The following is a 72,089-nucleotide window of genomic DNA, read 5'->3' as shown; positions in this document are numbered from 1 at the left end:
TGGTCTGTAATTTGTGCTTTTTAAAAAAAATATATATTTTATTGATTTTTTACAGAGAGGAAGAGAGAGGGATAGGATAGAGAGTTAGAAACATCAATGAGAGAGAAACATTGACCAGCTGTCTCCTGCACACCCCCTACCGGGGATGTGCCGGCAACCAAGATACATGTCCTTGACCGGAATAGAACCTGGGACCTTTCAGTCTGCAGACCGACACTCTATCCGCTGAGCCAAACCGGTTTCGGCTAATTTGATTTTTTTGTAGTGCCTTTATCTGGTTTTGGGATGAAGATAATGCTGGCCTCAAAAAAAAGAGCTAGCTTAGATACCATAAAATGGTCTCTCTCTTTCTCTCTCTCTCTCTTTTTTTTCTTGTTGAGTCTGGCTATGGGTTCATAAATTTTATTCATCTTTTTAAAAAAATGAACTCTTGTTTAAATTGATTTTTTTGGTATTGTTTTTGCTCTCTATGTCATTTATTTCTGCTCTAATCATTATTATTTACTTCATATTATTTACTCTGGCCTTTTCTTATTGATTTCTTTCTAATTATGTAAGTTATAGGGTTAAATAGTTTATATATTTCCAGATACCACAATTTTCCCTCTTTTTATAAATCTGTGGTGTTGTCTAAAATTATTCTAACTTATGTGTGTGCATAGGGACTTTGCTGCCCTACAATGAATCCATGAAGTGCAGTTTTCACTGCTGCTTTTGTCACACCTGAGATGAAATGCTAATTCCCTGCTATTACATACCCATTAGCTGTCAGTCTTGCACTAAAGTCAATTACCCATCAGTGATAATAATACCAATGGAATCTGTAGAAATATGGGAGAGGTTATAGGAGAGACAAAGATTATTGTCATTGAAGTGGTAATGAAAAGTACTAGATTTTGCATCGATCAGTATTTTTCCCTTATAAATAATAGAAAACAAACTGAAAATAACATAAACTGTGAAAATAGTAAGAGATGAGATAATATTCCCAGCTAGTCAATAATTATACCAATATTCTATCTAATAAAGAGGAAATATGCTAATTGACCCTCACACCCTCACAAAGATTGTGGTGCCCACAGCCAATAACAAAGGAATATACTAATTGACTGCCAAGCCCTCAAGAATGGCAGCACCCAAAGCCACAGGATGGCAGTGCCCAGTCCCCTCAGCCTTACTGGGGTGGCAGCGCACAGCACAGCTGGGCCTGCCCCTAGACAGTTCTGGCCACACCACATGCCTGCCTTCAGAGTCCCCCAGTCCCCTCAGCTCCCCAGCCCCCCAGGGCTGTCCTGAGGCACAGGCAAGCCTTGGATGTCAGCTTCCCAGCCACCCTCGGCCTTCTTGGAGGGTAGGCAAGCCTAGAATGGCAGCTGTCCAGAGCTGGGCAAGGCTTGCACTGCTATAAGTGGCAGCAGCAGAGGTGTGATGAGGGCATTGCCTTCCCCTGATCACGGAGTCATTCCCCACCCTTGAGGGCTCTGGAACTGTGAGAGAGGGCAGGCTGGACTGAGGGACCCCCGTCCAGTGCATGAATTCTCATGCACCATGCCTCTAGTAATGTAAACAAAAATAATAAAATTATATTTGTTTGTTTGAATCCTGACCATTGTGGTGATCAAGTGTAGGAGATGGTGATTTGTAGGAGAATCAAAATTATGGATAACTCTCACTATAACCACATGATCAGAAGAAATATTTTTCAGGATGAGAATTATTATACTGGTTAGGACATAGTGCCAGTAGGAATTACAAAGACAAACAATTACATTAATATTAAAACAACATTACATACACAAAGAGTGAAAACAAAAACTAACAGTGAGTTGAGCTCTGAAGAATACATCAAACTCAGAATTGTTTAGGAATATGTGTGGTCTAATTGGTGCAACAGTTAAGTTGCACTTGAGTAGTAATTCATATTAACTTATAATCATAAAATTTACAAAGAATTATAGATTACCGAATGCACATGTTTCTTCAGAGTGTGTTCCTACATTTGTGCTTAAAAACAAACAAAAACCCACCCTAAAACAATATTGATCATGGATATTGAGTTTCTCAGAAAAAATTGGGACATTTTTAATGACCTGATTTGTTGTGAACCCAACTAATCAAGTGTTCTTTGATCAATTCAATTAAACCATGTTTATAGGAAATGATTATATTGTCAACACTATATTTTAAAATAGAATATTATCCTTTCGGTAGTAAGACTAATTGTTGAACCAATATCTCAGAATATATGCAGTTCAGGGGTTCATTACAGGTGGGTGCTGAGCAAGTCCTGCTTTCTCTTTGGAGAAAGGCCCAGCTAGCAGGCTGAGTGTGCTAGTTGGGCAGTAACCCAATGCATCACAGAGTGGACAAAGGAGAGCACTTGCCATTTTGGATTTCAAAGATGGCACAGTAAGTTGTTTGAAGTACCAAAACAGGAAGCAAGGGGCTATCATTAGGAAAGGTTTTCTGAGAGAAAACTCTGATTACCTGTCCATGTGAAGAAAAGCAAATTGTAGCAGTCTGATTACTTTAAAAGAATGGCTAAAGGTTCATCTTGAAAATAAAACCAGGCCTCTACCTAATTTAAATTAGTAAGAAGGGACTCTGTGATTAAAGCTCACAATATTTCCCATTGTGAAAAACAAGACTAGAAACTAAAATTAGTGTTTACTACTGGTATTGGTCAAACACACCTTTAAAGAGAAATTGGATAATATTAAAATATCGGACAAGGCCTGAATAGTAAGAACTATTTCAAAATATTTGTTTTGCAAAATGAAATTTTAACTGCTTGGACCAAAGTTGGTAATGCTATTGTTTATTAAATTTTGTTTTAAAGATTTTTATATAATTAATAGGAAACAGTTTAAGGTGAAACAGTAAGTCATCTCACTTAAAGTGCATTTAAAAGACAATGAGTCTTAACTCACAATGAACTTTTTAGATTGGATTGTCTTGAAACATTTCTGGACATCTTTAATCTAAAAATTATCAAAAGGACTTTTTTCAGGTTATCTGTTTACAAAAAAAATTTAGAGATTGTCATTTGTATTTAAAATAAGTCATTAGGATTCAGGTTTTTCAATTAGTTCTGATACTTTAATTTGGTACTATATATAAATCATCTAGTTTTTAAAAATTCAAGTGTCCATAACTTTGGATTTTTCTTTTAAGTTCAGACCCCACCAAATAAACTATCTTGTGGTTTTCTGGCAGTTTATTTGTAGACCAGTGTCTGAAATTAACACACACGTAGGGTCGCTAGGCCTGGCGGGCAATCTGGACAAATCGGCATCTTCCAACTGTCCTCCAGGGACTTCCTTCATTCCACACCACCCCGTAGTGGTCAGTGAACGTCATAGTGAGTGATTGAACTCCTGCTATCATGGTTGAACTCCCGGGGGGACACTTTGCATATTAGCCTTTTATATGTAGAGATTGTATATTAACATTGCTTATTAACATGGAAGTTTGATAGAAACTTGAGAACATGTAAAGGTTATAACTGATAATGCTGCATATCTTTAGTTCACTCTGCAATTTCTGAGGTAATCAAAAATTTTTACTCTAACTGTTCTCAATTGAAATATCAAAATTAATTATCTTAATATGTGTTAAATTAATTAAAGTTCGTACTTAAGAAGCTAGTAATATATCATCTTGCTTACATTGTCATCTGTTCTTATTACATATCCAAGGTTACTGGATAGTCTCCAAAAATAAAAATATTGTTAGCTGAATTCTTGGAATTCTCTGAAATTGTCTTCAGTGAAAATTTTTACATTCACTTATATTGTATTTAGCAAAGTTAGAAAATGGGGGAGATTAGTAACCAGTATTTTCTCAACTCTGTATTTTTAGTTTCAAAGTTTAAGTTTCATAGTATTATAAAATTCATACATTTGAGGGCTCTTGATAGTGAAAATATTCTGAGATAAGATTATGAAGATAATATATCTTAAATAAATAGTGTTCATCTCTATTAATTTCCCTGTGTTTTTTATCATCATTGTTATTTCCTGAATACCTGTTTATTTCATTGCATTGATGGAGGACATTACATTCATTTCCTTCCATCTTCATTTTAAGTTTTCCATTTTTTTGTGAGATTATATTTCCACACTAATATGTAATGGCATTTATTATGTTGAAGGTCAATCTCTATTTGTAAACAATCGACAGAAAGTAAAAATCCTGTTCAACTTCACTCTACCATCATATTCATGTGTATTAATCAGGATTCACTGAGGAGATAAAACCCATACAGTAATTTTGGAGAGTTTTATATAAGGAATTATTAATTATAACCAAAGATGAGAGTAAATAGGAATTGGTTAGTAAAAGAAGACTCTAAAAGGCATAAGAACTGCATATATAAATGTAGTTACTTCAATTAAAACAGAGAAATAACACCACAGAAGATGACTCCCCAGGCCAGACTGAGTCCTTATTGAAGCACAGCTTTGTCTATTGAATGGCAGAAAAGTCATTGGAGTGCTACCCTTAGAAATTGCTGGAAAAGTCTTCTCTAGAACTTGTCATAAGTCTACTTACTAGGGTACCAGTGACAACTCTTCCCAGGAGATGTATCATCAAAGGTACTCCATTAGGAAATCAACAAAAGGGAAATTGCATTTAGTTTTTATTAGCAAGAAGGCTGTGAGATAGACACAATATTTGGGTTATTGAACATTTTTGAAACTACGATGTTGGAAAAAACCAAAGGGGCAGCTGATGTGATAAATGGATATATCATGCACTACCTGAAGATACAATGAGCAGCACCATAATCTGATTAGCTATATATCCTCAATATCTATAATCAGTTTTTCTAGTAAATCAACAAACCAGCCTTTTAAATACTGCATACTAATATTTTTAATTATTCATCAAACTTATTAAATTAATATAGCCAATAAAAAGAACACCAGATGTCTTTTTAAAGTTGATAATTATGTAACAAGATAAAAGATTTCGGAAGACATCATTCTTCCTAAAGTTTAAAAATCTCCAAGTAGAAAAAAAAGGGATAGCTTTGCTTGACTTTCTTCAACTTACACTTAAAAAAAAATTCTTGGTTCTAGTTTAGAGTATATTGTTTCATAACTTCAACATATTTGACCCTAGCTTCGATGTGGGAGTTGGTGAGATGAGAAACTTCAAAACTATGATTTTGAAACCCCAGTTTGAATGCTCTAGGGTGACACTGTGAAGAGAGTATTCCTTAAAATAAATTATTTGATCCACAATCAAGAAAAGTGTTAACTTGCTGGAAACTTTTCCGTTTGCTGTTCTTAAGAACCCAATTTAGCAATTTTATCAACTTTAATTTTTCCACCCTATTGGAGAGAAGTAAGGGCATGAATAATTAAAAGCACAGTTAATTTTAGAAGAATTTATATCAAGTGACTTTTTGTAATAGATTTATCTTCCTAGTCATGTTGTACCTAAGCTGAAAACAGGATTAACCCCCTTTCCCCCCACTCAGGGCATACTAATTGGTATCTCAGTAAAATAATGAGTGACAAAGGAAAGACATTTTTGTTACTTGACATGAAAAAGTCCTTAAGCAGTCTACAGCCATATGTGGAACATGAGTTGAAAATTCTTTATAATGATGAAAGTTTACTGTATGTGAAAAACAAGAGAATCATATAGCAGTTCCTATGATGTGATGCAGATTGAACTTCATACATAAGCACATTATTATTGAAGTGACTATAATTTACTACCTCACCATTCTGTGAGTTTATGGATTTCAAAGCATTCTGTAAATTATCAAGCATTACATAAACATATTCTTTTTTTTAATATATTTTATTGATTTTTTTTTTTTTAACAGAGAGGAAGGGAGAGAGATAGAGAGCCAGAAAGGTCAATGAGAGAGAAACATCGACCAGCCGCCTCCCCCACACCCCGCACAGGGGGATGCGCCCGCAACCAACGTACATGCCCCTGACCGGAATCGAACCCGGGACCTTTCAGTCCGCAGACCAATGCTCTACCACTGAGCCAAACCGGTTTCGGCTACATAGACATATTCTTAATTGGAAGTTATTGTAATGTGGTGCATAGGCTCATCATAATTCCCTATTTGTATACATATAGAAAGTATCTTTTTCTAATGTTAACCCCCCTCCCCAAGTTATCTTTTTTCTCTGTTTTCCATTTAACCAGGTGACAGTTTATGTGGTTCATTATCTCAGAGAAGGACCCTACTAGATACTTGTTCCCAAAAATCTATTTCTACTAAAGAACAAAGTGGAAACGAAGTAGATTCCTGTAAATTGAGAAGAAACATTCCATGGCTACAGATAGAAGAGGGTAGTCTGGGAGACTGTAGGGAAAGTGAGACAACTGAAGAGGCCATTGAGGAGATTCTGGGTCAGGTCAAATCAACAGTCAACTCAGTCCCCTGAAAGAAAAAAAAAGCTTGGGATGGCAATAGTAGGGAAATGTGGGTAATAGTAAACAAAACAAACAAACAAATAAACAAAACAGCCACAAATGTAACCAAAAATAAATGCAACCAACATGAGAAATCTGTAGAGAGGCTGAAGTACCTCAGGGGTAGTAAGTTTAGGTGGGAGACTAATAGCTGCAGAACCTGAGTGAGAAGCAGAGAAAATACTTTTGAAGAAACATTTTAAATTACACTGTGTGTTTTGTTTTCTTTTACTCTTTATCTTAGCAACAGATGTAACATCAAGTCAGGATCAATGCCTTATGCAATAAAAAGGGGGAAAAGTTTAAAAAATATAAAGTATTAAAGAATGAATAAAACTAATAAGGATTACTTTTTAGTCTATAGGTATTATACTAAAATATACTGATAATTTTAACCAACTAGAAAAGAAAATCAACAACCAAAACAGGAAAATAAGCCAAGGAGATGAACAGTTAAGGTATAGAAAAATAAACTCTGAAGATATTTTGTTAATTCCTGGTAGTCAGATAAATGTAAATAAAAATAATTAGTTATCACAGTTAGCCTTTTAATTTTAACAATGGTAAGCATTGCTAGAATATAGAGTTATTCTGGTGTATTCACAACCAATGACCCATAAATTATTTATAAGATGCATATACAATCAAAATCAAAATCTTACTGAAATTAGGTTTCAAAAAGTCCCTATTTTCTATATCTGGAAGTAATCAAACCCACTATTAATACTTAGGAAAACTGAATCACTAAAGATCCAATGAAAAGTATATGAGTACATGGAATTAAAAAATAAGCTTTTGTAGAAAAAGATTGATGCAGAAAATAAAGAGTGCCATCGATTTTGCTGAATAACAATTCATAATAAAAGGCATAACCCACCATCAGCATATGAAACAAAATATATTTTTATATTTTAAAAATAATAGAGACTGAAAAATATTTTTATAATTCACCATTAAACCAAAACAAAAGGAAAAACAATGTGCCTATTCTCAGATGGCTGCCAACAGGACAGCAGTGAGCAAGATAGTGTGAACGAGTAAGAGAGTGAAAGTAGAATGTGTGGACATGTGGGGAGTGTGTGTATGTGTGAGTGAGGGACTTTATATTCCACAGGATTGTCAGAGACTGGTGTACAAAACTCCCCTGACTGGGCAGCCTCTACTACTGCCGAAATCTCTCTTTTCTCTTTCTTCACAAACCAAATTACTTCTTTCTTTCTTCCTTCCTTTCTTTCTTTCTTTCTTTCTTTCTTTCTTTCTTTCTTTCTTTCTTTTTCTTTCTTTCTGTTCATTGAAATGAACAGAAATTAAAATTAAATATATTCTATGTATATATATATATATATATATATATATATATATATATATATATACATAGAATATATTTAATTTTAATTTTATGCTTTTGTTTTTTCTCTTGTCATATATTCTTTTCTGCTACAAATAGCTTAATTAGTTTCATTCACCAACACAGGCAAATCTCCTCTCTATTCTCCTTATCCAAAAATAGATGAATACATAGATAGATATAGATTAAAGAAAGTGAAAAAACTTAAAAAATAGGAGGAAAGCCTAAGAGAGCTTTGGGACAATAAAAAACAAAACAACATTTGCATAATAGGGGTGCCTGAAGGAGAGGAACCTGAACAAGGAATAGAAAACCTGTTTGAAGAAATGACAGAAAACCTCCCTGATATTGGGAAGAAAAAATTCACACAAGCCCAAGAAGCTCACAGAGTCTCAAACAAGATGAATCCAAAAAGACTGACATGAAAACACATAATTAAATTGGCAAACACCAATGACAAAGTAAGAATTTTAAGGGCTGCCAGAGAGAGACAGAAAGTTATCTACAAGGGATCTCCATCAGGCTATCAACTGATTTACCAACAGAAACACATCAGGCCAGAAGGTAATGGGATAAAATATACTAAGTCATGCAAAGCAAGGGATTGAATCAAATAATATTATACCCAGCAAGGCTATAATTCAAAATTGAAGGTGAAATCAGGAGCTTCCCAGACAAAAAAGGACTGAGGGAGTTTATTACCACCAAACCAGAAATACAAGAAATGCTAAAGGGACTGCTATAGAAAGAAGAAATAGGAAGAGAAGAAGGAACACAGATATAAAGAATAAAAATGGTGACAAATACTTATCCTATATAATAAAGTGGTAATATGCAAATGGTGGTTATGCTATGACACATAATGACAGATTAGCAGGAAGGCTGGGCAGCAAGCTATGAGTGGGGGAGAACTACAGGAGGGTGGAACAGTGAGCTACATGTGGCAGAGAGCTACAAGCAAAAGTTGACTGGGTGGCCAGCTGAGGTTCAAGAGCTACTTGAACATGAATTTATGTGCAGGGCCACTAGTAAATAATAACTTTAAATGTAAATGGATTAAATGCTCCAATAAAAAGACATAGGGTAGCTGAATGGATAAGAAAATATGACCCATATATCTGTTGTCTACAGGAGATCCACCTCAGAACAAAGGACTCACACAGTCTGATAGTGGAGGAATGGAAAAAAATGTGGGGGGTGAATAAATGAAAAATGCTAGAGTAGCAATACTTATATCTGACAAATTAGACCTCAAAGTGAAGTCCGTAACAAGAGATAAGGGAGGTCACTTCAAAATACCAAATGGAATATTTCCACAAGAACATATAACTCTGGTCAACATATATGCACCAAATACATTAGCACTCAAATACATCAAAAACTTCTGGAATATATCAAAGGAGAGATAGACAGTGATATAGTCATAGTAAGGAACTTTAATACCCCACAAACACCACTGGATAAATCCTCTAAAAAAATCAGTAAAGAAACATAAATCAAATGACTCACTAGATTGGATGAAATTAATTGACATGTTTAGAATATTTCACCCCAAAGCCACAGAATATACATTCCTTTCAAGCGCACTTGGGTCATTTTCAAAGACAGACCACATATTGGGACACAGTCCTGTCAATTCTTCTCTGGGGAAAAAAAAAGAAAAAAGAAAAAAAAAAAAGAACTATATATACATGCCCAATTGCAAAAATAAATAAATAAATAAATAATCACATAATCATATCAATCAATGTAGAAAAAGCATTTGACAAAATCCAACACGCTTTCTTGATAGTGACTCTCAGAAAAATGGGAATAGAGTAATCATAATTCAACATAACGAAAGCCTTATATGACAAACCTAAAGCCAGCATACCCAATGGGTAAAAATTAAATCTATTTCTCTTAAGAAAAGAAACAAGACAGGGATACCCACTTCCCCACTCCTGTTTGATATAGTACTGAAAGTGATAGCCATAGTGATCAGAAAAGATGAAGAAATAAAACATATCCATATTGGAAAAGAAGAAGTAAAACTTCCCTTATTCACAGAAGACATGATATTGTACATAGAACACCGCAAAGACTCCATCAAAAAAACAAACAAAAAACTATTAGAATCAATAAACAAATTTGGCAATGTAACAGGATACAAAATTAGCACCAGAAATCTATGGCCTTTTTAACACCAATAATGAACTCACAGAAAGATAAAACTAAAAACAACTATCCCATTTACCATTGCAACAAAAAAATTAAGATACCTAGGAATAAACTTAACCAAAGAGGTAAAACTTTTACTCAGAAACCTACAGGACATTGAAAAAAAAAAGTTAGAGGAAGATATAAACAAATGTAAGAACATACCATGCTCATGGATTGGTAGAATCAACATCATTAAAATCTCCACTGTATCCAAACTATCTACAGATTCAATGCAATCCCCATTAATTAAAATACCAACAGCATATTTCAAAGATCTAGAACAAACTCTCCAAAAATTCAACTGGAATTAAAGAAAAAAAAAACCAAAACATAAAAAACAAACAACAACAAACAAAACAAAAAAACAAAAACAAAAAAACACAAAAACCCTGAATAGCCACAGCAATCTTGAGAAAGAAGAACAAAGTTGGATGGAATCACAATACCAGATATCAATCGATATTTCCAAGTCATGTTTCTCAAAACTGCTTGGCACTGGCATAAGAACAGACAGGCCAATGGAACAGAACGGAGAACCCAGAAATGACCCAACCATTATGCTCAATTAATATTAGACAAAGGAGGCAAAAGCATACAATGGCATCAAGACAGTCTCTTCAATAAATGGTTCTGGGAAATTTGGTCAGATACTTGCAAAAAAAAAAAAAAAAAAGAGAGACTAGATCACCAACTTATACCATACACAAAAACAAATGAAAAATGGCTGAAGGACTTAAATTTAAGAGGGGAAACCATATAAATCTTAGAAGACTCCATAGGCAGCAATATATCACACATATGTCATAGCAACATCTTTACTTGTATAGCTCCTAGGGCAATGGAGACTAAAAAGAAAACAAACAAATGGAAATATGTAAAAATATAAAGCTTTTGCACACCAAAGGAAACCATAAAGCAAACAAGAAGAAAGCCACTGCATGGGTCAACATATCTGCCAATCCTATTGTGATAAGGGTTTAATCTCTAAAATTTACAGGGAACTCATACAGCTTAACAAAAGGAAGATAACCCAATCAAAAAATGGGCAAAGTACCTAAATAGACACTTTTCTAAAGTAGACATGTAGAAGGCCAAGAGACATCTGAAAACATGCTCAAAGTTACTAATTATCTGAGAGATGCAAATCAAAACTACAATGAGATACCATCTCACACCTGTCAGAATGGCTATCATCAACAAATCAACAAAGGACAAGTGATGAAGAGGATGTGGAGGAAAATGATCCCTTCTGCACTGCTGGTGGGAATGCAGACTGGTGCAGCCACTGTGGAGAACAGTATGGAGTTTCCTCAAAAAATTAAAGTGGAAATCCCATTTAACCCAGTAATCTCACTTCTAAGAATATATCCCAAGAAACCAGATACACCAATCAGAAAGTATATATGCACCCCTGTGTTCATAGTAGCACAATTTACAATATCTAAGATTTGGAAACAATTTACAATACCTAAGTGTCCATCAGCAGATGAGTATATTAAACAACAGTGGTACATCTACACAATGGAATACTACACTGCTATAAAAAAGAAGGAATTCTTACCATTTGCAACAACATGGATGGAAAAGCATTATGCTAAGCAAAGTAAGCAAGTTGGAGAAAGATAAATATCACATGATCTCACTCATATGTGGGATATAATGATGAACATAAACTGATGAACAAAAACAGATCCAGAGACAAAAGGCAGGAGCTGGGGGGAGGAATTTGTTAGAGAGTAACCAAGGACATATATATATATATATATATATATATATATATATATATATATATATATATATATTAGCATAACCAATGGACACAGACACTAAGGTGGTGGGAGCTTGACCTCAGGGTTGGAAGTGGTTGGGTGGGATCAATCGGTAAAAATGAGATATATGTAAAATCTTAAACAATAGAATAAACAAATAAACAAATAAATAAAATCAATAAATTAAAATTAAAGAAAAATGTGATGATTTTTTAGAAAGGATACCATTATCAAAATAAAAACTAAGAGAAAAAAATTCAAAGCAAAATAATTCTCACAAATCGAATAGCAATTAATATTAGCAATTTCCAAATAGATCTTCAATTTTAATATTCCATATTACAATCATCCATATTATATGAAAACATGTGTTTCTCAGGTGTGGGGAATTTTTTTTCTGCCATGAGCCATTGGGATACTTAAAACATGATTCATGAGACATTCGAAATTTTCACCTTAAAAATTAGCCTGCTATATTTGGTCAAACATTTAATTAACTCACTCTTAATGCTTTGGTAGGGCCAGACCAAATGATTTCATAGGCTTTATATTGCCCTAGAATCAGACATCTTACACCTTTTAGAATCTAATTCCTTACATTACATGTATTAAGTATTCTCAAATTTTATATTTGTCAATGCAAGGAATATTAACAAACATTATTTTAAGCATGCATAAAATTATTTATGTTTTTAATTTATATAGGCCATATGTCTGTTATTTGTATTGTTTGTTCACATAATATTTTTAATTTTATGACCTTTAATTCTGTACCTTCAGATTTTATGTGAATAAAGGATATCGTTTACCATGAGGTATACATCAGTTATGATTTTAAACAGGACACACACTTCAATAAATTATTTCTTTTTCCTTTTCTTTTACTATTTATTTTGAATACATTTCAAAATTAGAGAAAAAATGCCCCATATATACTCAATCTGGATATTTTATGCAAATTTCAAAAATTGTCCAAATAATAGCCTTTACATCAGACAATCCAACCCAATTTCATGTTACACTTAGATGTTACTTAGAGTCCCGAACAACTCTTCATTCTTGACTTTAATATCCTGCACATTTTTGAAGATTACAGAACAGTATTCTTTAATTTGTTTTTGTCTGATATTCCTAACTACAATCACTTAAAAGAAGCTGCAGTAATCTTATATCTTTAAACAGTGTATAAAGATCTACCCTTATCTACTTAGTGCTAATTCATCTTCGCCTTGTTATTTCTTTTTTTATGGTCTAATGGAGCATTAAAACTTGCCATATTTAAAGAGTACTATTTTTTCAGATATTTAACTGAGCCCTAATTAATTGATTTGTTACTGTGTTAAGAAACCCTTTCTTTTTGACGGTGCATAAACTATAAACTCACTTTTTAATATAATTAACAAGGTTGTTATAGTGCTTCTAAAGCATTTTAAATTAGTTTTACAAAATTAACATACAGGTTTGTTTCTGTTTATCTCATCATGCATCACAAATTTAGCATAACAGAAAGTCATTAAAATTTAAGAGCAGCAGAATTTGATTCTATAAAAGTTATCATAAAATAAGAACATTTTCAAAGTAAAACATTATATGAAATTTTGTTTTTAAAAATATTCTAAAACATATTTTATTGAACAAGAAATATGTAACAATTTTTATAATAATAAAATTAGAAAATAGCCTTGAGTACATAAATTCTGATAATAAAAATGTATAGAAAATAAATACATAACATTTTTTTAGTATTTATAAACAGTGTTAGTATCAAAATAAATATAAACTTAACAAGAGATGGTTGTCTGATTATGAGCTTGTTAAATTAGAACTGATTTGTTATCTGTTACAGATATCTATACTAATAAAAGGGTGATATGCTAATTAGACTAGGAGACTGGATATCTTCCGACCATCAGACTTCCTTCCAGGCAAAGCCACTGTAGTGGGGGCCTAGGCAGAGGCGAGGTGGTTAGGGGTCTTCAGGCAGCAGGGTGGAGGTCATGAGGTCAGCAAGGGAGAGCAGTTATGGGCCATGAGGCCAACAGGAGAGGGCAGTTGAGGCCCATGAGACCAGCAGGAGAGGGGAATTGGGGGGAGAAGGCCTGCAGAGGGGGCAGTTGAGGGTGATCAAGCCTGTAGGCAGAGTGGTTAGGGGTGATCCAGCAGTCTTGGATTGTGAGAGTGATGTCCGATTACTGGTTTAGGCCCGAGCCCATAGGGGTCAGGCCAAACCAGCAGTTGGACATCCCATGAGAGGTCCCAAATTGGAGAGGGTGCAGGCAAGACTGAGGAACACCCCCCCCCCCATGTATGAATTTCGTACACCAGGCCACTAGTATAAAATAATGCTATGTTGTGAGAAAATTCAAATAATATATATGCAATATGAACTGAAAATAAGTAACCTAAGACAATAGAGTAAGAGTAAAGTAGAAATTAGTACCAAACTAGGGAAATTATATGCATATATGCATCGCTCATGGTGAAGGCCTGGGAGGGGCAGGCTCAGGGTAGAAGGGGTCAATGGGAAAAAACAAACAAACAAAAAACAAAGGAGACATCTGTAATACTTTCAAAAATAAAGATAAGTTGTGTTTTGTTTTGTTTTTTAAAGAATAAAACAAGAAATATGAGGGGGGGGAAAGAAAAAAACTTACGAAATGAGCTACTACTTCAGAAGCCCAATGTGGTATTGAGAACATGATTAATAGTTGTACAGAGTATGAAATTGAATTTATCATTCAGAAATTATAATTATGAGGAAGCTAACATCACATTTTTTTGGAATTTATCACATCCTGACTTTGCAATTCTCAAAGAAAAATGTTCACAGTTATACATTTTTTAAATTTGTAAATAACATGCTCTGTCAGTTCAATAAATATTTGTAACTGGTCAAAACAGGTAATAGATTTGCAATTCACTTAAAATAATTAAAAGATGGAAAGGATACACACATAAAAACTATAAATTTATATACTGATGGTTCTACAAAGAAGTATAATTTATAAACCAAACCAAAATAATAATGCAGGAAGTGACTTTTAGAAATACAGTATATAATATACTAAAACTTTTAAAGATTACTTATAAACCTCATGGGCAAGCCCAGAATAAATAAACATTATCATTGGGAAATTTTATGCTGAATTCAATTTATTAAACTGTTTATCTATTCCCAAGTTGAACATAAATGTAGCATAGTATTTGCTGCTTCCAGGTAAAACTATTACCCATGGCTGATCACTTCATCCAATTACAATAAACTGAAGAATCAATGTGCAATCATTAAAGACTTGCTGTAATAATCTCTTTCAATGCAAAATTTTAAAAATGTATTGGATATAAAGGTGTTTGTAATGAGCATAAATTATTTGATTCATATTCCTTCCACTTGATAAAAGTACAATGCTTAAAATTGTTGGGATATTTAAGTACTAAAATCTAAAATTATAAAATCATAATGCTTATGACTATTGAAATAATCAAATCAGTAAAAAAAAAAAAGAAAAGATTTACAACCTGTTATCTGTAGCAGCTATAACTTATCATTATAAATAATTAAGAGGAATTATAACAAACTCTAGTTTATCAAGTTTTATAAAAAAATATTGCTCAATTTTTTTACAACATTGCTGGGAGTTTAGATCAGGAGACTACAAAGTATGAAATTCTGCTTAAAGATATATTGAGATGATTTACCCATATGATGTTAATAATGTATATTAAACAAGTTGCAAGTATGTTAAAATCAGGAATTTTAACAATACTACCACCATCAGATTGCTGGAATCTTTATTAGTAATGGAAGATTTACAAAAACTTGTACACAGTAATGTATCAATTACAATTTGTTTAAAAATAAAACTCAAAATAATAACTATTAGCTGTCAAAGCAAATAACTACATATACATTTTAACTTGACTCATAAAGAAATTATTTCCTTAAAACCTATACAAAATTTATGAAACACACCAAACCTTGAAAACTATAATAAGAATATATTATAAATAATTGTACATTCAAGAGGATAAAATTTAGGTGAAAAATATTTTCTATAAATAACCGAGCATGGAACATTAATTAATGAAAATAACAGTTTATTTATCTTAATTAATTAAAATGGCTTATTATCATTAACTATATGCATTTAGTAATATGAGAGAGAGAGAGAGAGAGAGAGAGAGAGAGAGAGAGAGAGAGAGAGAGAGATTTCAATTGCTTAGTATTTCCAAGATCTACTTTTGTTTGTTTGTTTTGTTTTATTAATCCTCACCTGAGGATATTTTTCCATTGATTTTTTAGGGAGATTGGAAGAGAGAGGGAAAGACAGAGAGATACATTGATGTGATAGAAACACATTGATTGGTTGCCTCCTGCACAAGCGCTGACCAGGGCCCTGGCCAAGGAGAAGCTTGCAACCAAGGTAGCTGATCAATGATTCTCTCCCATCATTGATGTTTCTCTCTCTCCTTCTCCCTTCTTATCTGAAATCAATATTAAAGAAAAGAAATAAAAAAAAAAAGGAAGACATAATGTTTCTTCCAATACAATCATGACAATTTAGAATGTAAAACATCTGGAATAATTAAACATGATACAAAATAAACCCTTATTATTCACTCCCCCTTTATACCATCTGATAAAATACTAGAGGCCCAGTGCATGGGTGGGGTCTGGCTGGCCCGCCCTAATGGGGACTGATTGGGATGGGCCACTTGGGGGGAGGGTCTGTGGGAGATTGGATGGGAGCAATTGGTGCCACAATCAGGCTGGTTGGCTGCTACAGTGTGTGTTCTAGCGACTGGTCCTTCTGGTCGTTCTGGTCATTCTGATCATTCTGGTCACTTGGATTTTATATATTGATGTCATGGTACGAAACATCATTGAAACTACAAATTTTCCAAATTCATCTTCTCTCTCTCTCACTCTCTCTCTCTCTCTCTCTCTCTCTCTCTCTCTCTCTCTATATATATATATATATATATATATATATATATGTGTGTGTGTGTGTGTGTGTGTGTGTGTGTGTGTGTGTGTGTGCATGTGTGTGTATATGTGTGTGTGTGTGTGTGTATTTCTGACCTTTATATATTTTTTCTGACATATTATACATAGCATAATATGGTTATGACTTTAATTTTAGTTTCAGAAAGTAAGCAAAAAATAAATATCACATTAAAGACCTACCTATGCCTTATTTTAAAACCACAAAAATATTAAAAATAACTGGAAAGTTCATTAATGTTTATAAATTCAATAGAGATCTATATTAAGTCTTTCATCTGAATTTTGGAACAATCATTATTACTGTAGTTGAAAAATGAATACTATCACAAAAGAAAGAGAATTTTTCCCCATATTATATTTATAAGCACTAATTTCCTGAAAGTATTACTTTGGACACAACTGGGCTGAGTCTACATTTTCTCCATTTTAACTACTGGATACTCAGGCTACAAATGAAGATAAGAATTCTTTTCATCATATTTTACTAAATAAGGTTTGGATCACAAATGTATTAAAATCAAGTGTGAAGTGAAATTGTTAAGCATATAACTAGGTGGAACATCAGCTAAAATTATAAAATTAGTGAAATGGATACAAACTGAAAAAGAATATTAAATAGATGACATGCAAAACACAGCCACATCCATAGCACACGCTAATAATTGTTAGACAAGATGTCTTATGCCAATTGCCATGCAGAATATTTATAATGAGTACAAGGAAACTGGGAGAATAACTAATGGATGAATGCACATAAGCTGTGCTGAAAAAAAGAAACACAAAAACTCACAGTAAATATTCAAAGATATATAAACATTAGAATTTTTGTATTTTAAAGGCCAAATAAATGTCCTATAAAATAATATATGTGTGTTTATTTACATACACGTAATTCACATATCTATACATTTAAGTATATTTATGTATAATGTATGTATAAATGTATACATACTCACACATGCATTACACTCAGTCCTGCATGAAAACTATGAATGTAACATGGACCACACTTACCATTTTAAAACTAATTTTTTATTTTATAATAGTATTGTATATCAAACAATTGATTTACAAAAAGTCCACAATAGAAAATGAGATATGAAATCTCAGGAGTGTGTTGTCAACCACCAGTAAAGAAAAACTCCCAAGTGTTTAAAGATTGGATACTTTCCCCTTTTCCAAAATTAAACAGTGTGAACAACAAGAGTCCCTCTGAGATATAAAGATTTTCAAGGTTACTTGAATCCCTCTTAGTTACTTAAAGATCCTACCTTATTTCAAGGAATATATTTCATGCTATCATAGAAGAGTTTTTGACCTAATAAAATTACTATTGATAGATAAGTGGTGAGTGTTCTACCACATAGAGCACACTATATATCTAGTAGGCCAAAGTATACCACTTAAGGTAAGCAAATACTATAACATAAGTGTTTTAAATTTTGATTGCTAAAGAAAATTTTATATAAGGTGATTTAATAAACATAAAGCAATTGAATACATTGTTGAGAGGGAAAGAGAAAGTATTCATGTTTTTGTATTTTAATTAGATAGTTCTAACAATAAAAATTTGTCTTATCTTTCCAATTTGTAGATCTTTGTATTTTAATCTTTTAGAATTGAATGATTTTACAGTGATGATATAATTTTCTAAGAAATTGGAGGATATTTAAGACACGCTAATCTAATTCATACATGTAATTTGATTTTTCAATATATGTCAAATGAAGTTGTTTTAAATGCTGTTACTATATAGTAGTAAAAATGTTTCCAATACTATTATCTGAATTCCAATACACAGAATACGATAGATTCTTCAATTTGTATTTCTAAAGTAAAAAGATATGTAGCCTGAAAAATAATCATTTTCCAGAGTCTATATTTTATTTATGAAAAATCCTTCCTTATAGTTGATGACTTTGAGGAAATATTAAATAACTTTCTCTAACTTAGCATTAAATTTCATTAATTGAAATGTACTTATTTGTAAACTAACTATATTATTTACTTACATCTTAAATTCTAAAAATCTTATATTTGATTTATGATAGTTCTGCTTTGCATTTTTTCCCTCTTAAGCAATTATCTCAATCACTAAAATGGCTAGTCAACAAACTGTTAGTTATCCAAAATCACTTTTACCAAATACCACTAAAGTCAATTTTATAAAACTTGATCTATAAAAATGCATGTTTTATTTTATTATTTTATTTTATAATATATTTTTTACAGAGAGAAAGGGAGAAGGAGAGAGAGTTAGAAACATTGAAGAGAGAGAAACATCGGCCAGCTGCCTCCTGCACACCCCTCACTGGGGATGTGCCAGCAACCAAAGCACATGCCCTTGACCTGAATCGAACCTGGGGCTCTTCAGTCCGCAGGCCAATGTTCTATTCACTGAGCCAAATCGGTTAGAGCTGTATGTTTTTAAATATATTTTTATTGAGAAGAAGAAAGAGATAGGAACATTAATGATAAGAGAGAATCATTGATCAGCTGCTTTCTGTACTCCCCCTACTGGGGATGGAGCTTGCAACCAGAGCTTGTGCCCTTGATTGGAATTGAACCTGGGACCTTTCAATACACAGACTAATGCTCTATCAACGGAGCCAAACTAGATAGGGCATATACTTTATTTTAATTTGCATAGTTACTTACTCAACTATTTCTTATATACTTGAAAACTTGAATGGAAAGTGGTTTACTTTAGCTAATATAAATAAATGAGTGCAAATTAAATTCTGTGACAATCAAGGAAAGATATAAAAATTATTTTCTTCACCTTATAATCCAATATTTATTAAAGAAACATGTTGATGTTTGAAAAATTATGCAGCATATTTTTTCTGATAGATAGGTTATGCATGCTATGAAAACCAACAACCTGAAAAATCTTAGTTACTTGAAACAATAAGGTTTATTTTTATCTCATGTTACATGTGTACTATATGTATTCCATGGTCTATGTTTGCCTTCATGTCTCCTAAATCTCAAACCCAGGCTACTAGAGAAGTATGAGGATGTTGCAGGTTTCCATGGTGAATAGGGGGGGGGAGAGAGAGAGAGAGAGAGAGAGAAAGAGAGAGAGAGAGAGAGAGAGAGAGAGAGAGAGAGAGAGAGAGAGAGAGAGTGTTTTGAAATCTCTAGCTCTTAAAATTTCAGCCTTTTGCATTCACATTTTATTGAACTATGATTTTATTTTATTATTTTTCAGTATATTTTTATTGATTTCAGAGAGGACAGGAGAGGAAGAGAGAGTTAGAAACATCAATGATGAGAGAGAATCATTGATTGGTTGTCTCCTGCACATCCCCTATTGTGAATCTAGCCTGCAGCCCTGGCAAGGGCCCTTAAATAAAATAAAATCTGAATCTCTATCCACTAAGCCAAACCACCTAGGACTGAATTGTTATTTTAAATACATGTTCTCTAGACCCAGAAATATCACTATCATCTAGGAACTTGGAAATGCAAAATTTCTGCACCTATTTTCAGAATTAAATTCTGAGTTTATATACTCTGAGTAGTTAACTCCCTGTTAGAAATACTCTAACAAGTTCCTAAGTGATGGGGATTATGGATTTATTTGGTTGTCTATATACCATATATAGGCCTAGCAATCTATGTTTTAGCAAGCCCTTTAGTAGATTCAGATGCACAATAAAGTTTGAAAACCACTGCATCTTGTCTAAATTTTATTTCAAAAGCATGGGAAGGTGCAATTCTACCAGTTCTCTGAAGAGAATCAGAAACTTTTGATGGCCAGCAACAGTGAATATTTGAGTTAAAATGTGGGGGTGGGGGGGAAACACACACAACATAGTTGTTGTTGGACGCTAGCCCATTCCTTCTATACCTTTATTATAAATAAATTTGTATTGCACACTTATTAAAAGAAAGTCTTGAGCCACAAAAATGGGATATGAGCTTAGCACTAGAGCTTACAATCTGCAATACTTGGAGAAACAGACTGATTTAATGGTAATATCAAGCAATATAGGTTAAGTTCTTATGTGGCCTTGTCAATCAACTCATATACACTGGTTGGCTGAAATTCTGAATTGAATGTTTTGGGATCATCATTATCATGTACATTATTATACAATGTTATGATCAAACCAATTAGAAATGTGCACGTTCATAGAGAGGAGGAGAAAAGCACATATGTCACGACTTGAAATGAGTTTTATGAGAAGAAATCACATTTTTTAAAGTGAAATATAAGGATAATAATAACGTATAGTGATTTAAGTATGTTTTCTGGTGCTTATAGAAAAATTTTCAGAAAATTATGACAGAGAGAGAAAACATTTTCTTCTGTATGGCTCCATCTTTATCAGAACAGATTCTTTTCTTTCTTCTTTAGCACATAAGAAAAGATAGTTTTGTCTTAACACATTTTAATTTTTATCTTTTCTGAAGTATACTATAATGTGTATTCTAGTTGTTTTATGGTGGTGTGTACCTAAAGGTAATCATTTTTGTATCTACCCTTCTGAATAAAACCTTGTGAAATATTTCTTTATCCTACTATCACTGTTTTCTCATAATCAATATTATAAAGTTAATTTGACTGAATTCTAACATTTGCCCTTGATAATTTTATTCTTTCACCTACTGGATTTTATTTACTGTTGCTATTGTTGTATGCTCCAATTAGCATCACAAATTCAGTCATCCTTATAATTATTTTTAAAAAAACTATACTCATATGGTTTCAAGTAATGAAGTAGAATTTAATGTGTTTTTTCACACAATAAAACAAATTTGCAACTTTTCATAAAATAGGGATTGTGGTAGTTCTATTTTTATAGCTTTCTTAGTAACTAGGATTTTTAATGATATTTTGTTATGTCATAACCTAAGGTACATTTGGATTATATTTTATATTTTTATTTTGAATTCTCTTTCATAGAATTTTAAAGAAAATATTTAAGCAAATCTCTAGCAAATATATACCAATGGCCTATAGCAGAGAAAGTGTGAGTTAAAATAAAAATAGATATAATGAGGAGACGCTCTTTAAGAATTTTAATGCTTCAAGTCATTTTCTTTAACATCAATTATAACTTTATTTATTGAAACTTTCTAAAAACTATGAATTTCTAGATATCAGATTCTGAACAAATAGTTCAGAATTGTCTTCTAATGCAACTGTTTTTTTCATTTACATTAAGGACAGATTCTTATAAGCTGAATGAACAAAACTGGTCATTCCATTTGGGAAAATAAATGTAGAATTTGCTTTTACCTGTCTAATTACATTAAGTGCTTTGAAATACTTAGATTTCCAAAGAAACATGTTGTGTGTGTGTGTGTGTGTGTGTGTGTGTGTGTGTGTGTGATGAAAGAGAGAGAGAGAGAGAGAGAGAGAGAGATTGTTCTTCAGTCTTCAGTATTACTTAATGTTTATATTTCAATGATTTATGCTTAAATATAGATATGCATATCACTCAACTTCTACAGGATGGCACTTGTTTTAATTTCTATTCTATTCTAGTCCCTGCAATCTACAAAGGATTGGTTTATTTTGTTTGTTAGTAGCTGCCTGATAACTATATATTGGCTGCTATAAATATACAAATGATAGACATTCAATTTCAGCCTAACTTTTCAGGAAAACATTTACAAGTTTGCTATCTTTGCAAAAGAACATTTATACAATGTTTTAGATATTTATTGTATAACTAGAGGCCTGGTGCATAAAATTTGTGCAGGGGAGGAGTCCATCAGCCCGGCCTGCACCCTTTCCAATCTGGGACCAGTGGGAGGTCTAACTGCTGATCAGATAGGGATTGGGCATAAACTGGAAGCTGGACATCCTTCTTGCAATCCAGGACCACTGGCTCCTAAATGCTCATCTGCCTGTCTGCCCAATTGCCCCTAACTGCTCTCCCCTGCCAGCTTGATCACCCCTAACCAACTCTGCCTCAGCCTTGGCACTGTAGCTTTGACCAGAAAAACGTCTGGAAGATGCCTGGTCTAATTAGCATATTACCCTTTTATTAGTATAGATAGTATTCTACCTGAAATTAATTATTACATTAAACTTGTTAAATAATGGTGATGTCAGCTGATCTATATATATAAACCCTAAGTGACCATCACAATGAATGGATGACCGAACAGGCTTTGTGGAGTAACTAGGCCAGCAGGGGGGTTAGTGAAGGACAGCTAAATGACTGAACAGCAGGCTGTGTGGAGAGATCATGCAGGCAGAGGGGGCAGTAAGGAGCAACCAGGACAGTGGGGGAGGGGGTGCAGTTAGTGGTGACCAGGCTAGCAGGGAGGGCAGTTAGGGGTAATCAGCAGTCAGGTAAAGAGTTAGGTGCCAGCGGTCCTGATTATGAAAGGGATGTCTGACTACTAATCGAGCCTAAGACATCCCCTGATGGGTCCTTGATTGGAGAGAGTGCAGGCTGGGCTGAGGGGACTGTAGCCCCCCCCAACAAGCACGAATTTCATGCACTGGGCCTCTTGTTAGATAATAATGATAACAATGTCCAATTAGAAGCTTGGATGTTTTTTAAACCTTGAGAGTGGTAAAAGTATAGTTTGTTATGGTAATGAAATGACTTTTGGATCACATACTAGCATGTGGGCCAGTTGTCAAGAGAACTAATCTAGTCCTACCCACTAATTTTGGGGGGAGGGAAGAAGGGGCTTGTGGTGGAATCAATTTTCAATTGTTAATGACTTGGTCAATTATGGTGATGTAGAGGGTGATCATGTGGGACTGAGCCCATTTCCTAGGGAATCTGACTTTACCTCTGAGTAGTGTCAGAATTGAGGTAAATTCTCATATTTGAGAGTCTTTATTGATGTGAGAAAGCTTCTACACATTTTGGAATTGGGACCAGGGATTCTTTTCAGTAATTTAAAACAAAATTGAAATATGATTCTAAAATATAAACAAAGTTATCAGTTATATTTTAAAAACCACACTCAAGAACAGTCTTAATGTGTTTTTATTTCCCAGTGACAAATTTTGTATTGAAACATGTTTCTAAGGGCTTTTACTATACTTCATGTGTGATTTGTAAAAAATCTTGCTACGCTGTCAACTATTCAAGCTGTTAATACAATGAATTATATTAAATTTGTTAAGTGTTTAAGTTATGATTGCTAATATATAGGACAATTTTTCAATGTTCAATGTTATATTTTAATTGCTGCCAATCTAGTATGGTTTTAAACATCCTTATTTTATGTAAATTTAAAGTTATTTGCTGGTAAAAAAATAAAATAAAGTTATTTTCTGGTTTTAATATTTTATCTATGTACAAACATAAATACAAAATGTGAAAAAAATCTAAAAATCCACTACTAGTTACTGTTGTCCTGAAGAAAATCACTTTGTTAGTAGTTATAAAAGTAATACTTCAGTAAAATATTAAACTGCCAAATTTTTAAATAATAATAATTTATCTTAAAGATTCTTCAGTCAAGTTCTGTACATCTAGAATTTGTCCAGTTATCTAGAGCAAATTGGTAATATGCTTTTTTTTTTTCAATTAAGCAAGGGTATTACATGTAATTTATTTTGTTGGGTGCTTCCAAGCATCATAGTCCTAATAATGCCATGAAAGAATAGACTCATCTTTTGAGCAAAGGGAAAAGATAATTCAGCTCAATCACTGCTAAGAGATATTAAATATTTCATAATATTCATCCTCTGGCTCAGTAGTTCTCAACCTTTCTAGTGCTGTGATCCTTTAATACAGTTCCTCATGTTGTGATGGCCCACTACCACAAAATTATTTTTGTTGCTACTTCATAACTGTACCCACAGGTTGAGAACCGCTACTGTAGAGCCTAAGTTCATTGAAAAATACAGATATTTACATTACGATTCATAACAATAGCAAAATTACAGTTATGAAGTAACAACAAAAATAATTTTATGGTTGGGAGTCACCACAACATGAGGAACTGTATTAAAGGGTCACAGCATTAGAAAGTTCAGCAATCTAAACTCTACTCTATCAGCTTATCACATGGTCCACATCCAACTCTCACGCTCTTCCCAATATATATATATATATTTTTTAATATATTTTATTGATTTTTTTACAGAGAGGAAGAGAGAGGGATAGAGAGTTAGAAACATTGATGAGAGAAAATCATCAATCAGCTGCCTCTTGCACACCCCCTACTGGGGATGTGGCAGCGATTCAGGTACATGCCCTTGACCCGAATCGAACCCGGGACCTTTCAGTCCTCAGGCTGATGCTCTATCCACTGAGCCAAACCGGTTTTGGCCTCTACCCAAAATATTTGAGGTCTGGAACAGCAATAGGTATTTTCCTCTCAACAAAAGCTTAAGGGGCCAAACATTTTGGAACCAGATGAAAGTAAAAGGCAGAGCAGAGATCAAGAGAGAAAACTAGTTATTAGGAGAGAGCAGGCAACTAATTAGACTAGATGTCACCTTAGCATATGTATTCCTGAACACTTCATTTATGTTTGACATTAAATTTACTTCATTAAAATAGTTACTTTGACTTCTGAATTTTTTGTGGCTTGGGATAACAATATAATCTACTTCAAAAATAATATCATATTTGCACCTTTGACATAAACAGTACTTAATACTTTGTGTATTCTATGTATCACTGTACATTTCATTTGCTATTTTTTTCATCTTTTTAAAAGAATTTTTACTTAGTGATAAGAACTTTTGTTAAAAAGTAAAACTGGGTTTTTACTCCAGCTCTTACATTTGCTACTTGAATTAAGTAGTTTTAATACACTTCATGAGGGTCAGATTTTTATTCTGTAAAGTAGGGCAGTAGCAAACACTGCACTGGGGTTTTTTGAAGATTCCATGAATCACACAATCTGTTTCTGATTGTTTTTATCTTCACTAATGAGTCTACTTTCTGTAATGTTATAACTACTTTTGGTTTTATTTGTCTTTAATATTACTTTAACTTAGTTATTTTAATGCTCATTTAAATTAAATACATCTCTCTCTCTCCCTCTCTTTTATTTATTGTCTTTATTATTCAACCCCATGCATTTTACTATTCTTAAAATATGTTCTACATCATAAATATTTAATCTTGTGGTTAAAAGTGTCCAAAATAAAATGTTGTTTTCTTTCTGTTATACTTTAAAAATTTATTGAACTGCATTCAGATAAATGTTCTGTATGACACATGATACAGTCTATTGGAATTCCTGCTAAATTGTCTTTAAACCTTTACTTGATGCTCCTAAAAATATTTTTTCCTGTGTGGTTAAAGTAAATAACAATGTTTGGATGTAAGAATGAATATATTTGATCAAGCTTATTTAATGTGGGGGGTCAAATGACGGGCCAATATCCACTGTAGCAGGCATCTTGATGAACTATAAAGTTATAGGAATAAATATACTTTGGGGTGGCATTGGTGGAAGATATACAATCTGATTAGTGGAACTGGAGAGACTATATAAATTTACTGATGGAAGGCTGAATTATGACAATTATAATACTAACATTAAAAGGAGTTGTGGATTTTGTTTTCAGTAAAAGAAACTGTGCTGTCCTTGCCAGTTTGGTTCATTGGATAGAGAATCGGCCTGCAGACTGAAGGGTCCTACATTCAATTCCAGCGAAGGGCACATGTCTAGGTTGCAGGTCGATCCCTAGTAGGGGGTGTGCAGGAGGCAGCCTATCAATGATTCTCTCTCATCATTGATGTTTCTATCTCTCTCAACTCTCTCATTTTCTCTCTGAAATCAATAAAAATATATTTTAAAAAATAAAAGGAACTGTGCCAATTGGATAGTATTAGGGATACATATCTTGACCAACAATTTACAACATAAATAAATAAATTCCGTATGGACTGTGGAATCTAAATGTGGAAAGATAAAATAATAAATAAATATTTTATTGTATAAGACAAATATATCAGTGATTTTGGAGTGTCAGTTTTCTTAAATAGGAAGCAAAAGTATTAAACACAAATAAAAATAAAAATAAGTTGAATCATATTAAAACTAAAAACTCCTATTTGTGAATAACACTAAGAAAAGAGTCTTATGTAAGGAATGTTTAGAACTTGTACATTTAAGAAGAAAAAATTGTAGATATTAGTAAAATATAGGAAAAGACTTGAATAGACACTTCACAAAATAGGACATTCAAATTTAGAATATATATATATGCTCTTCTTCTTTAGTGATCACAAGAATGCAAATATAATAAAAGCACAACTTGAAACCACTGTAAATTAATTACTAAATTAAGACCAGAAAATACCACTGTTGACCAGGAAATGGGTCAGTTTGAGCTCTCAGAACTCTCTGGCATTGTCTCCTAAAGTTTAGCATCTGCTTACCTTATGGCCCAGCAACATAATTATCAGGTGTAGATTCAACAGCGTGCCCACATGTGCTTCCCTAAAGAAACAATTTTTTTCTTTATTGATTAAAGTATTACATATGTGTCCTGATTGTTCCATTGACCCCTCACTCCCCCACTCATGTCCACTCCTCACTGGTGCTTGTGTTTATTGGTTAGGCTTATATGCATGCATACAAGACCTTTGGTTGATCTCTCCTCCTTACCCCACCCTCCCCTACCTTCCCTCTGAGGTTTGACGGTGTGATCTACGCTTCTCTGTCTCTGGATCTGTTTTTGTTCATCAGTTTATGATACATAATATGTATATTGATCAGTTTATGATATATGATATAGTTTACATATTTGATAGTTTTAAGAACACAGCTCTGGGAACCATGCATATTTTTTTAAGACTAAACTGGATAAATCACTATAACATTTATGCAATGGAATATTGTAAAGTAATAAAAACAAATGAGCTACAAGTACTTGCAAAAATATAGATGGTTTTCAAAGTGTAATATTGAGCAAAAGAAGCCAGAAACAAAAGAATAAAACACTATGTACTTTAAAATTCATTTATACATAAATGATTTATATGAGCATAGATGTTTTGCTTGTTTTACATATGTTCATTTTTATCTTACTTAAGTCACAGTGCTTCATTTTTGATGGGTTGACAAATCATGTAAATTAGAGAGAAATTTTAAAGATTTAAAAAAAAATAAATTAACTTTAGGTAGGAAATTGTAAGGCGGATAACAGTCATGCAAGCCAAATTTATATTATTCTTCCACAAGCCTTAAGATGAAAGATAGATGGCCTGGTTTATAAAAATATTTTCACCAGCACATATTCAAAACTACAGGTATTGTTTGCTGTTACATTGAGTCCTGAGCAGTAGTTTTGTCCCCAAAATTTATGACTCTGGGAAGCCACAGAAATATATTCAGGAATGCTGAAATACAAAGCCATGACAGCCAAAGAGCAATGGTTGTGAGATTGACCAATGGCCCTGAAAAAATTATCTTAAATGCAAAAGAGATGGTCACCACACAAAGTATTACTATGGATACTACACCTGACTTGCTTCTATGGCCAGTGTCATAGAACTGGCCTTATACGTCACCATCAAAAAGGTAAATATGAGTGGCTGGCCTGCATGACTCATGTGGTTGAGTGTCAACCTATAGACCTGCAGGTCATGGTTCAATTCCCAGTCAGGCCATATGCCCAGATTGTGGGGCATGCAGGAAGTAGCCTATCAATGATTCTCTCTGATCATTGTTGTTTCTATCTCTCTCTCCCTCTCCCTTCCTCTTTAAAATAAATAAATATATACATCTCCTAAGGCAAAGGAAACTAATGAGAAAATAAACCAATAGGACTATATAAAAATAAAAAAGCTTCTGCACAGCAAAAGAAACCATCAACAAAACAAAAATATAACCCACTGTATGGGAGAACTTATTTGGCAATGATATATCTGATAAAGGCTTAATATCCAAAATATATAAGGAACTCATACAACTTAACTAAAGGAAGACAAAGAATCCAAATAAAAAATTACAAAGGACCTATATGTCCAAAGAGGACATATAGATGGCCAAGAGATAGATGAAAAAATGCTCAAAGTCACTAATCATCTGACAGCTGCAAATCAAAATGACAATGATGTACTATCTAAAACCTGTCAGAATGGCTATTAGCAAATCAACAAATCAACAAATGCTGGAAAGGATGTATATAAAAAGGAACACTAGTATACTTCTGCAGACTGGTGCAACCATTATGGAAAATAGTATGGAGTTTCCTAAAAAACTGAATATGAAACTGCCATTTGACACAAGTGATCACCCTTCTAGGAATAGATTCTAAGAAAGAAACTCGAAGCACCAATCAGAAAGCATGTATGCACCCCTATGTTCATAGCAGCACAATCTATAATAGTTAAGATCTAGAGACAGCTTAAGTGCCCATCAGTAGATAAAAAAGCTGTGATACATTTATGCTATGGAATACTATAGAGCAGTAAAAAAGAAGAATATCTTACCATCTGAATCAGCATGGAGGGATCTGGAGAGTATCATGCTAAGTAACATAAGTCAGCCAGAGAAATACAAGTATCATATAATTGCACACATATGTGGAACTGAATGAACAAAATAAACTGATGAACAAAGGGGATCCAGATACATGGAAGCATGGAAGAGAGTATGGAATCTTAAAAGGAAGGCAGATGGGTGGGAAGTAATCAATGAAAGACCTTGTATACATACACTGAGTGGCCAGATTATTATGATCTCTGAACACATAATAATATGGTCACTCAGTGTATATCCTACATAATAAAAGGCTGATATGCAAATTGTCCCCTTGACCAGGAGTCCAACCAGCATGCAGGCCGGCCAACGACCCATGTCCCCTCCCTCTGGCCAGGCTGGCCAGACCCCACCCATGCATGAATTCATGATTCAGGCCTATTACACATTCAGAGATCATAATTATCTAGCCACTCAATGCATTTGCATAATCCATTGGCACAGACGATAAATTGCTGAAGGTCTGGGTTAGGGGTCAGGATAGAGGTGGATTGGAGGGGGTCAGTGTGAGGGAAAAGGGAACATATGTAATACTTTCAACAATAAAGAATTATTAGAAAAAATACATATATAAAGGTAAATATGATAAAGAAATCCTTCATTGGCTTAGATCCTAACAAGAAATATGTTATACAAGTGAATGTAATATTCATAGGTAGTAAATCAGATAACAGTTTCCAAAGAAATAACATGAAACTCTGTAGTATCTACTGATATATTCTTGCATAAAGAGCTTCTTCTCAAGGATGAGGAGCTCCACGCATGATATATTGCTGAAAGACTGGCAAGTCAGGAAGAAGAGTACTCTACCTCTATTCTGGATTCCATCAGTTCAGTTTTATATGACAGAAAATGGTACCTATAACCAGTCCCAGGAATACAATTATCTGAGTTATAGAGGCCTGGGGCTTACAGGCTTATACAGTACATTTTTTAAAAATCAATTTCTTGAAAATCCATGAGTTGATGACAAAAGAAAATGGCATAGGTGATCTCCTTGAAGACTACACTCATCTTTTTTTTTGACCCCTCGAGAATTGATCTAACTCAATCTCTCTTTTTCTGAAGAAGGAAGGGTTGACATAAAACTCAGCTAATTTTTCTATAATGGTGTACCATTCTTGGAAGGCTCTTGGTTTTACCATCTTTGTCATCTCTGCTTAATACCATATGAAGAGGAGTCTCCATTAATCACATCCAGGAAGAAGTCTGCAGAGATATTATAGGGCATACAATGACAACCAGCTGATGCAAAGTATCCCAATGCCTCCTGAGCAGGCCAACGAAACATTAGTCATCCTGAGGCCAATAAGGTGAGTCTGTCAAACAACTTGAAGAGAGAAAAATAAGGTCGATAAGATGAACAGATGATGGTTTGTCCTTGTTTAGGTACCCTCTCCAAAAGCAAAAGGATAGCATTCCATGAGCTTGAGTCTAAGCCAGTTGTGGGATCCTTCAGGATTAAAGTGATAGACTGGTAATAAGGTTCATTTCAATACTAGTCCTTTCTCTTTCTCCTCCAAACACACCATGGTTAACCTGAGTTACAACCATGGGATCTGACACTTTGGCCAGACCTAAGTGTGGATTGACCATGTTTACCCATTCATTTTTATCATGAACTATCATTGTTGTTAGAAGCTGAAGAACAGCTGAGAACTATACATTTTCTCTCACTGTTAGAGTTCCCATCCCAACATCATCTTGTACCATGTAACCTAAATTACATTTGAAAATGGCAAGTCAAGGTGCAGTGCTCTATTTATCTCAACATCTCCAGATAATCCTTGTGGATCTTTCCTTACAGCTAAGTCATCCAACAACAAAGATTTGCCTTCACTTGTGGGTCCCAGAGTGGCTTTGAAGTCAGGTCTCATAATCCCACTGATATTCATTAGTATTTCTTTCTCGGCTATTTTTTGACCAACTAGAAAGTCACTTTTCACTTTCACTCCATAGCAGATGTTATGAAAACTTAACAGCTGCTTCAGTAAATGTCTTCAGGTTGTTGGTCTCCCAGGGATGCCATTGGTATTTTTTGTGATACTGGGATAAAAATATAGTTATTGCCTTTACTGCACAGTGAACACCTGAGAAACAACCTCCTGGGGTTGAGGTCACAGTCAGGAGCAATGGGCGGTGGGCAGCCAGACAGGATAGTGAGGGAGTAAGCCTACAGATAGTATATTTTTATTGAATTTATTATGGTGACATTGGTTAATCAAATCATATAGGTTTCAGGTGTACAATTCTGTAATTCTAAAGGCCCGATGCACATAAATTCATGCAAAGTCCTCTGCTTCTGCCCACCTCAACTTTGTCCAGAAGGAAGGATGTCCAGAAGGACGTCTGATCTAATTAGTACATTACACTTTTATTATTATAGATACTATATGTATATTGTATTGTATGTTCTCCAAAGTCAGGTGTCCTTCCTTCACCATTTGTTCTCCCTATAGCTTCTTTTACCTCCCCACACCCCTTCCACCTTTTGGTAACCACATGTTATTGTCTATGAGTTATTTATGTTACTATTTTGTACTTTTTGCTTAATCCCTTCACATAAATATATTTTATATAAAATTAACTATGTTCATGGGGCAGATAGTCAAACAAGAAATCCCCGTCAGATGTGCTCATAATATTCAACAACTTGATCAAGATAGTGTTTATAAAAATGTGTTCAATTTGTAAAAATTTTTTGAGATGCTCACTTATAAATTGCCATATTTTTCGGACCATAAGACGCTCCAGACCATAAAATGCACCAGTTTTAATTAGAGAAGGGAAATGAAGAAAAAAAGATTCTGAAACAAATAGTGTCCTAAAATATTTTATGTGCATTAAAACCCAACATCACAGTCATAAACACATGTAATCAACCCTGTAAAGTAAACAGCAGCATTTAGAACCATTTTAGAGCTGGGCAAGCACACAGAGATCACACAGAGCCAGGCAAGTAAAAAAACTTTTTTTTTAAAGTATATGTGTAGGCTATATTTGGTCCATAAGACGCAGGGACTTTTTCCCCCCACTTCTGGGGGGGAAAAAAGTGCGTCTTATGGTCCGAAAAATACGGTAAAGCTTTCTGGGTTTACTGGTATATTATCTATATATATATAACAGGCTAAGTGACCGGCTGTCCATCTGTCTGACCATATGACTGCCCAACCTGCTGGTACATATTATCCGCTCTGACAATTTAAAAATAAAAGTTGACTCGCACATGCACAATACATATAAAACTCTCAGAATGGATATTATTGAAATCCCCTGTGAAATGATTTGTAACAGATTTATTATTGAAGCTACCTTTGTGCTGGAAGCTAATTCCAGCATGTCATAAATGCAAGAGTCTCATCAAAAGGTTGATGGAACTTGGGGATTCAGCAAGGACTGAATCACATATGTTATTGCCTGTTGCAAATGGCTAAGGACATTTCCACAAACGTGAAATGGATGCATAAATGATTGCTTGCTGCCAGAGAGTTGAGGGCATTTCAATCTACATGTTATTCCCTCTTACTAACCCAACACCTGAATAACTGTAGACAGTTTCCCCAATCTGACAATGGATTCTGGATATCAAATCTTAGCCTTTGATATGTATATCTACCTTGCTTTAGGACAAATTCTGTTAATAAAACGTAATGGGTCCAGAAAGACAGGAGAACTTGGTTCTTTAGCCAAGTTTTCTCTGGCTTCCTAAAATGTTTCATCTCTGGACACTTGATTAATTTATACACAATGCCTTCTCCAGATTCCTGAAATCCCTTCTATATGCTGGATTCAGACCACTGTCACCTTTGGAAATAATATATCTACATCTATATCTATATCTATATCTATATCTATATCTATATCTGTATCTGTATCTGTATCTGTATCTATATACCTATATACCTATATATCTATATATCTATATATCTATAGCTTAACCTATATCTATATCTATCTATATCTATCAATATATCTATATTATCTATAGCTATATATCTATATCTATATCTATATCTATATCTATATCTATATCTATATCTATATCTATATCTATATCTATATCTATATCTATCTATATCTATAATATGCTAAGTGTCCAACCTTCCAACTGGTCACTATGATTTGCACTGACCACCAGGGACAGATGCTCAGTGCTGGAGCTGCCATGACATGCAATGGCCATTTACAGAGAAATGGCACTTTGAACCTGGCATCCAAAAAGCAATACTTGGCTTCCCTAAAGTGGGATACAGGCCTCACCACTACCCCAGAGCAACAATACACCAATTCACAGCTGATGCTGCTGAGACCCCATGGCACAAAATGCAGCCCACAGTCCAGCCCACTCTAGAAATGGTGGCTGTGGGCACCAGGTAATGATGTCACAGAGCAACACCCAGCTTCCTCATCCTAGCAACTAGCCTTCTTAAAGTTTCTTCAGCCCAGGAGCATGACTTGCTTTATAGCCAGGTGGAAACATTTTACACTTTAACCAAATGCCTGTGAAGCATTTTCACATTCCTCATCTCATTTGATCCTCACAGAAGTCCTGGATTAGGTAGATATGAGACTGCCAAGAACCAATTCCAGCATGTAATAATTACAAGAGTTCCATCAAAAGGTTGATGGGACTTGGGGAGCTCAACAGAGTTGAGTCATATATACAATAGTTTACTTGATGGAAATGGCAAAATGGCACTTCCCCCAAACATGAATAGGATGATTGTCTGCTGCCAGACAGCTCAGGGCATTTTATTGCCTCCTATTGGCCAAACACCTGAACAGCTGTAGGTTATTCCCCAAACTGAATATCTCTGTAAACCTTTTGATACCCTTTGAAGTGTATATTACATGTGAATAAAAGAATAAATCATGTAAATAAAAGCAGGGTTTTAGACAAGAAGGAGAGTCTTCAGTTCCCTTTAGCTGAAGCTCCTCTGACTGCCAATGCCTCTCAAAACTATCTTTTTTTCTTGGACTCCTTATTGAATCTACACACAGCCCCTTTCTGCAGAAAGCTGAACCCTTTGTAAGGCTAAGGAAAGAACCCCAGCATTATGGTGCCCTAACAAGGGACACCAACAGACTCAGTGGAATCCTATTTTATTTTCATTAGCTGGAAAATGAAAATTTAGAAAGCTTTGAAAATTGACCAGCCTGAAAAGAAGTGAGTGATCATTAATTTGCATATTACTCTTTTATTAGATAGGATTATTTATTTACCACAAGTAAAGGCCAGAAATTGTTATCTTTCTTTTTCTTTTCTTTTTTAAGTTTCACTTCATTACTGCTGTGTATGTGCTCCATGTGACTGACATAGGTGCTTATGTAGGTGGGTTCCAATTGATGGTGAAAATTGCATTATGTAGCACTGTAGGAATGGATCTCTGACATAACCCAAGGACCTACTGTATATAAAGCTCTTACTGGCACCAATTGCATGCATGTGTTTCCATCTGTAATTGGTAATCATCAATTTGGTTGACACTTCTATTATAGAGAAAGAGCAAATAGCAATATTAAAATATTTTTTCTAATTAATTTTCTTTCATTGTGCACAGATTTGTTCACTGGGCCACTAGTATTTTAATAAAATTCATGTTTAACAACTTCTATCTTACTTGATGTGTCAGTTGGTGAGAGGAAAGTACTGCTACTGTGTGTATGGACTTGTCAATTTCTTCTTTTTATTGTAGGATTAGAATATGCTTGATGCTGTCTCATACATATAATGTAATTATTATTTTATCTTGGTAATAAAATTATTAAATTTACTACACCATCTTTTGTTTAGATATTTTTTCCTGAGTTATATTTTCTTATCCTATTATTTTTAAATTACTTTAATTGAGCTGTATCCTATAGAAAGTAAATACCTGGTTTATGTTGGTTCTATTATTCTATTTTTTTATTCTAATATATTTTTTTTGTCTTTTTTAGGTTATTTTAATATTTACATCTATTTCCATTACTGACTTCCTTGTTTTATTTCTACCATCTTAAACACCTCAGTATATAAAGTATGTATTTGTTTCCTTTCTTGTGTTCTGCCTCCTTTGTTTAATGTGCTAAAGATATTTCTGCAACCACTTTTATTGGTTAGAAGTTATATTCATTTATGTCTCTTTAGTTTTATATAAGTTTGTTTACAACAGGAAGAGAGAAATCTGTAATTTGAATAGGGAGAGCTTAATGTAATCAGTTGTTAACAGGAAATTAGAATTATAATAGAATTATGGCTGGTAGAAAGTAAATAGAACTCCAAAGAATATCAGAATAGCAAATATAATTTTTCGTGTCAGATGTCCTATAATGATATAACATAAATTATATTTTAATATATATTTGCTACTATAGTTAAGGATAAGAGAGTGTCATAAAAAGAGACTACTTTGTATACATACTTAGTCTTTCTTGGAGAAGACCTGATTCTCAGCAAAAGGCAGAGAAGTCAGTATGGTGCCACACTGATGAAATTTGCTACAAATTGATCTTCTGAAATTTGTCAGAAATCTGCCCTTGAGGGTACCAGAGAAAGTTATTTTTGGGAGTATTTCACTGAAAGCACCACTTGTTATGAATTGAATTATGTTTTCCAAAAAGATATATTGATGACCTAACACCCAAATCCTGTGAATATTAACTTATTTGATAATAGTAGATATAAATTGCAGATGTAATTAGCCATACTGAAAAGGGTGGGTCCTTAATTTAATAAGATTGGGGTACTTATGAGAACAGGGAAGAGACAAAAAAAAAAGAAGAATGGCATATGAAGAACAGACATACATGAAGAAGATGGCTCTGTGACAATGAAGGCAGAGATTGGAGTGTTACATTAAGGCCAAAGAATGCAATAAATTGCCAGATAATATTAGAAGCTAGAAGAGTGAAGGAAAGAGTTGACCCTTTAGATTTCAGCCTCCAGAACTGTGAAATCGCTTTTACTAATTTATGATCTTTTGTTATAGCAACCCTAGGAAACTAATAATCCAACCAAATTAGGGTGACGGCAGAAGTTGCTGGCTACTGAATACTATTGGGCAGGCAGGGCACTGCAGAGGCTGTTCATGCAGAAGCTAGAGAATCACTTTGCACTGCAAGGGCCTGCTGAGAAAATTCTGGCAAGAAGGAAGCAAAACCTTAGTGTTTTAATCCCATGTATCTCCATTTATTGATCCATATTATTATTTTCTAGTCATGTTTCTTTTAATTTAATTACTTTGTTTTTATAATATCCCATTCAAAGTAGTCATCCCATACCTTTTTTTTTTTTTTTTTTTTTTTTTTTTTTTTTAATGAATCAAAGCTTATTTAGTTAACCTGTTTGCTTAAAAGTACTTTTTCTCATTATGGTTCATGTTTTATTATAGGTAATCTAAAAAATTAAATAAAAATATTAATGCACAATTTAAGGTCAGTATTACTCTGACACCAAAGCCAGAAATTTAGTGCATAAGAAAAGGAAACCACAAATCAACATTCATCAAAAGATTCACAAAAGAGTCTATAATATATAAAAATAATATACTCTAACCAAATGGAATACAAAGTTACAGAATAAGGTTATATCAAAAATTCAATTAATATAATTTGTCATTTTTATTTTTTATTTTTTTTATTTTTAATCCAAATGTTTTATTACATACTTATTTAAATAATTATTTTCTTCAATGGAATTCTTATTGTAATACAGAAAACAACTGCTTTCCCACCCTATCTCTCTATTGGTACCTTGTTATATTCTGCTTTTGTGTTTTCATACATAGGAAAAGTCTTTAAAATAAGTCTTATAATTAAAGATGAGATTCTGGGATTTAATAACCTTGCTGTGCCCATTAAAAGTGCTAGCAAATGGACAAAAATATTACTGAAATTCAGACTATATATTAAACCACATTTTTCCCCTTGCATGTTATTAGGATTGGGAGAAAAAATGGTGATATTTATTTCAGGAAAGCAATAGGTATAATTTAATATTATGTATAAACATATTTTGCACTCACGTATAAATGTACAATGTGTTATAAAAATAAAAACAATCAGAGATGGTAAATGTAGTCTTCACTGATTTCTTGATTATTTAATGAATTTGGAAAGAATAGATTTCCATAAAAAGATAATCAATTCCAATCATGTTCTGGAAGTGATAATAAACTTTTTAAAGATTACAGAAATATTTGAATCATAATAGAGAATAGAGCTTCAAAAGTAAGCATACATATAATGTGCCATTTTTAGAGAATCCTAATATATAAAAACCCTGGGTCCATCACATCCACAATGACCAGGAGACTCAACTCTTCCCCAGGCTTCAGGCACAGCAGGCAAGAACGCTGAACTGCTGACCTCTAGGAAAGAGAGAGATGTGGGGCCGATCAGCAGGGGCAGCGGCAGAGGCTTAGATAGATAAGCAGGGTGATCAGTCCCTGCTTCTATCTCCCTGCCTCACCAGCAGATGAGCCTCTCTCTCTCCCAGAGGTCAGCAGTTTAGCCACTTGCCACAGCCTGGGGTGCTGTTGATCAGCCCTGCCTCTTTAATCAGGCCCAGAAATAGGCATGTAGATGATGCTGTCATAGAAATTCACGAATCAGAACCAAATCTGGGTGAATTGCAAAGAGCCAATGGCTTTGTAGGAGGCTGAGCTTTTGAAGCTGACTGGCATAGAAACCAACCAATCAGAACCAAAATGGCTGGCAGAGGAGGACCACTGGGGGCGAGATAAGGCTGGCAGGGGAGGCAGTTGGGGGTACCAGGATGGTAGGTGAATGCATTTGAGGGCTATGAGGCCAGCAAGTGAGGGCAGTTGGGGGCAAGATCAGGCCAGCAGGGGAAGACAACTGGGGGTGATATCAGGCCGGCGGGGAAGGCAGTTAGGGGTGATTGGGCGAGCACGGGAGGAGTTAGGTATTAATCAGGCCAGCATGGGATCAGTAAGGGATGATCAGGCATGCAGGCAAGTGAGCGGTTAGCAGCCGGTGATCTCAAATTGTGAGAGGGATGTCCAACTGCCAGTAAGACATCCCCTGAGGGATCACAGATTGGAGAGGGTTCAGGTTGGGCTGAAGGACACCCCCCACAGTGCACAAATTAAAAGCATAAAAATTAGAAGTAAAATATGCCTTATTCCCAAATAATACAATCTTGTACTGGAGATATTTTAAAGAAACTATAAAAAAAAGTATTAGAACTAATAAGTGAGTCAAGTGAGGTCACATAATCCTATTTAATAAAAGAGTGATATGCAAATTGACCATCATTCCGATACACAAGATGGCTGCCCCCATGTGGACACAGATGGCCACCACAAGATGGCCTGCAGGGGAGGAGGGCAGTTGTGAGTGATCAGGCCAGCAGGGGAGGGCAGTTAGGGTGACAAGGCCTGCAGGGGAGGATAATTGAGTGTGGGGGGAACCAGGCAAGCAGGAGAGGGCAGTTAAGGATGACAGGGCCAGCAGAGGTGGGTAATTGGGAGGGACCAGTCCTGCAGGGGAGGGCAGTTGGGAAAAACCAATCCTGAAGGGGGGGGCAGTTGGGTGGACCAGGTCAGCAGGAGTGGGCAATTGAGAGGGACCAGGTCTGCAGGGGAGGGCACTTAGGGGGGAACCAGGCCTGAAGGAGAGGGTAGTTGGATGGAACAAGGCCTGCAGAGGAGGGCAGGTGGGGGCAATCAGGCTAGTAGGGGAGGGCAGTTAGGGGTAACCAGGCTGGCAGGGGAGGGCAATTTGGGTCAACCAGGCCTGCAGAGGACAACAGTTAGGGACAATTGGGAGCAGTTATGCATCTATCAGGCTGATAGGGAAGTGCTTAGGGGGTGATCAGACTGGCAGGCAGAAGCAGTTAGGGGCAATCAGGCAGCCAGGTAGGTGAACAGTTGAGAGCCAGCAGTCCTGGATTTTGAGAGGGGTCTCAGATTGGAGAGGGTGTAGGCTGAGCTGAGAAACACCCCCCACCCCCATGCACAAATTTCATATACCAGGCCTCTAGTATAAAATAAATATATAAAAACCTGTTGTGTGTAAATATAATAGTAAATAATCAAATTAAAATAAAATAAATTAACTCACTTGAAAAATAGTATCATAAATATATATATAAAAAATTATTAACAAATGGCATGCAAGAACTCTATAATATAATCCAAGAAATATTTGCTGAGAGAGAAAAAGACCAAAACAAATAGAGATAAATCATATTCATGAATTTGAAGCCTCAATATTGTTTTTTTAATTTTTATTATTTTTTATTGTTTGAAGCATTATAAATAGTACATATGTCTTCGTTTTTCCCCCTTCATCTCCCGCTAGCCTTCCCTACCCCCCAGCATATGCCTTCACTTGCCCCCCCCCCAGTGTTATATCCATTGGTTATGTCTATATGCATGCATACAAGTCCATTGGTTGATCTCTTACAGTCCCCACCCCAACTTTCCCTAAGTTCTCGCTGAAGTTTGGCAGTTTGTTCAATGGTTCTTTATCTCTATAACTCTTTTTTCCCATTTCTTTTCTTTAAAAAATCTTGCAACTGAAGACTATAAATAAACATATAATAACAAAAAATGTTCAAGTCCCAATTTCAATGTCCAACAGTTTTGAGACCAGTTTCAATGTCAAATAGTTCCTTATGTGTACATGTCAGCAAAGATATATGGATGATGAATAGATGGTGTCAATGCAGGTCTGACCTTCTCTGGTTTGATTCTGGGCAACCTGCATCGACGCAATGTTGCTGACTGCTAGCGTGGCCAGGCATCGTCAGCATCTTCTATCTCAGGATTGTTTCTCCTCTTGTCTTCATGGTTGGAGCAGACCTGACAACTCCTCTCTGAATCCCCATGGTCTTGGAGTAGTTTTCTGAAATATACAAACATATTCTCAATCAGAAGTTAATAAAGGAATCTTTTCTATAAAATTGACTTGGGATCCTTTTTATATTTGCCCAATTTTCCTTTGTTTTATTTTGACACCATGTGTGATTTTCATGGGTGTCTTCTTAGCATTACATATGAAAATTAATTTTCTACAGTAAAAATTTTCTAGATGTATCATAATTTACTTACAGGATATTTCTTTTTACATGATATTACCATACTATCCCTCCTTTTCTTTTTAATTAATGGATGCTTCTGAAAATTTTGTAATGCAGTCTTGATAACTTTAAATTTTAATATTTTGCACAAATGTAAGTCTGTTTTGGGTTCATTTAATGTTAAGCAATTTTACCATGAAATGCACTACCAACAGAAATTTTAGTTAATACTTTAGGAACAGCTTTTTATCCAGTACACTTAAATTTTCTTGGATTTTCACTTATTACTATTAACTAATTTAAACTAACCCGAAAAGTTGATCACTATTTTACTGTCAAATTTAATACTCTAACAACAATCTTAGTTTACCCTGGAAATATTAGTGGAAAGGATTATTTGCATTCTTAAGTAGGCCCTGAGCATTCCTGGTGCTAGGCTGGATTTATATATAGGGCAGCTGCTGTTGGCCACGTCCCTTTCTGTTACCTGGGTCTCAATATGAGCTGGGCCGAGTCTCTGTCTGTTACATGGGTTCCGATATGAGCTGGGCGTGGGAAGCGAAGCAGCCATGGGGGCAGGAGACCTCCCTCTGAAGGGGTGAGGTTTCAGGTCGCTGCATGATTTTGGGGATGAGGGTCTGTGCCCCACCTTTATTGAGTTCCACGTTCTCTCCTGATGGCCCCTCTGCAACTGTACCTATTTTAAGTTGTTCCTTCCCTGAGGAATTTTAACCATCTCTGGCTAACTAGGGTGATTTGAGGTTCAGTCCCGTTTCCTCGTGGGCTATGCCCTGTGGCCTCCTCAACCTGCTCCTGTCTTGGGATCCCCTTGCCTATTGGCGGGCCTCAGCACTAATCATTTATCTCGGAGGACTCAGGTTTCTTCTCCAGGAGGGCCAGCTCACACCATTGGGCGAGAGACAGAACCATGGTACCAGCCATCACGAGGTTTCAACCTCATCATGAGAAGAAAGCTCAGGCAATAGCTGTGGGCAATTGAATTGTAAAAGGAAGGTTTCTCTTGGCCAAAAGGGCCAGAGGGGCCAATGTAGAATGCTCAAGTGCCTTAATTCCTTCAGAAAGGGATTAAATCATTTCATGTCCTTTTTAAAATTGCTGCCACACATTCAGAGAATTAGTTTGTAAGTTTTTTGGGGGGGTAATAATATGCTGTTGTAAAATATCAAAAATTATGACATTATAGGATAATAATCATGTAAGGATATTCTTTCCTCTAGACTAGGGGTGTCGAACTCAATCAGAGAAGGGGCCAAAATCTAAAATCCAGCCTAAATCGCGGGCCGAATGGTTTACTGAACAGTCATAAACTGTCATTGTGATGACAGCGAGGTGCGGGCCACATTGCAAGGCCTGGCGGGACAGATTTGGCCCGAGGGCCTTGTGTTTGACACATGTGCTCTAGACACTGGCAATTCAATTTCAAATTAGCTGTCAATTTCTTTTTGTAACTTTATATAAACTTTGTCAGGGAGGCATACACACAAATTATTTACTTTAGTTCAAGAGGCCAAATATATTGACTTTCAATTACAATCCTTACAACTTTTGAAGGAATCCTCTCTTTATTTCCTTCCATGATAATTTCCAGGCTACAGAGAGTTTCATTTAAAAATCCTTGTCAGATGAAACAATTTCTCTTAAGGTTATGGTGCTCACTTATATAGATTACATTTAATATATTTTTTTCTCAATATCGTTAAAGTTGTAATTATCTCAAAATTTATCTGTAGAGTCCATGAAACTCCTATTTAAAAGGAATACAATGCAGCACTAAAAGGAATGGACCACTGATAAGCACAATAGCATGGAAGCATCTCAAAAACATCATTCTAAGTGACAGAAACTAGGCAGAAAATCAAACATATTGTATTACCCAATTTATATGTAATTTATATGTAATTTCAAGAAAAGACAATACTATAGATATATAATAAAATATCATTGGTTTTGGTTCTGAGCATGGTTTCATTGTGGAGATACCAAAGTTTCTTTATGGAGTGATGTAAGAGTTCTAAAACTGGTTTTTGTTAATGATTGCACAATTGCATACATTTAATATACTCATAAACTGTACATTAAAATAAAAAATGTTAAAATTATATTTCAAAAAATAATGTAATTATTGTTAAAGTTTGTAATTCACTAACTTTTCTTTATAGCTTTACCACAAATATTTGCATGCTTAAATAATATATTTAAATGCATTTTTTAAGCTTTATAAACAAGACTACATATGTTCATCTATGACATGGTTTTTTGCAATATATATTAATATTTTAAAATGTATCTCTAATTCATTTATTGTTATTATTTTATAATATTGTATTGCAAAAATTAACATAAATAAATCCATACATCAAATGGTCATGGATATTTGAGCTGTTTATAATTTTTTACTATTAAAAATAATGCTGCTATGACAATATTCATAGTCATTAGCTGCATATCTATAAAAGGCTTAGTGGAATACAAGGTAGTGGAATTTATAGGCCTTAGAATATGTTTGTTACTAGAAAGTATAAGAGTAATTTTTAAAATTTACTACATCACCAAAATTTTGTAAATGCACTGTTCTTTCACATCTTTGAACATCACTGGTGTTTTCACACTTTTAGAATTTAACAACAGATGTGAATTCATGAATGGTATAAAATTACAGTTTCAATTTGTTTTCTAGGTGACTGATTAAATGAAACATATTTTAAATATTATTTTCTATTAACATTCCTACCTGTGAAGTACATCTTCAAATCATTTGCTTTTTGTATTATATATGGTTTATAGAAGTTATTATTGTGATTATGTGTAAGATATCAACATTGATCAAATACAAGTCATATGCATAGAGAAATTGTAGGTCCTTTATCTTGATTATTATTGACTAGAGGCCTGGTACATGAAATTTGTGCCTGGGAGAGTGTCTCTCAGCTCAGCCTGCACCCTCTCTAATCTGGGACCCCTCGAAGGATGTCCTTCTCACAATCCAGGAATGCTGGCTCGCAACTGATCACCTGAATTCTTTCCTGATTGCCCCTAACTACTTCTGCCTGCCAGAATGATCACCCCCTAACCACTGCCTTGCCAGCCTGAATGATGCCTAACTGCTCCCCTGCCAGCCTGTTTGCACCTAACTGCCCTCCCCTGCAGGCCTGGTCCCCCATCAACTGCTTTCCTCTGCAAGTCTGGGTTCCCTCCAACTGCCCTTCCCTGCAGGCCCATTCGCCCCCAACTTCTCTCCTCTGCCAGCCTGGTCACCCCTAACTACCCTTCCCTGCAGGCTTGATTGGGCCCAATTGCCTTCCCTTGCAGGCCTGGTCCCTCCCAACTACCCTCCCTGCTGGCCATCTTGTGTCCACATGGGGCCAGCCATCTTTGACCACATGGGGGCAGCCATCTTGTGTGTTGGAGTGATGGTCAATTTGCATATTACTCTTTTATTAGATAGTATAGAGGCCTGGTCCATGGGTGGGGGCCAGCTGGTTTGCTCTGAAGGGTGTCCCAGATCAGGGTGGGGGTTCTCTTGGGGCATGGGGTGGCCTGGATGAGAGGCTCATGGTGGTTTGCAGACCTGCCTCGCCCCCCAGCAACCCAAGTGAGGTACTGATATAAGGAATTTCTTTATCTTCTATAATTGAAACTTTGTAGCCTGGAGCAGAGCCAAGCCTCCTGCTTGCTGCATGGCCACAGCCATTTCTATTGGGAATTTATTTATCTTCTATAATCAAAACTTTGTAGCCTTGTGGGTAGGCCTATGCCAGCAGGGTGTGCAGAAGCTTGGCTTCCTCCATCATGGGGAAAGCCAAGCCTCCTGCTTGCTCCATGACTGCAGCCATCTTGGTTGGGGTTAATTTGCATACTTGCTCCTGATTAGCTGGTGGGAATACTTTGTGGGTATAGTGGAGTAGTGGTTAATTTACATATTACTATTTTATTAGATAGGATTGGAAATTCATGAGCTTCCTGTTAGGTTCAGGGTAATATTTAGTCCTGACAAATATAAAATGTTGTTAGCTCTAGTCATTTAAATTTTGTATTGTATAACCTTTAGTTCATATAGAATAATTTGTCCTGCTCTTCTTAAAACTGATATCAGAGGGGATGTAAAAAGGGCTTTTATAATCCTTTGATTTTGGAGATGGGGATCTAAGCCTTGTTCTGATCCTTAGTTGATTGCCTTTGAGAAGTGAGTAGTCTTGCCAGCATAGTTTTTGGCATTCCTGGTGGGTTTCTGAGACTGCTGGTAATTGACCTCCCTGAGCATGATAGATCTGCTAGGCTGCTCCTAGGAAGCAGGTCCTAGGAAGCAGGACGTTTCTTCAGCTCCAATAGGGACATTAAGGTTTCTTCATCCATCCTCTTGGTTTAGGATATTCACTCAGAAATATTTAACTGGTAGTCTTTCTGAACTCAGAGAGATCTCTCTGAAAACCAAGGCACTTAGAGAGAAATTTGTGTGGTTTCCCCCTTTTGCAAATCACAGACATATCTTCCTTCTTTACCATTCAAGGAAGTTCATTAGTCCATATCTAATCCTGCATCTCAGACACATTATATTCTTGATCTGAAAATATTTGTAACTTATTTCCCTAAGTATGTTTTTAGATTTCCTAAAGAAACAAGTAAGTATGTTAAAAGGTCTTTGTTTAAAGGTAGTTTCAAGATTATTATCTTGTTTAAAAACTTCTCAGTTCCATGTTCTTTAGCTCAGGGTTAGCCTGGGGTAATAAAATTTATATTTTAGCCTGAGTAGGGAAAGAGTGGGAAAGAATATTAATTAAGGTTGAAATTAAAATGTAGTAGGTCTTTATCCCAAATCTATTTTTATCCTTTAGGTAATCCATGTTTTTTGTTTTTTTTTTATTTACATGGTTATTGGGTAAAATGTCACAGCATATCTATTAGGCCTCAAGAATGTTTTTTGACATTATGTTCTTGATCCATCTTTATTTGTCATGAAAGTAATATGATAGTTCAATTGAAATAAAGAAAGAATAAGAAAGAGGGGGAAAGGGAGGAAGAGAAATAAAAAAGTAAGAAAGAAGGAGGGAAGGTAAGGATGAAGAAAGAGATCATAAAAAGAAAGAAAAAATAAGGGAAGGGAAAATGAAGTAGAAATAAGGTAATAATATATATATTATTTCATATATTTATATATTTCATATATTTACTTGCATGTGAATGTATACTCATCTTGTATAATATAAATACATTTACCAATCAATAATAAGCAAAAATTAATAAGGGAAATAAATGTAAACCTTTGGAAACCACTGCCCTAGCACTAGGCCCCTATCCTTTTTAAAGACGTAAATTACATAGTCATGGTGAATTGTATTAATATAGAGTTCCCTTTCTGGAAGATTTTGTGGTTGTGTGTGTCTGTATATGTTTGTGTGTATGTGTGTGTATATGGGTTAATGGCATCTTTACTAAAAAGCAGAAGGATGGATTATGAACCAATATTTTAATCCCACCCTCTTTTCCTGTTCTGTCTGAGACACTAGATTCGGTTTCTGTTCTTAACTATTTGTCCCTGTATGCCATCTGGTCTAGATTATGGTATCATATTCTTGGTTCCTGGGACCTCTGAAGTTAGCCTTGGCTACTGTGTGATTAATTGTGCAATCTTTCTTCTGGATTTCACATTTGATATCTTTATTCAATTCTTTGTCTCTTTACAGTCAATAAGCCATTTTGGCCTCAACTGCAACTATTTAAATTGGATCATCCCTTATGAGAAGAAGTTGTGGCCAAGATACATTTATGTAACATGGAACAACCAAACAGGAGCTACTGCAACCAAAATATAATGATAATAACCTGCCTTTATTTTCCATCTGAATATCATGTTTATTTTTTACTATTGTTTCTACTGATAACTCAGCAGGGACCTGGTGTCATCTCCTTTACATTAGGAGATTTAAAACTAGCAAACTAACCAGAAATAACCATGTTGTAAAACTCCAGTGATTAAAAGGGAGGGAATTACATGGAGAATGGCAGGTTTCTCTCCCACTCCATACCACCCACACAAAGAAGCTTTGCTAATATTTGGCAATTAATGCAAATAGTTTCTTGGCAAATAGTAAGATACACAGCAAACCTGTAGTGAATTGGCTGAAATTATTAAAGGGCCTGAGGCCAATAAAGACCTTAGTTTAGAAGGGGATCGGATGGAAAGAAAAGCTGAGTGGTACTAAAGTGTACGTTCAGAAACACATTTAGGAAATAAGGCAAATTGTGCAAACTAAAAGAGTTTTCATCTTATCAGTATGCAATTAAATACAATCACAAGGTCAAGTGGGTAAGAATAACAAGAAAAAAATTGATGTTTATTGTGTGTATCGCTATTTTGGCAAATAGTATAGAATGACTTCTCACCATATGTAGTTGCTCTTTTCTCATTGCAGATAGATATATTGGAGCCAAGTTTTTTTCCTCAAGTCCAGAATTTTCAACTTTCTACTAGACTCACCTAATTCTTAATAAATAACCTCACTCTCCATCAAATTACCTCCACTTACTCTATTTTCTTCTCTTATAGGGTTTCCTACTTAATGGTATGAAAAGAGGAAGCTGAGTATCACACTCTTCAAGTCATAGCCCACTGTTATTGTTCATTAGTACAGTTTCTTCTCATTTGATTTTATCTTTTTCTCCATCCTTGATTTCATTTCTTGTCCCCAATTTAGACACCTATCCTATTATATTTGGAGTCTTTGACAGTGAATAGAAATTTTTTGAATATTCAATTTTATTTTCTGTGTGTGTTTAAATGTTTACATACATTTTATTTTTTTATTTTTAAAATATATTTTATTGATTTTTTACAGAGAGGAAGAGAGATGGATAGACAGAAACATCGATGAGAGAGAATCATTGATCAGCTGCCTCTTGCTTATCTCCTACTGGGGATGTCCCGCAATCAAGGTACATGCCCTTGACCAGAATTGAACTTGGGACCTTTCAGTCTTCAGGCTGATGCTCTATCCACTGAGCCAAACCGGTTTCGGCTACATACATTTTAAATGTTTTTACCCCAGTAATTATTAATGTCAATAACTACATCCTGATGTCATCTTTGGCACTACCTTCTGCTTTGTCACATACCCCTTAGTCTTGTAAATTTGGCCTTCCACATCACTGGAACTTATGCCATCTTCTCTGGTCTAAGTGCTATGCTTTATTTTTGGTCCTCATTATTTCTTCCTTTCTAGGTTTAGTAAGAATTATTTAATTACTCTGATTTGAGAATTAATTTTTCTCCCCAACCTTCTGTTTTTCATTCAGGCCCATCCTTTATACCAATAACTCATTTAGGTTGGAATTTTTAACAGCCAATTCTTACTTGGAAATGTTGAAACAATACACTGAGGGAATGTTCTCCAGAGAAGGGAAATAATGGATGCAGGATAGAGGAAGAGAGAAAGCTAAGCCAAAATATAGTATTTGTTCATGTCTACCTTCTACCTGATCTCCTGGGATGTGCTTGAGCATGAACTACTGGACAGGATTAGTGCTCCCTGGGGCAAGCCTTATGCACCTTCACATTAGTTAGTCATTTTGCCTGTGGAGCCCACTTCGAAGGAGGGAACATAACATACTGAGTATGGCAGGTCACCATGGCTGAAGGAAGTTATCTAAAGGGTAACAACTGTGATCCACGAGTAGCTGACACTCATAGCAACAGCAAAAGTTCTGGGAAGAAATAAGTTCATCTGTTCAGAAAGAAACTCTCTGGAATTAGTACCAATCACATCCACTGCACCATGCAAATGGTTTTCTAAAAAAACCCTTTCAGTCTCCTGCTTGCATTCCATTAGTGGCTTCCTACAGGTTTCAATATTAATTGCAAATTACACATTGGCATGTTTCCCTTTTAATGTATCCATCCTTACACTCTATTCATATTAATATGTTTGTAATTTTAAGTACTATCTTCTACTTACATTTGTACACTTTTTTAAAAAAAATTGACTTTGAGAGAGGGGGGGGGGAGATCTTGAGAGAGAGAGAGAGAGAGAGAGAGAGAGATTTATTGTTCCACATTTTAAGTAGGGCTTCTTCAGGATTATACAATCGATGATGGTTACTACAGTGTTTCCCCGAAAATAAGACATCCTCAGAAAATAAAACCTATTTACAAGTTTCCTTCTGAGTGAAATATAAGGCATCTCCCCGAAAATAAAGCCCCCCTTAGGCTAAACATGAGAGATTTGGTCCACTGATTCTGAAAGAAATGGAGTCACAAGAAATTCACCAGGAAATTTAGGAATTGGATTGTTATGATGACATGATTGTCATTGAATAAATGAGTAAATTCTTGATACTGTAGGATTCACAGTTAATCTGGTTTGTGTTGACAACTACCATACTACCGTACCGTATACAGGTAATACATTTCCTTTATTTTAATTTAACAATAAATGTGTACCATATTCTTCTTCATGGAAAAATAAGACATCTCCTGAAAATAAGACCTAGCACATCTTTGGGAGCAAAAATTAATATAAGACACTGTCTTATTTTCGGGGAAACATGATATTATGTTTGTTTTTTTTTATTTTTTGTTTGTTTATTTGTTTTGTTTTTGTAGATCAATGGTCTCACTTCTATTTATCCAGGTTATTATTTTGCTTATTTCCAAACTTATTCTTATAATTTATCAAAGGGGCAACAGGAAAATTAATTAATTTTCTGATAGTTGTTGCCGTACTTTTTCTTCCATTTGTCTTTTTTCCATGATGTCCTTGGAATAATACCTTCAATTTGTTCATTTTTTTCTTCACTTCAATAAGCCTTCAAAGAAGTGTTTTATTTCTTTATCTTTGCTTCCCTCTAGTATATTAGTTTTCTGTAGTTCAAAGCACACAATCACATGTACAAGTACAGTATAAATATTCTCTATTAACCAATTCCACATACTGTATAGCATGATCATTTTGTTAGCATGCAGCTCGCTGTATAAATAAACCAATATCCTTCCTTTACTTATTAAGACATTAGTTATTAAGACTAATGTCACCTGGTCCTCTACAGAATATCTCAATTTTCATTCATATTTTCTGCTATCCACTGACTTTTTTTCATTGTAAACTAAGTAAAAATTGTCATTTTTATGTTTGTGCTTGAATACTAACTTTATTCTCTCTGCAATAGATCAAATATAGAAACCTCATTAACATATCTCTGTGCTGTCTAGAACTGCATCTCGCTCATTCTATACATCTTCTTTGGCATCTGATTTTAATAGAAAAAGTAATAACTTTTCTTTTAAGTTAAATTCAACCAGAGCAAGTCTTTTACACTTTACAAAAGTCATTGATTCCAGGTAACTTAGTGATATCTTTAGACATGTCTCTAACTATGGCATCCTTGTTAACATTTCATTTCTAATAGGCCTGCACACTATAAGCACTGTCCTGATAGGCTTTTGCTATCAAAGTGTTGATGGAAACTTGAATCAGGTTCAGCACAGGTCACATGCTGAAAATAATTGAAAAATAAGCCCAGTACTAATTAGTGGCAAAAGAAATCGGGCATTATTACCTCTTTCGTGCTGAGCATCTATTTTGTTCAATCTACTCCACTACAGACACCTGCTCCTTTAATTTTCTGAGTTATCACTATGAAACAAATGGTATTTCCTTTTTTACAGGTGACATTTAGCAGAGTTAAGCAATTGGTTCAAGGATGTTGAGCTTGTAAAAGACAAGCCTGGAATCTGACTCATGCTGTGAGTTAAGCAGTGATTTGAGTTAAATTTTCTGTCATTAGTTTCTGAACTCTTTAGTTTATTTCCTATACACTGATATCATACCTCCTAAGTGCCAGACACTGTTCTCAGGACTATAAAACTTTTACTCACAGCAATTCTACAGGTTTTGCATTGTCATCCTCATTTTGCGATGAAAGGAAACTGGGGTCAAGATCACACAACATAAAAATACTTTCTTGTGAATAGATGCACACATGGAACTAGATGTTGCCATGGAATACAGTCATTGCATTTTTTTTTAATTAAGTTTGTTTTAAATCAGGTTTGTATTCAAAAGTAGAAGTTTTTGTTTGATCTCATGCTATCAGTTATCCATGCCCGGAAGACATTTACTTTTTAAGCCTTGGTTGCTCTAACTGCCACTACCACTATTTCTTCTTGGCAGCTTCTAGACTTTAGCCTGAGAAACTTGGGAATAATAATGGTTTCTAGGAGATGTACATTAGAGATCCAATATATTTCATTTATAGCACATGCCCTACTTCCTCAATATACTTCACTCTAGTCAAGGCTCTCTGTGACTGGAAGAAAGAAATACTTCACAGCATCCCTAGAACTGCAGGCTGCTGACAAGGACCATTAAGTAATTTAGATTTAAGTGTCTGAGCAATTGCTGGCTAGAAGTACTACAGTGGAGCCATAGGTTAATAAAGGTTTGCTTCTATCAGGCAGTCTCCAATTCTGCCAGGGTCTCAGCTTTCCTCGCACTGGAATTTAATGCACTGGAAACTACACTCTCTGTGTGTAGTGTGTTTGTATGTTTGTTGATTATAGTAACACACAACATGGTTTGAACAAAATACTATACAATCAGGTGAATAATTTACTACATGCACACCATTAAAGAGATTAGGAAAAATGTGTTGTGATTGGTTACACAGGTCCTCTATGATGTTATTTGATGTGATGTTCTTCACATGAATTGCTCTGACAATTTTTATATCTTGTCATTGCATGCTGACGGCAGTGTGCAAATAGGTTTGCCACATAGAAATTACCTATATCATCAGTTCATTTTCAATGGCATTCTAAAGATCAACCATCCTTGCAGGAGTTAAGAAAGATTTATAGAATCATTGCAATGCAAATCCTTAGAAAGAAAGATAAAAAAAATACTGACAGCTTTGTGTAGACAAAAACAGAAAGTTCACTATTTTTAAAAAAATATATTTTATTGTTTTTTTACAGAGAGGAAGAAAGAGGAATAGAGAGTTAGAAACTTCAATGAGAGAGAATCATCGACCAGCTGCCTCCTGCACACCTCCTACTGGAGATGTGCCCACAACCAAGGTACATACCCTTGACCGGAATTGAACCTGGAACCTTTCAGTCCGCAAGCCGACGCTCTATCCACTGAGCCAAACAGGTTTTGGCGAAGTTCACTATTTTAATGTTTTGTATACTTTGTAGATTTAACTGATATACAATAAACATAAATATAAATTTCCATTAAAATCAAATTTTGGATACCAAAACAAACAGACCCATGAGAATAATTTTAAGATGGTCTTTTTTACGAGAATATATTATTGTTAATTTTAGAGAGGAAGGGAGAGGGAGAGTGAGATAGAAACATCAATGATGAAAGAGAATCCTTGGTTGGCTGCCTCCTGTAAGCCCCCTACTGGGGATCAAGCCTACAACCTGGGCATGTGTCTGGAAGGGGGAAATCAAACCTTGACCTCCTGGTTCATAGATTGATGCTCAACCACTGAGCCGTGATTAAATTTTAATAGTTTTCCATACATATTCCAGTGGTCTCCAACCTTTTGGACCTCAGGGACCAACAGTGGTCTGCAGACCACCAATTGGCAACCGTTAAACAGCAGAACTCACTGTCCCCCTCTCCCTGCACCCCGTTTGCATTTGCAGCTGGCACTGGAACCATTGCTTGTACCTGCTGCTGGCTCTGGCCCCAATCGTTCTGTACTATCAGTGGGTGCAAGCAGGGCCAGCAATGTCAGCACTTGGCAGTGGTGGTGGCAGGAATGGGGCTGCCAGCAGAAAGGGGATCAGGGGCCACGGCAGGAGGAGCCAGGTTGTGGCAAGGAGGATGGGCCAAGACCCGCCCCTGTGCCCACAGCAGCCTTGAGGCCCACTGTTCCTTTCAAGGTGCATGAATTCATGCACTGAGCCCCTCGCATTAAATAATATGCATGTATATAAGTATAGAAATACAAGTATTTGTGACCATGAAATAAGTAAAATAAATAAGAATTGATGACTGTTGATTTTAGTGACAGTTTAGCTTCATATTTTCATTTAATACTAACCATACCATCTATATAAATACTTTAATGCTAAATTTATAAAGGAGATAAAATAGTTATTAAAATCACCCTGAAAAATAAAATTATGTATAACATTTCTACATAAAAATAATTTAATTTTAATTATTACAAATATACTCTTCAATTGCTCATATACAAATAGTATTGAAAAGGAATTATCACAAAATAATTTTTCCTTTGAGTCATACATTTTCTGTGGTTGATTTTACCTAAAAATAATTTTATCACTATTTTTGAAAAATACTACTTATTTGAGAATACTACTTGGCATGTGTATCAGTGTGGCATAATTTGTGAAGGCTTGTATATTATTCTTAGAAGATCTTGAGTAGTTTTTTATTATAAATTATGTCCAAATGATTAATATTAGATAATTATCGGTGATAGTCTGTGATGTGTAATGACAGAGAATATGAATAAAATATCTTGCTCTCAGAGACACAAAGGCATGTACTATATATATTTTAAAAAACATTAAAATTAATTTTATACCTCAATTTTCTTTTCTAAAGATACAAGAGGCCCAGTGCATGAAATTCATGCACAAGTAGGGTCCCTAAGGATTTCCTTCCTCCGGCTGCCTGCCACTGCTTCGGATTGGGGTAGGGCCAGTCAGGGAAAAGGCTCATGGGTGGTTGGCTTGCCAGCCCTGCCCCCTGGCTGTACTCCTGGTTGGGGGGACAATTTGCATATTAGGCTTTTACTATATAGGATAATCAACGTAGACACATAAGTGGCAACAATACATGGCACTTGACATTTACTCCATGGTACACAAAATGAAATGCAAACATATACTTTGAAGGACATTGATTTGGGGCATAAACAATTGCAGAGGAAACAATAAAAATAACCCTTTCACTAGGTTTATGCCTATTTATTAAAATAAAATAAAAGAGATATATTGTATCAAATTATGTACCAAAGTTCACTTACTTCAGTATCTAATAAGAAGAAAACTGAGCCTAAAATAGTGAAAAGTAATACATTTAGTTCATTAGAAACTATTGTAAAAATTTCATGCTAAAAGAGAAATATTAAAATTTAGAAAATATGCACTGTAAAGTGGTTATAAAACATTTTGGCTATGACACATTAACATTTGCATTGTTATTTAGCGCATGCTCTCATAGCACAGATAATATGGAGAGAGGATGAGAGAAAAACAACTTGCTTATTATAATTAAGTACATCAAGGGAAGCTCCAGAAGCATAGCATTTAACTAGAAACTTCATGGAAATTTCACACTCTCCTGGTTTTCCTCTTCCTACTGCTCATTCTCTTTAGCAGCTTTTCCTGTGTTGGCCACCCACAAAATATTCAGTTGTGAATTGTACACAGTGCAGTGTTAATTCTCATTTTTCTCTGTTCTCAATCCTTTAGTTATCTCACCATGTCCACATTTTGTATACTCTCTCAAAAGCAATGACTACAGAATTTTAATCACTTTGCAATTTCTCTCCTAGACTTCATACTTACATATCAAACTGAATTTGCAATATTCTACTTGGATTCATTAAATAATCTCACATATAACCTGTCTAAAACTGAAATCATTTTGTTTTCTCATGCATTTACTAGCTCTACGCCATCTCAGTGAGATCAATATTCATTTAGCTGCTTCATCTAAGTCATTCATTTGTGATTCAAGTTACTCAGAAATGTTAAATACATTGTTATTGATTACTTAATATTATTTTAAGTATATGTTTTGTAATGTTGCATCATTAGTAAATGAAAATGTATGATTGGTGGGGGTGAGAAATTATTAATTATTTAAATTTATATACAATGAATAAGGTGATGATTTCTAAAATACTCAGAATCACTTATACATAACCACTTTTTCATGCTCATAATTTTAAAAAAAGGTAGAAAAGGAGAGGAAGAAGAAGAAGAAGCAGAAGCAGCAGAAGAACAAGAACAAGAAGGAAAAGAAAAGAAAGGAGAATGAGAAGGGGGGAAAACAACACTGGAAAATAGCTTATAAGTAAACCTTAGTTGTCAAAACTAGTTGAAGAAAATCATGAAAAAGATCATAAAAATATTTCTCAACTACTTACTTGACTGTGAAAACATGACCAACAAAACATTAGAGCCACTGATGTTGTCTAAGGGAGTGTTTAGTAAACACAAAATGTGTATCGTTTAATCTATACTACTAATAAAGGAATATACACATTGTCCAGGATGTTGTCACAGTAACAGTAATGACGGAACAGCAGGCTGCATGGAGTGACAAGGCCAGCAGAGGGGTTAATGAAGGATGACCAAGCAATTGAACAGTAGGCTGCATGGGGTGACAAGGCTGGTAGGGAGCAGTTGGGGGCAAACAGGCTGGCGGGCGGGGGGGGGCAAGGGATAGAGTTGGGGGCAACCAGGCCAGCGGGGGGCAGTTGGGGGCAACAGGCCAGCAGAGGGGGTGGGCAGTGAGGGGTGACCAGGCCAGGATGGGGGGGTAGTTGGGGGTCACCAGGCCAGCAAGTTGGGGGGGTTGGGGGCAACCAGGATGGAAAGGGGGCAGTACGGGACAACCAGGCCTTCGGGGGAGGCAGTTAGGGGCAATCAGGCAAGCAGGCAGGCGAGCAGTTAGGAGTCAGCAGTCCCAGATTGTGGGAGGGATATCTGACATACCCTGAGAAGTCTTGGATTGGAGAGGGTGCAGCCTGGGCTGAGGTCCCCCCTGTGCACTAATTTCATGTACTGAGCCTCTAGTCATTAATAATGAGTGAAAGAATATTTTAGATTACCATTTTGATTTTATGGAATTTTACTTTTCTGTTTGACATTAGAATTCTACCCTGTGAAAGATTTAACTCCACCATTTATAAAATTTCAACACAAAATGTTATACTATATGTTTATTGTTTGTTATACACAAGTCAGTGCTTTATGCTCAGGAAATACTAAAAGAAAGACAGGAATGTCAGGTCCATCAAGGATCTTAGTCCTTTTGGAAGTAATTAAATAAATAAATAAACCCATAAAACAAAAACCATTTTAACTTTTTAATATATTTTGAAAAACAGAAGTAAATGATAGATAGTAATGGATAATTACTTAGTTTAGATGGAATAGTTAGAGAAAACTTTTCTTTGGAAATTGCATTTGACAGATACTTGCAAAATGGGAAGATGTCAGCCAATTAAAACACCGTGGGAATAGCTTTCAGGTAAGAACCAGCAAATGTAAAGTAATGAGAAAAGTTATTATTATAGTGGAGAACAGGAAAAAGGCCAGAGTGAGTGAATTGATTGCGATATTTGCATAAGGTGAGTTTAGAAATGTAAGCAAGGATTTCATTCTATATACTTTAGAATGCAATATAGAGTTTAAATTTTATTGAAAGTTCAGTGGGAAGATGTTGGAGGATTTAAGCAGAGGAAAGGCAAGATCAAATTTATATTCAATAAAATAACTCTGACATTCTATGAAAATTAATCATTATGGTGGCAAATGCAGTATTCCACCCAGAGAAGATGTTGATTTGTGGTAGAATTGAGGCCATGGAAAAAGAAATGAACAGATTTGAAATATAGATTGGAGGCAGAACCAGTTGTAATGGATTTAATAGGAGAGGACATAATTGAAAGGTAAAATTAATGGGAATTCAGGCTTTGGCTCCAGGTAGAAAAAGGAATAAATTTGTGGGACTGTACAGCGTGAATTCAAGACCATTGTTTTGTATAATTTCATAACATATTTATTGTGAAGTTTAGAGATTTAACATATGTAAGCTCTGAGGTCATGTTCTAACATACAGAAAGTAATTATTAAATATATCATTATTATCCTTAGTATAATTAATGCCAATTTTAGCTATATTATAGTGTAAACTTCAAATCTGTGTCCTGTTTGACTAAGATCTGTAGATGCCTATACTTTTTCCCCCCTAAGTGTTAGATTGACATAAAAATATGTAAAATGCTTTCATTGTTAATTTAATTAATTTTTAAATCAACTCAAAATATTTTTAAATTTATTATTGTACATTCTCTGAAAATATATTTTTCTAATGTTCAATGTGTGTTTGTTAGAGCTCCATAGCTTTCAAGTACAAGTTTATTTATTTTATAACTAAAGGCCCGGTGCACGCAATCCATGCATGGGGGGTTGTTTCTCAGCCCAGCCTGCACCCTCTCCAACCTGGGACCCCTCCAGGGATGTCTGACTTCCCATTTACACCCGATCCCTCCTGCTCTCTATGGCTGCAGACATCTTGGTTGTGGTTAATTTTCGTACTTGCTCTGATTGGCTGGTGGGTATAGCTTGTGAGTGTGGCTTGTGGTGTAGTGGAGTCTGGTGGAATCAAGTCTAAACTGGCAGTCAGATATCTCTCTTATGCTCTAGGAACTGCTGACTCCCAACTGCTTGCCTGCCTGTCTTCCTCATTGCACCTCACTGCTTCTGTCGCTAGCCTGATCACACCCTAACCATTCCCATACCAGCCTGATTGACGTATAACTGCTCCAGTGCCAGCCTGTTTGCCCCAGCTTCCCTCCCCTGCAGTCTTGGTCCCTCCCAACTGCCCTGCCCTGCTGGCCATCTTGTGGTGGCCATCTTGTGTCCACATGGGGGCAGGATCTTTGACCACATGAGGGCAGCCATTACGTATGTTGAAGTGATGGTCAATCTGCATATTACTCTTTTATTAGCTAGGATAAAGGCCTGGATGGGGGGTAGCTGATTTGCCCTGGAGTGTGTCCTGGATCAGGGTGGGAATTCCCTTGTGCTATGGGGTGGCCTGGGTGAGTGGCTGTGGTGGTTTACAGGCAACCCCAGAGGAGGCCCTCCTATCTAGAATTTATTTATCTCCTACAATTGAAACTTTGTAGCCTGGAGGCAGAAGCAAGCCTCCTGCTGGCTTCTGCTTGCTCTGTGGTGGCAGCCATTTATTTTGGAACTTATGTATATTCTATAATTGAAACTTTGTAGCCTAGAGTGAAGGCCTGAGCTGGCCAAGGATGCAGAAGCTTGGCTTCCTCCATTGCCTGGGGCAATCCTAGCCTCCTGATCTTCCAGCTCAGTGGATGCCGCCATTTCTGTTGGAATTTATTTACCTTCTATAATTGAAACTTTGTACCTTTGATTGGATGCCTGGGCCCACCAGGGTGTGTGGAAAGCTTGGCTTCCTCATTGCCAGGGAAACCCAAGCTTCCTTCCTGCTCTTTGTGGCTGCAGTCATCTTGGTTGTGGTTAATTTGCATACTTGCTCTGATTGGCTGGTGGGTATAGCTTGTGGGCATGGCTTGCAGTGTAGTGCTGTGGTGGTTAATTTGCATATTACTCTTTTATTATATAGGGTTATATTAGAGGCCTGGTGCATCAGGGGGAGAGGATCTCCTCAGCCCAGTGTGCACCTTTTCCAATCAGGAACCCTCAGAGGATGTCCAAAAGCCAGTGTAGGTACTATCCTGGGGATCAAGCTTAAAGTGGTAGTTTGAAATCCCTCTCACAATCCTGGATGGATGATTCCAAACTGTTCACCCTCCTGCTTGCCTCATTTCCCCTAAGTTTCTCCCTTGACAGCCTAGTGACCCTTACCTGCCTCTGCCTTCTGGTATGATCACCCCTCATTCACTCCTCTGCTGGCCTTATCACCTCCAACTGCCCTTTCCTGCTGGCCTGGTCACTCCTCACATGCCCCCCTGCTGGCCTAGTTGCCCCAACTACCCTCTGCCTACCTGGTCATCCCTAATTCCTCCTTTGCTGGCTTGTTTGCTCCCACATCCCCCCCCCCCCCCAGACTAATTGCCCCAACTGCCCTCTCCTGCTGGCCTGGTCATTCCCAACTGTCCTCCCCTGCTGGCCTGGTCATCCTTAACTGCCTTCCCCTGCAGGCCTGGTTGCCCCTAACTGCCCTCCTCTGCTGGCCTGTGATGGTCAATTTTCCTATTACCTCTTTATTATATAGGATAACTGATATATTACATTATAATTGTTTCAGTTTAAAATAATTATTTCATTGTTGCATATGTTGCAAAATGAACATATATCACTATATATGGTTTTTTTTTCTTTTGATGAAAAATTCTAAGACTTCTCTTAGCAATTTACAAATATGAGATTATTATTTATTATACTAGTAGTCACCATGCTGTTATGTTATATCCCCATGACTTATTTGTTTTATTACTGGAAATTTGTGTCTTTTGACTACCTACACTCCATATACCCCTCCCCCCACATACCAGTAATCACCAAAATGTTCTGTTTTTGTCACCTTATATCTGTTAGAAAGGCTATTATAAAAAATATAAAATATAAAATGTTAGTGAAGATGTGATGAAAAGAAATAAACTTGTGCACTAATGGTGGGAATGCAAATTACTACAACCAACATGAAAAGCGGTATAAAGATTGCTCAAAAATGAAATATAGTATTAGCATATACTAGTAAAACAACAATTCTGGGTATTAATCTGAAGAAAATTAAACATTGACTTGCACCTCCATGTTAACTGCAACATTATTTACAGTAGTGAAGACACAGAAGCATATGTCTGTGGATGAATCTATAAAGAAAACATAGTTAATACTAGTGGCCTGGTGCACAAAATTCATGCACATTAAAAGTGAATTAATTAGACTCTGTTGTTTCATCAGTAATAAGGATAAAATAAGGATAAAATAAAATCTCCCTTAACTATTTCCCACAGCTACTTTGGAGACAAGTTAATATGCTGTTTATAAAGTGTCTTGAAAATAAAATTTCAAATAAAAAAACTAGATGCAATGATAATTAATTATAAATGCTAATGAGCTCTCATAAATGTCTAAAATTAATATTGCTTTTATTTTAAAAAGGCCAAGTATTCTCCTTTTCAGTTCCCCTTTATGTTTTGTTCTTTCAATATTTCTTAATGAACATATGGGGATAATTTTCCTTTATTATTTATACGAAACACACACACATACACAACACAGCCATGTTTTTCTATGCCATATTGGTGACATTTTCTCTGTAACTACACACTGTCGCAATATAATTATTCATCCTTATTTTTGTTATTTGCTCATGGATACCTGAATAACCAGTTACAGAATTGGTATCTACAACCTAAGCAGATTAAAAAGTCCAGGGTTGCATTACTCGCAGACCATAGAAAGACATTACAGCCTTTTAAATTCAATAAATCTGCTTGCTGCATTTACTTTTGTTATGGTAAGCAAGTCTTACATTATGGTCATTAATCAAGGTGGATGATGCATTGTTAGATCATCACTACTTTGACATCTGAAAAATCCCATATCCAATTAACTGTAGAAGATTATGTTAGCTCAGGAAGCCTAAGTTTCTGTCCGTCTTCAGTTGCTAATAAACATTGTGATTTTGGGCTAGATTCTGTCACTTAAAAGCTTTTTTCTTTCAGATAAAACAAGGTCATCGCTATAGAATTAACTTTATGATCTCTCATAGGTTTAATATTCTGTGATGTTATAAGACATTAACAGTTTTAAATTCAAATACTTAACCATGACCTGCCTTAAAGTATCATTTAATTGTCAACCTCTCAATGCTTACAAGGTGACCGAACTCTCCAACACCATATCCTCAAGAGAGGAGAAATACAAAGATAACACCTGAAAAATAAATTCTTTGATTTTCTAACCAAGGAAGAAAAATATAACTTTGACAAAGAGACAATGAGAGTTTAAGTAAAAAATGTGAAAGCATTCGTCTGCAATTGGCACACATTTAAAATTCATTGTCTACCAGAAAAAGCTATGGAAATCAATGTTGAACCTAAGAAGAATTTCAGACAAGAAGATTGATTGTACTTAAAGCTTTTCAATGTAATTTATGGTGGCATGTTAGCCTTTTTTTTTTTGGAACATGACTTCTTTACTTCATTTATCTGCAATTATTTTTTCTTCCCTTAAAGATATAAGAAAGTTATCTTATTCATATATGCATAACAAAAGTTATAAAATGCATGATGATCTTTATAAAATATGATGTATCTCCCAATAAAAGAGTGATGGCATTAGAAGTGTTCATATGAATGGGGCATCTGTTGATATTCTTTTGAGAGTGGAAAATTATCTTTAAAACCTCCAATGAGCTTGATGTGACATCTCTTAGGTGCTTGTATAGTATAGGTCTCTAGAATATTTCCCTGGGTAGGTGCTAATTCAATAATATATCTTAAGCAGTTGTTTCCAATCTAAACCCAATTAGATAAAAACAAGAAAGTCATCAAGATGGAAAGGCTAGAGAATAAGGTAGAAAGAAAATTTTAAAACAGAGGGTAAGAAAGAAATAGGTAAAGTCTCTTGACTCCAAAGAAAGGAAGTGAGATATGTTTGTTATTCGGAACCTCTGAATGCTCAAAACTGCTCTAATAGATCAAGACTATAGACTTGAAGAAATTAAAAATAATTTGATTTAATGGCACAATGAACACAGCGTGGATATATCATGGATAAAAAAATGTGGTGCACATATACAACGCAATACTACTCAGCCATAAAAACAATGAAACACTGCCATTTGTAACATGAATGGATATTGAGAATATCATGCTGAACAAAATAAGTCAGACAGAAAAAGTCAAGAACAATATGATTTCACTCATGTGGGATATGAAACTGAAAGCAACAAATTAACAAAGAAAAACAAACACTCATAGACACAGACAACTCTATGGTGATTACTGGAGGGGAATGAGTTGGGGGTAGTAAAGGGTAAAGGGGGCTAAATATATGGAAAAGAAGAAAATTTGACTTTGGCTGGTGGGTACACAATATTATGTATAAATGATGTATCGTAGAATTGTACACTTATGGGACAGAAAGATGGCTGCCAAAGGGATGATAGGCTGCAAGATAGTATGTGAGTGAGAGAATTAAAGGAGAGAATGTGGATGTACAAGAAGTGTCTATTTGTCAGTAAGGGACAGTTATATTCCAAGGGACTGTTGGGGACTGCTGGACTGGGATCCCCTGACTGAGCAGCTACTATTGTATAATAGTTGAAATCTCTCCTGCAGCAGCCAGCTCTGCTACAGAGACCATGACACTCTCCCCAGTGGCTGTGATCAGAAGGCTAGCCTTACCTTCAACTGGGAAGAATCGGATACCTCCAGGGACTCTATAAACACAACACCCAGGGACTAGCTGCAAAACCATGAACACCAGGTCTCAAGAAGCACAAATATGGTGATGCACACTAGCCCTACACCTTCTCACAGAAAAGTTAAATATCGCCCAGAGAAAGGTAAGGTCTGCAATCCAGGCTGGAGAGAGAAACATGTGCAGCAAGATCTAGAGTTTCAAAGGAAGTCTGCACCCCACATAATCCATGGCCATTGGGATCAGCGTAACCTGATAATGTGGAAGAGGGTCCATAGGGCTGTTATCAGAAGGGAACTCTAGATATCAACCCATAGTTTGGCTAAGCAAATAAAGGCAGCCAGAAGTTCTACCAGTACACTGGCTTCATAGTGTCAAGGAAAAAAGATTGGCGCAGAGACATGCGCATAGAAGCACACAGTACTACGGGAAAAAGTCCCGAGTCTGTGAGGTTACTCTGGCTTTTTTTTTTTCCTTTTTAAATCCTTGCTTTTGATTACTAAGCTCAGAATTTAGGATCTCCCAATTAAAAACACTATCAAAGACTGCAGGGGAAAGTTGTTTTTGTGGAACCTAGGGATCTGAGTGGGAAGACATCATCAGAAAACCAGCTCTTGGGCAGTCTATTCCCTCAAACCAAGTATTAAGTGTGGCAGGGAAAACAAATTCTAAATACTAGGTAAAGAGAACTTATAGCCCTGGATGCCAATACAGAAACACTGCCACTCGGGAGTTGAATCACAAATTGACTCTTGTGTAAATACATCTAAAGGCAGTCTGAGAAGCAAAGAAATACCACCTGCTTGAAAACAGGATCGCGGCTTACAACATTGAGGAGCAGTGAAATGCAGGGAACTTCAGTACTATTCTGACTACCTGACAGGAAACAGGTGTGCCAAACAGAACATTAGAGGAAATGGATGATCTTCACTATTGCAGATTTTTATATTTTATCTTTTACTTAAGAAACTAATTTTTTCTTTATTTTCTCACTTGATTTTACCTTTTTAATTATTATATATTTTATCTTTAATTAGTATTATCACTACTATTAATTTACTTTTTCAAATTTTTATTTTATTTTTTTCTTTATTTTGTGATTAGTGTCCTACACTCTATTTTCATTTTTCCTTTAGTATCATTTTAGTCTATCTCAACTTTACCTTTATGCCAATGCTCTCTTCCTCCCTTTTCCCCTTGTGTTGTCTTGTTTCTCTTACCTTATTCCTGCTTTAGATTTCACCTATTCTTTCTTGTTACCCCCTATTAAAATTTCATCCTACTTATATATCTACTTTCCGATCCCCTGCTCCAAGTCCATACACACTTCTATCTTCTCTTTCTTCACTATCCAATTATTTCTCTCTTCCTTTGTTTAATGTTTTCTTTTCTTTGTTTTATTTTGTTTTGCTGTTCTTTCCCTGTTGTTGCTTTCTTGATTGTGATTAGTTTGTTTTTTTTTTGTTTATTTGTCTACGTGATTGTTCTTCTCTCTTTTTTCTTCTTCTGTTTTTCCTCTCCTTGCTTGTTATTAGTTATTGTTTGTAGTTTGCATTCATCTTTGGGTGTTTATTGTTAACATTTTTATTATTAGTTGTTGCTTTATTGGAGTTTTCTCCCCTTATAAATAGTTTCCCCCCCTTCTTTTTTAATTATCTTTCCTCTTTTCCTTTTATCAATATCATTATTGCACACACACACTCTCTCTCTCTTTATCACCTAATTATTTTGCTCTGGTAGTCACCTTTATTTGGGGTTATTAGTATTGTGAATACATTTGTGTTCAGTGCCTTGTGCGTTGTGCCTTTCTGTGTTGTATTTGGGCCTTTAAGTCAACACACAGAGAAAAAGCTACATAACCAGACACCCAAAGAGGAGCAATTATGGGGATACAAAGAAACAGCCCACATATGAAAGAAAAGGAGTTCATCAACAGAAAATAAAGTAAACAAAATGGAATCAAGAAAGAATTCAGAGAAATGGTCATAAGATCACTGAAAATATTGGAAGACAAATTCAACAATATGTGTAAGAACCAAGAAGAGAAGAACAAAGAAGAAATGAAAAATGACATCACTACAATAAAGAACTCAATAGAGAGAACCAATACTACACTAGAAGAAGCAGGACTGCATCAGTGAGCTAGAAGTCAAGGTAGAAAAAAAATATATGCTCAAGCAGAGCAGCATCTAGAAAAAAAAAATTAAAGAAATAGGAGGAGAGACAAAGGTAACTTTGGGGCAACACAAATTGAAACAACATAACATGATAGAGGTGCCAGAAGTAGGAGAAACTGAACAAGGAATAGAAAACCTGTTTGAAGAAATATTGACAGAAAACTTCCCTGACATAAGGAAGAAAATACTCACACAATTCCAAGAAGCTCACAGCGTCCCAAACAAAATGAACTCCAAAATACTGATGCCAAGGCACATAATTAAATTGGCAAACACTAATGACAAAGTAATATAAAGAAGCAAAAAACACCCAACCAGAAAAGCAAAAAGAGGGCAAAAATATGAAGACAGTGTAATGAGCCACTGAGACAACTTCAAGCATACAAATATCTGAATTATGGGGGTGCCATAAGAAGAGAGAGAGAGCAAGATATTGAAAACCTATTTGAAGAAATAATGACAGAAAACATACCCTACCTGGTGAAAGAAATAGACTTACCAGTTCAGGAAGCGCAGAGAACCCCAAACAAAAAGAATCCAAAAAGAACCACACAAAGACACATCATAATTAAAATGCCAAGCACAAAAGACAAAGAGAAAATAGTAAAAGCAGCAAGAGAAAAACAGTTAGTTACCTACAAGGGAGTACCCATATGATTGCTAGCTGATTTCTCAACAGAAACTATGCAGGCCAGATGAGAGTGGCAAGAAATATTCAAAGTGATAAATAGCAAGCACCTACAATCAAGATTACTCTACCCAGCAAAACTATCATTTAGAATTGAAGGCCAGATAAAGAGCTTCACAGATAAGAAAATGCTAAAGGAGTTCATCACTGCCAAACCAGTATTAAATGAAATGCTAAAGAGTATTTTTTAAGATAAAGAAGAAGAAAAAAGCAATGATAAAAATTATGAACAGCAAAGTGACAACAAATATGTATCTATCAACAAGTGAATCTAAATATCAAGTGAATAAATAATCTGATGAACAGAATAAACTGGTGAATATAATAGAATCAGGATCAAAGAAAGGGAGTGGACTGAAAATTCTTTGGGGGAAGGTGGTGTGGAGTGTGGAGGGTGTGGAAAGAGACTGGACAAAAGTCATATACCTATGGATGAGGACAGTGGGGGAATGGTGGTGTGGAGGATGGGGTGTGAACCAGATGAGGGGGAGTTAAAGAGGGAAAAAAGAGGAACAACTGGAATAATCTGAACAATAAAGATTTATTTTAAAAAATCAATAAAATATATTTTTTTAAAAAACAAAGAAGAATAGTGTTATATTAGGTCTTATGAATTCTTCCTGGGATCAAGTTTATTGCAATTATTTTTAGAATTACTATTTAGTAAATACATATACTTAGAAAATAGTTTTCATGATGCTAATAGAACAAAAAAACAACTCTGCTTGTTTTAGTTTAATCAAAGATTGTTTACATGACTGCAGTATTTGAAACTCAATTCAACATTTTGTTTAAAATTTAAGCTATTATGAAGTTATCGCTGAATAAATGTACCATAAATAACTTGTATCAAATCAATATCAATTCATTTTACTTTAAATAGTTGATTCAAATTATAAAAAATTATACATACACAGGCACATGAACATGCATAACCATATGGCAAAAAAGAATTCATTTGAGATATTTACCTATAAATTTTCAATTCAGAATGTAAAAATTGAATAAAAAGTCTAGTGTTCATTTTATGAAACCTTAATCTAAGGAAAATATATAATTATTGCTTTTCCATGTGAGAGAAGTATGTGAAAAAAATTGTTAAAATATTTTCTTTAAGCTTCTCTTTTTTTCTCTCTATCTCTTCCTCTCTCTCTCTTCCTTTCTATAGTTACTTTATCGCAACTAGAAAATATTTGGCCTACAAAGCAATATTGCTATATTGTTCAATAATTTAAAATATATGCTAACTCTTCTACCCACAACCTGGGGATGTGCCCTGATTGGGAATAGAACTGAGTTCCTGGTTTATGATTGATTCTCAGCCACTGTGCCATACCAGCAGGGCTGCCATATATTTTCCAATTTCCCCCCCCCCATAAACTTGAATCATTTTAACTCTCCATTTTCCCATAATTAAAAGAATTTTTCTATTTGCTGGTTCAAATAGAAATTTCTTCATTAAATTTTCCTTGGTTACTCAAACACAATTATTATTTTTTCTATGAAATCCCACAGCATTTAATGTATTTAATTTTAAGCTACATTTTACCCTTATATAACATTTGTTTAGAATTATATCTTCCCTTATTCAGCTATAATATTTATTAGAGATGCATATGATTGATTGAGTTCTTTAGCCTAATAATAACCAAATGAATATTTAGATGGTATTGCTTAAAAATAGGCATATGTTCTGATGGATGATTGTTAGTCAACTGTAATATTATGGGAACATCACAGAGTGCAGTTATACACACCTAAGTTGTATTACCTACTACACTTAGGCTGTGCAATATAGCTTCTTCCTCCTGTGTGACAAACCTGTACGGCATGTTCTTGTACTGAGTACCAAAGACAATTGTAACACAGTGAAAATAAGTATTTGTGTTTCTAAACATATCTAAACGTAGAAAATGTACAGTAAAAACATGTTATAAATGATTTTTAAAAAATGGTACTCCTGTATAGGGCACTTATGAGGAAAAAAGCTTGCAGGACTGGAAGTTGCTCTGAGTGAGTCAGTGAATGCACAGTGAAAGAATGTGAAGGCTAAGGCATTACTGTATGCTATAGTAGATTTTGTAACTGTTCCATAAACCCACACCCTACTTACAACTGACAGGGTCAGAAATACAATACAAAACTGTTAATGCTGTTCTATGAAGAAGAGATGTAAGGTGAATTGATTGGAAATACTGAGGAGAAACTATCAGGGTCAGGTGTAGGATGGCCAGAGGATCAGCAGAAATTAAATATCAAGATGCAGAGATAAGGAATATAGGGACTTGTCATGGCAATGTGGTTTGGGGTACTGCATATTGGATCCGTGGTCAGATTAAGGATCTTCCCTATTTATACAATAAAAAAGAGGATGTTTAATATGGAGGGAGTGTAGAATTGAGTACTCAAAATTTTGACTTTGGAAATTTGTCAAAATTTTGATTCCATTGATCCTATCTAACATTGAGCTAATAGAAGAAATAAAGCTGATCTATGTGTGCTTCATTACAAGCTAAAATTATTTCCAAAGCACAAGGACAGGTTAGCTTCACACTATCACAGAGAGCTTCTACTAAAATGGCAAAGGTAGTTCCTGTGACATGGGCCCTTGTACCAGGTCTTAGGTCCTCAACAAAGAAGTTATAGGACTGTCCTCTGAAGACCATCACATTAGATCTGGGAAGGCTGTAGTGTCTTCTAAATATGAAACGCTGAGTCATTTGTGCTGAAACAAGTTATGGGCTGACTCGTTGGGATGTAATCGCTGCTCTCAAAATTGAGCTCGTCAGTGAGAGGGAATCTATTGCTACTCCCACATGTATTGCTCTCATCAGAGAAAAACAATTTTTTTTTTTCTGGAACCATATATATTTCAATTTTTAATGGAAATTCAACTTCATAGTAATCAAACAGAACCACTATTTTATATGCATGTGTTTCGTTGTTGACCAAAGCATCATTATACAGAGTCTGATTCTATAACAGGTGTTCTAAATATGCATTAGTGTATAGATAAATGGATATGTGGATTTTTTATGTTCATTAATACCTCAAAGCACAGAGACAGAATAAAGCCAATTTTTCATAATCTTTCAAAAATCATATTAGAAGTACATTTCAGAAATGAATAATTAAAACCTTTCACTTGAATTGTATGGCCACTACAAATGGATTTTGTTGGACTTAAATGCTACAGAACATTACTTCCAGTATTGTCTTATATCATATTTTGTAATATAAATAACAATTTCAAAGAAGTGCCACATCATCTCCTCACCAACACTTTCATCCAATTTCTTGAGTTTCCTTTTATATTTGAAGCTGCTACTCTATATAATATATATTTTCATAAGAATAAAAGTTTTCAACACTGAAATTGTGCATATGATTCTAAAATAGATTGTTTCTAAAATATGCTCAATTGCAGTTTAAATCAAATGCACACTGTTGGGTGCATGATATTACTACCTCTGGAAGTAGGATACGAAATGTTTGAATCATTATGTGTGCACACAGTGTAAAATACAGAGTCCCATGGAAATATGTTGATAAAATAAATGTGTATTTAACTCAAGTTCTCAATTTAAAACTTTAGTCTGTTATGAAAGCCAAACTTATTGATATTTGAAAAAAATAATTTTATATTCATAAATTAACTTGTATCCAGTGTTGTGTAAGTATTAGTATTAAACTAAATGTATTACTCCAAATTTGAGGTAGTCATTAGCAGGGTAGTAGCATTTCTGTATCTCTCCTACCAATGATTATGTGGAGCTACTATAAAGGTTCTGGTAATATTTTTTTACTGGAGGCCCAGTGCAGGAAATTCCTCTATTTGAAGAGGTCCCTCAGCCCAGCCTGGGAACCCTCGGACAGTGTCTGAGAGTTGGCTTAGCCCTGCTCCACCCAGAATGGGCCTAAGCCAGCAGTTGGACATCTCTCTCACAGTCCAGGAGCCCTCACTTTTTACAACCTATCTGCTCACTGCCCCTTAGCACTGCCCCAGAGGCAGGAGAGGCTTCCACCACTGCCACTGAGCTCAACAGCCATGAGCCCAGATTCTGGCTGAGTAGTATTCTCCCTGTGGAGTACACTGACCACCAGGGGGCATCTCCTGTGTTGAGTGTCTGCCCCTGGTGGTCAGTGTGCATTATAGCTACCAGTCTTTCCACCATTTGGTCAATTTACATATTAGGCTTTTATTATATAGTACTTGAGGCCTGGTGCATGAAATTTGTGCGCAGGGTGAGGGGAGAGGGAGGTGTCCCTCAGCCCAGCCTGCACCCTCTACAACCTGGGACCCCTCGAGGGATGTTCAACTGCCCTCAATGTTCGATGCCTGGTGGGATCGGGTCTAGACGGGCAGTTGGACATCCCTCTCACAATCCAAGACTGATGGCTACCAACTCCTCATCTGTTTGCCTTCCTGATTGCCCCTAACCACTTCTGTCTGCCAGCTTTGATCACCTCCTAACCACTCCATGCCAGCTGGTTTGCTCCCAATTTCCTTACTCTGCCAACCTGGTCACCTCTAACTGCCCTCCCCTGCAGGGTTGATTACTTCCAACTGCCCTCCCTTGCAGGCCTGGCCCCTCCCAACTGCTCTCCCCTGCTGGCCTGGTCCCTCCCAACCTAAAGGTTAAAAAAGGTAAAACACACACACACACACACACACACACACACACACAAATGGCAAAGACAGTAGCTACTGCAAGTTGATAAGGAAATCTCATAAAAAGGGATAATTTGTGAAAACAAAAACACAAAAGGAGGACTACTTTATGTATAAAACTTTATTTTGCATGAGCTTAATGTTAACCATAAAAACAAACAAATGATAACAACAAATAAACTAGAATTGAGACATATAATATAAAAAAGAAGAAAGAGAAAAACATCATAGAATACCACAAAACTAAAATAACAGACAGAAACTTAAGGGAGACACATAGCTTTGAGAAAACAAAAGATAATATGTAAATCTTTAAATAATAACATATATATGACATATTGGAAGATGTTCGGTGATGATGATAATTATTAAAATATTTGTAGCACTCTTTCACATTTTAAAAAGTTATTTGAACATGCAGGTCATATTTTCCAATGCAGAGAAAAAGAATATGCAAAGTAAATATTACTTTAAAAAAAGCATAACTTACAAAAGCAAATTTTGATTGCTTTGTTTTCCTTTCCAGATTACCAATGTCATTACAAAATTTAATAAGTGATTTGTTATAATTTCATTCAGTTTACAGTACTTAAATAAATCTATCAACTAGGTACTTTACTGATTTATGTATAACTATGTAGTTAGCTTGATATATATGAAATACCTCAGAAATACTGTTTTTCTGTATTTCTTGTTGCTCTTCTCTCTCTCTCTCTCCCCCATTTTTTTCTTCTTCTTCTTTTTGGTTAATCCTTGCTCAAGCATATTGTTTCCACTGATTTTTTAGGAAGAGTGAAAGGGAAGGAGGGAGGGGGAGACAGAGAAAAAAAAAACACATCAGAAAATCTATGTGAGAGAGAAACAGATTGGCTGTCTCCCTTGTGTGCCCTAACCAGGCTAGGGATCAAACCTGCAACCCTGATACATACTCTCGACTGGAAATTGAACGCTTGGTGTGCAGGCTGATGCTCTAACCATTCAGCAACACAGGCCAGGTATTATTGTTGTTTTAAATGTTTTAATATCTTAAGTATAAAGATATCAGCTATTTACTTTAGACGGACAAATAGTGCCTATTTACTATAGGAATATTTTACTTTTATAGCCAAAAAGCAGCTTGGTTTATTATATGCCTTGTGAGATGTATATTTAATTTCCAAATATAAAAAAAAATAAGGTGGTTGATAAGGCAAAATGTAGAGTCCAAAAAGTGATTGCAAAATGCAGGTAGAAATAAACATTAGTCTTTATAATTTTAGGCAAATGTTGTTTTCCAATGTGATTATTATACATTACACATTTTTAATAAAGATGTTTTCTAGAAATTTAGAGAAATGCAGAGGTATTTCCCATGAGTGTCAATATTATAAAATCAGTACCTCTTTTATTTACAGCACAAGTCTTGGAAAAGACTATTTGGTTTATCTGAATTATATATGACTAGCAGTCAAACATGTCAAAGATTCAATTTGGATATCTAAATTCTACAGTAATTTACTACTAGTGTTATGTGGTCAAATTTTCTTTTACTAATGTGGTAAAGATATTTTTGTTTAAGTTGACTCTCATTGTATATCTCTACAATTTCAATAAAAGATACATAGAACAGTGATAATGACTGTTATTCTCATTTTAATATATATGAATAAAATATAAACTTTTACCCATAAACATTTACCAATAATTATTAATATCATAAATCTCCAGAGGTGAATCAGGATGAACCACTGCTTACAGAAGCTGAACTTCCACCCACATACTCCCTCAAATATGAGAACATTTTATATGTGTGAATTAAATTTGAAGGTGTTAAAAGCAAGCTCGGATTTTTAATAACTGATGTTAATGAATGATAATGAAGAAAATGGGTCTCTACTGCTGAAATAAGCCTCTGAAGTCTCATCTAAAATGAATCAAAAAGGAAGTTTTTTTTAAAAAAAAATATATGTAATTGCAGCATCTCTCTAACATTATTGTATTAAAACCTATTTTTCCTGGACAGGTGGCTCAGTTTGTTGGAGCATAATCCCATAAACCAAAAAGATTGTGGGTTTGATCTTTCGTGGGGGAGTTTATAGGAGGCAACCTTTCAATGTTTCTCTCTCACATTGATGTTTTTTCTCTCTCTTTCCTTTGCCCTTCCTCTCAAGTCAATAAACATATCCTTGGATAGAATTTTTAAAAATTTATTAAATTATTTTGATTCAATTAAATTAAAATTACTTAAGTTTTAATAAAATTAAAATTGTTTATAGCTTGATATCATATACCTAATAAAGTTTAAATATCAAGTTTTCCTTAAGTTTACAAGACAGATTTTATTTTCTAATTTTTGTATTTTCCCCAAATAAAATATCCTCAAAATGATCAAAATTTTGTTTACTTATTCTATTTTGCATTTCAAAAGAAATAAAATATTTATTTCATCTTGCCTTATAAAAGATTAATATGCAGATTAACCATCACTCTGCTCAAGGCAGGCCCACCAGCCAGAGTTAGTATGTAAATTAACCCCAGCCAAGATGGCTGCAGCCACAGAGAGCAGTTGAAAGAGGCTTGGGTTTCCCTGGCAACGGAGGAAGCCAAGCTTTCCGCACACCCTGGCCTGCCTGGGCCTCCACCAAGGCTACAGAGTTTCAATCATAGAAGATACTTAAAACCAAACAGATATGGCTGCCACCACTGAGCAAGCAGAAAGCTTATCTTCACTCCAGGCTACAAAGTTTCAATTGTAGGAGATAAATAAATTCCAGATACCAGGGCCTCTGCTGGGGGTCATGGCCAACCTTCAAACCACCACAGGCCTCACCCAGGCTGCCCCATACTCCAAAGGAATCCCCACCCTGATCCAGGACACCCTTCAAGGCAAACCAACTGGCCCCAACTCATGCACCAGGCCTCTATCCTATCTAATAAAAGGGTAATATGAAGATTGACCATCACTCCAACACACAAGCTGGCTGCTCCCACGTGGTCAAATATCCTGCCCCCCATGTGGACACAAGATGGCCACCACAAGATGGCCTGCAAGGGAGGGCAGTTAGGGGTGACCAGGCCAGCAGAGAAGGGAAGTTGGAGGCAAACAGGCTGGCAGGGGAGCAATTAGGCATCAATGAGGCTAGCATGGGAGTAGTTAGGGGGTGAT

At 35.3% G+C, this 72,089-nt stretch overlaps 1 pseudogene; it reads right to left on the bottom strand.

Moving 5' to 3' along the window:
* Positions 1 to 29,861: 29,861 nt before the first annotated feature.
* Positions 29,862 to 40,812, bottom strand: LOC118722988 (annotated as a pseudogene).
* Positions 40,813 to 72,089: the final 31,277 nt, after the last annotated feature.

Source organism: Pipistrellus kuhlii, unplaced genomic scaffold, assembly GCF_014108245.1.
Source record: "Pipistrellus kuhlii isolate mPipKuh1 unplaced genomic scaffold, mPipKuh1.p scaffold_m20_p_2, whole genome shotgun sequence".
Lineage (NCBI taxonomy): Eukaryota > Metazoa > Chordata > Mammalia > Chiroptera > Vespertilionidae > Pipistrellus > Pipistrellus kuhlii.
Note: the sequence above shows the minus strand (reverse complement) of the source record. Positions and strands in the feature narration are given on the sequence as shown.